General features: G+C 48.5%; 2 protein-coding genes and 1 long non-coding RNA gene across 14 annotated transcripts in view; 2 read left to right on the forward strand and 1 right to left on the reverse strand.

Annotated features, from left to right (window-relative positions):
- Nucleotides 1-24,048: 24,048 nt before the first annotated feature.
- On the reverse strand, nucleotides 24,049-27,144 carry LOC147360530 (uncharacterized). The gene is made up of 2 exons (XR_015138672.1): nucleotides 25,956-27,144; nucleotides 24,049-24,312 (listed from the first exon to the last, which is right to left on the reverse strand). It is a non-coding gene; the product is annotated as an uncharacterized LOC147360530 (long non-coding RNA).
- A 1,788-nt stretch (nucleotides 27,145-28,932) lies between these two features.
- Nucleotides 28,933-54,962, forward strand: STX16 (syntaxin 16). 12 transcript variants are annotated; one of them, XR_015138666.1, is made up of 9 exons: nucleotides 28,933-29,826; nucleotides 44,047-44,154; nucleotides 44,769-44,909; nucleotides 46,007-46,172; nucleotides 47,198-47,289; nucleotides 47,805-47,948; nucleotides 48,764-48,866; nucleotides 49,318-49,398; nucleotides 52,056-54,962. XR_015138666.1 is itself a non-coding variant. In XM_086330953.1 (9 exons), exons 1-9 carry the CDS (start codon nucleotides 29,695-29,697, stop codon nucleotides 52,158-52,160), a joined length of 1,068 nt encoding a protein of 355 aa, XP_086187079.1. In that variant the 5' UTR covers nucleotides 28,989-29,694; the 3' UTR covers nucleotides 52,161-54,962. The 12 variants fall into 12 exon arrangements, 6 of the variants coding, with proteins under 6 accessions (XP_086187073.1, XP_086187074.1, XP_086187079.1 ...); XR_015138668.1 differs by lacking the exon at nucleotides 48,764-48,866 and adding an exon at nucleotides 51,602-51,751; XR_015138669.1 differs by lacking the exon at nucleotides 48,764-48,866 and adding an exon at nucleotides 51,602-51,729.
- An 11,845-nt stretch (nucleotides 54,963-66,807) lies between these two features.
- The window catches only part of NPEPL1 (aminopeptidase like 1), a 16,727-nt gene continuing 13,222 nt past the window's right edge, over nucleotides 66,808-70,312 (forward strand). The window contains exons 1-3 of the mRNA XM_086330946.1: nucleotides 66,808-67,018; nucleotides 67,684-67,869; nucleotides 68,433-68,603. Of these exons, the coding sequence (XP_086187072.1) occupies nucleotides 66,869-67,018; nucleotides 67,684-67,869; nucleotides 68,433-68,603 (507 nt within the window). The 5' untranslated portion in view covers nucleotides 66,808-66,868. The remainder of the gene's footprint in view (nucleotides 67,019-67,683; nucleotides 67,870-68,432; nucleotides 68,604-70,312) is intronic.

The raw sequence follows: 70,312 nt of genomic DNA on the forward strand, positions 1-70,312 counted from the left end.
ATTCATTGGAAGGACTGATGCTGAAGCTCCAATACTTTGGCCACCTGATGCTAAGAGCTGACTCATTGGAAAAGAGCCAGATGCTGGGAAAGATTGAAGGCAGGAGGAGAAGAAGGGGGCAACAGAGGATGAGATGGTTGGATGACATCACCAACTCAATAGATGTGAATTTGAGCAAGCTCCAGGAGACAGTGAAGGACAGAGGAGCCTGGCATGCTGTAGTCCCTGGGGTCTCAAAGAGTCAGACACGACTTAATGACTGAACAAGTGACCAAGTCGATGGTAGACTTTTTTCACAACAGCAACAGGAATCTCACGCCACTGTCTCTGGAGTTCTTCGAAACTGGGTGTGTATCTTCACTCCAGCTCTGTGGATCTGCGTGCTCCCTGCAGAGTAGCTCGCTCTCACCTTGATTTCCTTGTTGGTAGACTGTGTATTTAACCTAATGCGGTTTATCAACTTACGTCCTATTTCTTGAACACCAACCATGTGAGGGCACTTCCATGTCCTCTATTGGACGTGGAGGAGGAGCCTGGCCTGCGGTACCACCTGGACCCTGGTCCTGGCCAGGGCAGGCCCTGGTGGGAATTGCTCCTTTGGTCTTGCTGTGGAGGGGTTAGGGGAGGCAGAGGGTGTTCCGTGGACTCTTGAGCCTGGAGCAGGGAGACAGAGGTGTCTCTGGGGCACATGGACACTCTGTCTGTTGGAGGAGGACAAACCCATGTGCTCCAGGACTCTTGAAGCAGTCTGCTCCCTGTCAGGGAGAGTGGGGGAGGACTGAGCTGGGTCAGTGGGGTCCAGAAAACAGTAGGAAGCCCACATAAGGGGCTTTGGCTGGCAGGCTTGGCAGGCTCATTGTGACCTTGAAGATTTGGCAGCTTCTCCACTCCTTCCCATCTTTTCTCTTTTTCTCCTTCCCTGCCTCTCTTCTCTTACTTACTATCTTTCTTCCATGAGTAAGAATTGTGCTATTTAATAAATCTAGCATCTCAACCTGGCCTGCTGCTGGGTGGTCTGGAGACCATCCCCTCCAAGCCCCAGAGTATTCACAAATGTGAGAACAATCCAACAACACAAATCTGCTTTGAGGAGCCATCTCTTGGGGAGGGCGGGGCTCCGGGGCTCTGAGCCCTCCCTGCTGGGGGCCGCTCATCCTGGTTGGGGTCCCTTTCCCGCCTCCCTCCCTTATCCTGTGCAAGCCAGATGGGTGGTGCTTGGGGCAGAGGCCCTGGGCTTCCGAGAACCCTGCAGGAAGCCTCAGTCACGCCTTCTGGTTTCACGAGGTGGTCTTGGACGGCGACTAGACCCACCAGATTGGAGCCCAAGAAAATGAAGAATGGGCCCCCCAGAGGGTCTGACCTCCATATAGAATTTCATTCTGTTGGCTCAGATGCACCATGATAAACACTTTCTGAAACTCTGGGGGCTCCTACCATGGCCTGGAACTAAGTGCAGTGCTTACGGCTGTGATGAAAATCACATCCCCAGACACCAGCCTCCCCACCCTGGCCGTCCCTCCACCTCCTCCAGAAGCCCACCCATCAGCATTTGAGTCTGGGGTCCCCAATGGCGCACTCCCTTCTACCTGTGGAGGGAATCACTGTCTCCTGCAGACCTGCTCATGCCCACCCTCCCCCCAACCCTGTTCTCAGGGAAAGCACAACCGCCATCCCCCGTCCTGGTCACGCAAGTTAAAACCCTCCCACCAGCCCTCACTCCTGTCTCCCGCTCTCCACAGCTGACCCTGGCCACGCCACCTCCTCTGGGAACTTTGCTGGCCTCATCAGGGGAAGTGTGTGAGTGCATGACATTCGCTCTGTCGCAGTCTCCTCATCAGCCACTAGCCAGTGAGCAGCACTGGGAAGCAGAGCTTGTCAATTTCACAGCAGCACTGGCTGAGCATCAGCACGTGGGTGCACTGGGTCGGTGCCTGATGACGTCCAGATAGATCAGCGAAGGAACAAATGCATTCCTCTGACTTGACCAAAGAACTCCAGTCTCTTCCAGAATTCTATACATTTCCTCCCCCAAAATCAAGCCCTCTTTCCACTGCACAGGGTTGCATTGTATCCCCCCACCCCACCAAGGAGGAACTCATCCTGGACCTCAGAATATGACTTCATTTGGCATAAGGGAGGTGAGGTCATCCTGGTAGGGAGGACCCTCAATCTAATGACAGGACATTAGAGACAAATAAGACAAAATAATAAGAGACAAAAGAGAAGGAGACGCAGGCATAAAGGAGAAGGCCATGTATAGATGGAGGGAGGGATAGGAATGACACGCCTACAAGCCAAGGATTGCCAGAAGCCATCAGCAGCTGGGAGAGATCCTTCTCCACAACCTTCAGAGGGAACCGGGCTGCCAACAACACCTTGACTTTGAACTTTGTGGTCTCCAGAACATTTCTGTTGTCTGAAACCTTCCAACATTTCTGTTGTTTGAAAGCTAGGGGTGGTTTACGGCAGCCTTAGGAAACCAATGCACCCTCTTACTGAATACGTTAACCCACCCCAAGGAGCTCCATCAACCCACCATAAAGCCCAACCTCTCCTCTACCTTAAAATCTGGTCTCTAGCTGGAAATATGGCCTGTCCTTGTCTCTCCAGTGCCCTCCACCCACTCTTGAATCCAGTCCACCTCTTGCCCTTCCAACCACTGTCTCTCTGCCCCTCTGTGGTTCTTTAAAGAGCAGACCTTCTTGCTCTGCTGCTAGAAAAGATGCATTCAGTCTCTTCTGGCAGCTGGACATCTATTCCTCTTTCTTCCAGCATAGAAGTTGGAAAACTTTGGCTCTCTTTTCTGGAGGGCTACCTTTCCTCTAGGGCTTCTTCCCTGGTGGCTCAGACAGTAAAGAATCTACCTGCAATGTGGGAGACCTGGGTTCGATCCCTGGGTTGGGAAGATCCCCTGAAGAAGGGAATGGCATCTTGAACCAGTATTCTTGCCTGGAGAATTCCAAAGACAGAGGAGCCTGGAGGGCTACAGTCCGTGGGATCGCAAAGAGTTGGACAAGACTGAAGCGACTTAGCATGCAGGCACACACCCTTTCTCTATTTTCAACCCACATGGTCTTTGTGGGGCTCACGACCCAGAGTGAGTTAATCAGAGCAGTCCACTCTCTGTCTACTATGGCTCACTTAGAGTTGGGCACATGAGCGGTAGGTCAAGACAGTGCAATCACGGGGCTTTGGGAGGAGGTTGTAGAGAATCAAGGTTTCCCTATGGCATGGCTGATATGAGAAGTTATAAACTGGGATCCACTGTGAGCCATCATGTGGGGAGAAGCTGCCTAGGAATGAAACTGACATGAAAGAAACCAGAACTCAAAGCAGAGCAAGATGCTTACAGCACTTTTAATGCCTCTGGATCTCACCATGCCTGCGTCCACCGCATTCCTCCAGAGAAGCATTTGCATGAGACAATGAAGCCCCATGTTTTACCTTGAGCCACAACGAACTGAGTTTCTTGTCAACCAGGAGGGTATGGCCGACACAAGAAAACATCCTGTACTTCACCCAGAGATAAACAAAAATGAGGGGCCCAGAGAGAGGGTTTTCTTCTCACACAGCCCTGATCATCTGCGGGTCCCTCTGACCAGCGGCCACTTCGCTGGCTCTTAAGTCCCCACTGACCCTTTCCCCTGACTGTTTGCGGAAGTAACTGAAAACGAGCTGCCCTGATCTGGGAGCTATCTTCCTGATTTCAATTCTCCCTCCTCATTATTGCTATGCTTTTCTTCCTAAAAACCCAGGCCTCCCGCCCCCCTCCCACTCCACTTGGTTTCCAGCTCTGTAACTCACTTGCTGCTTTGTGTGTGGCTGTGAGGCTGCAGAAGGGCATGTCTGACTCGTTTGCCTGCCGTCTCATTCCCAGACCTCTGGCTGCAGAGCCGGGGATGGTGCCCCGTCTGCTGGCTGGGTGCTTGTCGGATGCACAAATCAGTGACCGACGCCAGCCTCAGGAGCCCGAATGACCCCAGAGCACCTGTGACATGCCAGGCCTCATCCTCAGCCCGTCCCGTGGACTTGGATTCCTGCAACATGGAGTTCATTGTCTCCACGTCTAGAAGACGAGAACACGGGGGACAGGGCTGCGAGGTAACCCGTCGGTAGCTGCATGTGACTGGTGTGTGGTGGGTTGGGGTAGGAGGTCTCTGATTCAAACTTAATGCTCTGATCTTAACACAAAAGAAGCGGGGAGGTGGGGAGAGGAGAGAAGGTGGGGGTGGGGAGGGAAAGAGGGGCTGTGTGTGTGCGCGCGCGTGCTTGCAAGTGTGCGGTGAGCCCCCTGCTTTCACCAGCTGCCCGTTACCATGTGCATTTTGATGCTGGCTTCATCAGTGTGCAGAGCACATCACGGCCGAGCTGACTCACGCAGCCGCTCGCCGGGTGAGTCACTCCCCAGCGGAGCCGCAGGAGTGGGGGCTGAGTCCCCGCTGGCCGCCTGTTCTCAGCCTGAGCCCCGCCACCCGCCCACGCTGTGCCTCTGGCCCTCATTGTCTTGAAATGCCCCTCCGTGAGCTGGGATAGGAGATGACAGCCCTAGAGACCAGGGCTGCTCTTCCCAGCCAGACAGAGGGCAGAGGGCAGGCAGATGCGCCATCCACACCGCCCACTCCGCAACCCCATGGGTGCCTGCCATGTGCGGGTGGGGGGGCACCGCCGAAGTCAGGCAGCCCCTGCCCAGTAGGAGAGATGGATGCAAACAGACAGACAGATAAACAGATAACAAGGAACAGACCAGACGGCAAGAGGGCTGCTCTCTGTTCCTTCGTAGGTGTTAGGACCACCTGAGATGCAGTCCATGTTTATCGTGTCCTGAGCACAGGCTCCTCAGCCAGGGCTGGACCCTGTGCCCGCAACAGCGCTGCCCACCCTGATGGGGAGGAGGCAGCCCCCAAGGGCTCTCCATGCATCCTGCACCCGGAGGTGCCCACCCAGCTCTGGGTGCCGCCAGGGTGAGCTCAGTCTACAAACCACATCCAAACACCCAGATTTTTGGACAGCAATGCAATCAGCTTGACTTTCCCCCATGAACTTGCCCTTGGGAACTGGAGGAACCATGTGTAGCCCTTTCTAAACCATTTAGAGGTCAGTTTTTACCTCTGAGACCAGAGAAAGAAATCAGGCTGCAGTGGCAGGAACTTTGAAAGCTTAGGTTTTGGCTCTTACTTCTGACACTGTGGTCCTGGGGGCTGCAGACAGCCTCGGGCCTTCTTGTCATGCACGCTTTCCTTTGCCCAGCGTCTCCCTTTACTGGGCTCCTCGGCAGTTTTCTCCTCTGCAGCCAGTCCAAGGCCTTCTGAGGGCCCAGCTCAGGGATGGCCCACATGCGGGGTTTTGGGTTTCTTGGGTGAACAGCAGGACACTGGAGCTCAAACTGGTGAAAGTGGTTCCACGTCTGTTTGCGTCTCAAACTTTTCCTTCTGACTCTGGTTTTCTCTTCCTGTGTCTTCGCCTTTGATTTCTCCCCTCCCATCTTATTTTTCATTTTCTCCTTCCTTTCTTTCTCTCTCTCTCTCTCCTCTGTCTTACAACTTCCCTGTTCCTCTTGTCCTTCCGCTCTGTGTGGAATCCAAGGAACTCTAAGGACAGGATGAGAGCGTGTTTGTGAGGGTCCCTTGCCTGGATGACCAATATCAAACTGAGAACTGGGTTCCTTTGGCTCTATCTGCTGAAATCGCCTTTCGAGAAAAGTCTGTGGGGTATACATGTACGACTATGGTGGTGCCCTGGAAGGTTACCAGGTTCAATTTCCAAGTTCCCTGTAGTTGAATGCTAACAGCAAGTCAAGGGCTCGCTTTCTTGGGAGGAAGCCAGGTACGGTCCCAGCTGGCCTGAGTATGAGGCAGGGGGCGGCAAGGTCAGTGGCAGAGGAGAGAAGAGGAGCCCTAGTTCAGGAGAGCCCCACAGACACCCTTGACCCTTCCCACTTCGGAACGTGGAAGAAGCAAACTGCGTTCTTCCTCCCTGGCTATCTACTCTCCCTACCCTCGGGAGAGTAACTGAGAAGGAAAACAGAGCCTTGGGACATTTTGGATGAAAAATCCAAGGGGACTTGGACTTGTAGGGGTGGGCCCTCCACAGAAAGTCCTGGTGCTGCCAAGCTGGCCACCTTCTTACTGCTGAAATGCATTCTTTGCTACCATCTTCATGGAAAACCCATTTTGTAGGTGAAAAACCCAAGACTCAGCACAGCCAAGTGGCCTGCCCAAAAGAGAGTGGGGACTTGACCCTGACTCTGACCCCAAAGCTGGGGCCTCCTGACTCCTCCTTGGACCACCTCCCGTCTCAAGTCCATCATGGCCGCCTTTTAAGACCCAGCTGGGAGAGGTGCCCCTTGATGGCTTAACATCACTGGCAAAGATTGGTTTTTGCAGATCTTCATTTTTTCATGGGGGATTTAAGTCCATTAGGCTTGGGGAGGAGGTGGATGGAGAGAGAAGCAGAGAGACAGAGAAAGGTGCAGTCATTGTCACTATCTTCAGAGCCCTCTGGGCCTCTCTTGGCTCCAGAAGCCCCCCTCCCTGCTGTGATGTCACCAGCCAGCCCCCGCAGATGACACCATGCGATTCATTGTCAGCCTTCTGCTTTCTCACTGCCAGGGCCCAGAGTGGAGCCTACTGGGTTGGGGGGAGGACAGCTGCACCTTGATCCGATGCAGCCCCTGGATGGTTTGTGTCTTGGAAGATACAGGGAGAGGCATGGTCTCCCCCAAGTCTGCAGATAGCAGCACCTCCCTGACCCGGGTGGGACTTTCTAAACAGCCAGATGACCTCGCTCCCAGAGAAGCAGCCTGAACACCATTTATAGATAGCAACATGATTTAATGAGATAAAGCCTTGGGCGTCCACGAACCAATTTCTGGTATGAGATGTGATGAATAGCTGTTTCCCAGACTGAACATCATCCAGACCTCTGAGAGCTTCAGAGAAACCCCTCAGCTTCAACCTCTTGAAATTTGGGGCAAAATCCAAACACTTGTCAATCTTATCCCTACCATGAAAAAACATGTTTGTCTGGTATGATGTGGAGCCCGTTTGCCAAGGGAGAGATGCCCCAACTACTTTTGGGGTTCAAAGCCAGCATGTTCACCCTATTTCACAGGAGGCATGCACCAAATTCCCATTCCACTTTCTAGAGGAAAGATCTGAGATGTCTGGCTTGTCCTAGAGAATTTTAAACAGCTGGAAAACGAAAGTGGTGTTGCTCAGTCATGTCCAAATCTTTGCAACCTGTGGACTGTAGCCCACCAGGCTCCTCTGTCCATGGGATTCTTGAGGCAAGAATACTGGAGTGGGTTGCCATTTCCTCCTCCAGGGGAATCTTCCCGACTCAGGGATCAAACCTGGCTCTCCTGCGTTGCAGGCAGATCCTTTACCATCTGAGTCACAGTAGGCTTTTCTTAAACAGCTGGAAGGGAAATAAATATCAAGCTTTCACTGGCTCCCAATTTTCTTGAACTAGCTGGTTTTCTAAGGACCGCAGCATGGGGAGACCAGAGCAAGTGGGTAACTAAGCATCAGATTTACTCCTTAAAAAAAAAAAGACAGTCCCCTCAAATCACACCATTGTAGATCCCACGCCAGCTCCATGGTCCCTCTTCAAAAGGACACTGACTTCCCCCTACCCATGTCTGTCTCTTCTGCCAGCCTTGGACAAATGGCTCCCTCCCCTGAGTCCCTAAAACATTTATCATCCCTATGACTCCCGGGGCAATTAATCATGTAGTGCCTTGAACATCTCTTCTATTGTTGTATTGAACGGCCGTTTAACCCTTATCAGTGGTGAAGTTTTCGATATCTTGTCTTTCTAACCAGACGTGGGCTTCCAGAGAGCCAGGCAGGCATCCACCCTTGCGTGCAGCCAGAATGTGCCCAGTTTTGACACTATCAGGGGACAGGCTGTGTCTCCCGTTAAGAGTCAAGCACTCTGCACAGACTGGTTCCTCGTAAGTGCCCGATAAAGAGCCTCTAGTTTTTAACACAATTATTAATACCATTGCTCTTTGGTTTACTCAGATATTTATCCAGCACCTACCATATGTCAGGTACTTCTGAAACCACCTGGAAACGGTCCCCCTGGATTTCCCCAAGGCCTTCAGGAATCCAAATGGAAACTCTAGATGCTCTTCCTTACTGAGAGGATGCCTTTATCTCCTGGGTGAGAACTTGTCTTTCCTCCAAGGCCCTCGCTCCATGTCAAGGACCCTTCAAGTCTGGGCGAAGTCAGTTGTTTGGTCTCTAAGAGCTGTGTTTGATTTTTCAAAGAATAGAGGGTTTATAGGCAAAATTCCTCACCTATTTCTTCCCCAGGAAAGTCAGGAAGCAGCTGGAAGGAGGAAGTGCTCCATATGGGGCATTGCTGGTCTTGGGGGCTCAGAGAGGTCAGTGCTCACTGTGGCTGGAGATATTCATCCATGTCCTGTGTCCTGGCAACAGTCCTTCCTGGTCTCAGTACAGGGTGAAAAAGTGTGTGAGGATAAGAAACTACATCTTTGTCATTCTCAATAAAACGGTTATCACTGGATCATCCCAAAGAGCTCTACCTACGCCAGCCCCTCATCTGATTTCTAAAGTCCATCTGGTTCCTGTGTGGAGAGTGTTTGGGGTTGCTGGGGGAAACTTGGGAGCCCAGTGAGGGGGGGCTGTTATGGTGTCAGGGACCAGAGAAGCTGCAAGGGGACCAGATGGAGAGAAGCGGGTGTGTTCCAAAGCCCACCTTCTGGACTCTCCCACAGCTGGGTTCCCTGCCTTCTTCCACACTCCTCCCCGCAAGCCCCTGCCTGCGTGCTCATCTTTCCCATGAATAAGGGGCTCCCTGAGGACAGATTCTCCGGCTTGACTGCCTCTGAGCACTGGACGGCAGGAGGGCAGGCAGGCCAGTCCTTACGTCTCTTTCCTAGTTCAGCTCTTCCCAGGAATCCATCTGGGGCTTTGCTACAGCAACGCAAGCCCTGGAATAAGAGGAGGCTTATCTCCTGGGCCATATATTATTCCATTCAAAGCCCAGCATTTTCAGCCATGCTTCATTCCTGCCTGGGGTTTATGACTCTCCTGGGGTCCATTCTGCCGCCCGCTCTCCTGCAAAAGCAGGATTCAGGGACAGCTCATACCTGCTCTGGGCCCAGGAGAAGAGAGACCTATATCTCCCCAGAGGGACCCTGGCCCTGGGGACAGTGGGCCCTCTGTCAGCCTGTGGTGATGTTAGAAGGACCTCCAGACTCTTTTGCTGCTCTGGTGTGCCTTTTAAAAAGCAGAACAAGTTAAACACATACACACACTCCAGAAAACCAGTGCAGTCGATGGTGATGATGGCAATGGAATCCAAGGTGACCTGACCTCTATCCACCCCCTAAAGAAAGAAGGCAATGCAGGTCCTTCCCAAAAGGCAGGGCTACACAGACCCTACTGGGAGGGAGCTCAGCATTGAGGAGGGGCAAGAGCGGGGGTGGTCCCCACCAGGGTACCGAGCCAGCTGGCAGCTCTCCGTGAATGTCACCTTCAGCTCTAGGGAGTCTGGACCTGAGGACAGCCCTGGATATCCAGCAACTTCTGTCCTGATCTTCCCTGGAGTGAACTGAAGAGTGTCCACCCCCCCCCCCCCCCCGCCGCATTTCACATCAGCCAGAACCTCAATGAGCTTATTTGGAAGTAAGATCTTTGCAGATGTATCCAGTAGCCATGTATGGATATGAGAACTGGATCATAAAGAAGGCTGAGTGCTGAAGAATCGATGCTTTTGAACTCTGGGTTGGAGAAGACTCTTGAGAGTCCCTTGGACAACAAGGAGATCAAACCAGTCAATCATAAAGGAAATCAACCCTGAATATTCATTGAAAGGATTGATGCTGAAGCTGTAGCTCCAATACAATACTACCTCATGCAAAGAGCTGACTCATTAGAAAAGATCCTGATGCTGGGAAAGATTGAGGGCAGGAGAGAAGAGGGCAACAGAGGATGAGATGGTTGGATGGCATCACTGACTCGATGGACATGAGTTTGAGCAAACCCTGGGAGACAGTGAAGGACAGGGAGGCCTGGCTTGCTGCAGTCCATGGTGTCACAGAGTCAGATGCAACTTAGTGACTGAACAACAACAAAGATCTCTGCAGATATACCCAGTTAAGGATCTTGTGATGAAGTTATCAAAGTTATCAGTGGGCCTTGTATCTGATGACTGGTGCCCTTATAAGAAGAGGAGAGGACAGAGGCAGAGAGAAGATGATGATTCAAAGATGGAGGCAGAGGTTGGAGGGATGTGGCTGCAATTCAAGGACACCCTGGACCAGCTGAGGAAGAGACCGAGGAAGGACCCTCCCCTAGAACCTGTGGAAGGAAGTTGGCCCTGCTCACACCTGAACTTCAGACACCTGGCCTCCAGAGTCCTATTTTTTAAGCCCCCTAATTTGTGGTCCTTTATTGCAGTAGCCCCGGGCAACTGATGTAATCCACCAGAGATTGACCTGGATCCCGGGTGGGAGACAGCTGTAGAAATCGAAGATGCCCGGATGGGAAGATGCACAACAGAGAGGGCACTTGACTGTGTAGCTGTTTTCTGGACAGGCTTTGCAAAGTTTTCCTTGTCACCTCCCATGCAGCCATTAGAACTTTTTTCCTTCTTTCTTCTTTGGGCAAATATTTATTGAGCACCTACAGTATACCTGACCATTGGTGTCAGGGCCAAAGTCATGAGCAGGCCAGGCTGACTCTTATCCCCCCTGCCTTTCTTTTTTTTTCCATTTTCATAGTGTTTATTTTTATTTATTTTTTTACCATTAAAACTTTTTAAAATTTCATTCATATATATTTTAAATTGTAGTCATTCATTTATTCCTTTTTTATTGAAGTATAGTTGATGTACAATTATATTGTTGCTGTTGAGTTGCTAAGTCATGTCCAACTCTTTGAGACCCTATGGACTGCAGTATACCGAGTTTCCCAAGGACAGAGGAGTCTGGTGGGCTACAGTCCATAGGGTTGTAAAGAGTTGGACATGACAAAAGCGACTGAGTGCACACACACACACACACACACACTCACACCACATCTTCTTCATCTACTGATGGACACACGGGTGGTTTCCATATCTTGCAGGCCGGATCACATCTGGTAGACAACACAAGGGGCTGAGATACAGATTTATGGGAAGACCTGGCAGCAGGGTGCAGCCAGGGCACTTCTTGGAGGAGGGGACTTGCAGCCAGGACTTGGAAGCTCATAAGGAGCCAGCCATGGTAGGAGCTAGGACAAAAGCATTTTAAGCAGAGGGAACAGCAGGTGCAAATCCCCTGGGGAGGGGAATGTTTGGCCAGTTCTAGGAATGTATACAAGTTGCCCATGGCTGGATAGCAGTGGGTTTCCCTGAAGGGCAGTGATGCAAGATTGCCATGTGATCAAAGGCCAATGCACTAGTGAGACAGCCAACACATTGGCAAGCCACCTCCTCCAGGAAGTCTTTCAAGCTGCCTCAGGAGGCAGGCAGCAACCCCTCAGAAAGCATAGACCTCCTGCCATGGCCTCATCTGACCATCAACATTCATGGCTCTGATGCTCTAGGGTTTTTGTTTTGTGAGGAGTGCATGTCTCATCTTCTCAAGATATCCAGACTATTTAGGGCAACAAGATGTCTGTTACTCTATTGATCACCAGGACAGATAAGACACATTTGGCTGGTGAAGTAGGTAACCCGTTCTGTCTCAGAGCTACATACTGAAAGACCTTTCCAAGGAGGAGCTGCCTGGAACTGTACATCAGACCAAATTCTTGAGCTCCATGTCTAGTGATTGATTAGCAATGTCTGCTAGGAGCACCGGCGGGAAGAACGGGGGCAGGCGCACTGTGTATTTGCCATTCTTCATCCCTGAGAGCCTCATTCCCCCCTTCCCCAAAGCCCCATACATTTTCCAGGTCTTAACCCAGTGGCATATACATGATAGATGCTAAAAATATTTGTTATTTGATCGATAGTTTATTCAACAGTCCTTTTCTAGCCCGGTGACTACAGGCTAGATGAAGCAAGGGGAAAGAAGAGCATGGGGGGTGGTGGGGTGGGCAGGAGGATCTGTCTGTCAGAGAGGAGACAGGGCAATGTGCTAGAGACAAAGACCTTGCCCATCTGGGTACAGAAGTCGTCTGTCTCTGCCTACTAAGTACTGCTGATATGGGTCCTGAATGCTGGAGGCCATGTAGTCCCTGCTCAGGAAGGCACCTTCCTGTCTCTAGTTTCATGAATCTGATGCCAGGAAGCCCTCTTGCTTCCCTTAAGCCCGGGTCTTCAGGGTGGAGACGCCAGCCCTGGTGCGAGGGTCTCTGTGCTGCCTCCGGAGTGGGAGAGGGGATTCCGGCTGCCTGACAAACATTCATGTGAAAGCAGTCCTCAGCAGGAGAGAAAGGCCCTATTTAATGGGGCCGTGTCAGAGTCTGGAGCTTAAATTTGCTTCTCGAGAAAGGAAAAATGCCATCGAGACCCACACCCGCAAATGCATAAATGTGGGCGTGATTTATTAACCACACGTCAACCAGTATTTTCTCTGAGTAACTGTGAAATCTTTCCTTCTCTCTGAACAAGACATCAACAGTATGGTCACTGTATATGTTTTTCCACTTTTTCCAGAGCCAAGAACCAGGGGGAAAAAAAAAGAAAAATGAAAGTGTAAGAAAAGTAGAGCTCAGACCACAGGCACCCCAGTTTGGGGAGCCATGTATGTGGGGGGTGGTCTCACGGAGCCTTCAGGCCCCCTCCTCTTCCTTGGGGCCTCATGTCCTGCCGGGATCAGCTATGCTGGAGATCCGAAGACCCGTCTCCTCCTGCACTGAGCACCTGGGGGGACACCACTCACCGAAGGGGCTGGTGCTCCTGCAGGTCACAGAGTGGCAGGACCTCTGGGGCTTTGGGAGGATGCTGTGCATCCTGGGGGCCTTCCTGAGCCTTCAGAGGAGGCAGCACTGCCTCCCAAGAGAGGGACCTCCTGGGCAATGAGGTGTCCAGGTGAGGTGAAGGGCCGCCTTGTACCAGCTTGGGGCCTAAGTCTCTCCTGTTTCCCCCGGCGTCAGCCTTCCCCAGCTCTTGAGTCACCAGGAGACCATGAAGGGTGCCAACTCCAGACAGTTACAAGGGGACACCATCCGGGGCCTCGGGATGTGCTGAGCAGTGGATCTCAATGTGGGATGTCTGGCAGCATCTGGAGACATTACTGGTTGTTACAATTCAGGTTTTCCACTGGCATCTCATGGGTGCAGACCAGAGATGCTGCTAAACACCCCACAATGCACAGCACAGCTTTCCCCCAGAGCATCCAGCCCCCAGGTTGGGGAACTAGTCTAGAGAGATTTCTTTCCTGCTTCCCTTCTTTCTAGCCCTTGCAGCCACATGGACAACACCTCAGCTTCTGTCTCTCAAGACTCTCCTGTGGGATGCCCATTTGAGGAGTGGACAAACTGAGGAATCCAATGGGGAAGTGACCTCCTCAAAGGTCAGGAACAGTCCCCGGATGGCTGTTCCCACCCCCGTTCCTTCCTTCTTCCCGCTCTCCTACTCTGTTCTTCGATGTTGGCCTGTTGCACCTTTAAAATCAAATGAAAGAGAGAGAGAGAGAGCCAGAAACAGTCCTGCAAACCTTTTCCACAAGAGGAAAGAATGTGAAGCCAGCTGGAGACCTGTGGTTGTTCAGAGACGAAAACAAATCAGAAAGAAAATGTTCTTCACGGTGAAGCTCCCTGGAGGAGAGTGGAAAGTGCTGGCCAGCCCTCGTGTCACACAGAGATGTTCCGTAGAAGTTTCTGGAGAAGGGCCTCAGAATCCTTCCATTCCAGGTGATGGCAAGGGCAGGCAGCCACAGGGATGGGGAATGAGACCACCCAGCCAGTGGGAGCCCGCCAGACCCAACGTTGAAAGGCCGACTCAGATCCTCCTCTGTGGCTATAGCTTGGAGGGACTGGATGGATGCTTCCAGATTGGGGGGAATTGCTGATCTCAGACCACAGCCCTTAGGGGAGTGAAGGTTTCACAACTGGAGAAGGAACCTGATTCGATTCAGCCAAATCCCAAGTCCTTCTGGCAACATCACAGATGCCACCATTCCCTTGCCCCGAGACACTCTTTCCCAGCCATTCTCTGCTCCAACATCACCTCCTGACACATTTGTCCTTAGAGGACTTGCTTACAAGGTGCTCTTGGCTGAGTGGGCTTAGCCAAGATCATCGTGGGTGGCAGTATTAGATTCCTTCAATATCCATAACATGATTGAGGAGCTGGGCATGTGCCCTGGAGCCAGCCGGACCTGAGTTCCATCTTGGCTCTGCCTCTCCACAACCTCAGAAACACTGGCCCCTACAACTATCAGGAGGGTTATTTGAGATGACTGCTATCAGGAGCAGTTGAGCCTCCACACCCCTCCCCGCAAGGAGAAGCATGGTTAGGCAGAGTTTCTTGAAAAACGGGATGCTTTTTCTTTGTGAGCCAAGAGCCTGGGGATTTTTTTTTTCCCCAAGCAGGTCCTTTGGGGGCTACCAAATCATTCTAGCCTTCATTCGCCTCTCATTTTAAAAGACCAAGGAGCTGTGAAAAAACCACTCCCACACATGGGAAACTCAATCATGGGATTTGCATGAAAAGCATCCCAAAGCAGCCTTGTTTAGCGTTCAGACATGCACGGCCCCTTCCCACCTCCCTTTCCAGATGTCAAAGACGGCCCATCAGAGCTTCTCATGTTGGAAACAACAGAGCTGTCTGTTCAGTCACTGTTACCTGTGCCCGGCATTGCTCCCAGTGGCCCAGGGAGCCCCACTCTGGCCAGGCCAACCCCCAAGGAAGGGATGCTTCCCCGCCATCTCTCCTGGATGTCGTTCAGGCCCCCAGAAACCCACACCCCCTCAACTCAGGAGATAAGCCTACCAACAATTCTCCATTCTGGGCTGGTGATGGCTCGGCTTCTCACCAGCAAGGAAGCCATCATTCCCCAGGGCCCCCTCCTATCACTCTGGATCCATCTGTTGCCATGAAAATTTCTCCAGGCCCAGGGCCACAGGCCAAGGCTGACATGGGGGAAGAACAGCCCTCATTTCACAGGGAGCTGCACCCTGAGCCCATGGCCCTGCCGCCAACATGCCAGCTCACACGGCCTCCGGCTTAGCATCAAGCTCATGTGCCTTTGGCAGAGGGTGGTCAGCCTGCTGGGGCCCTGTGTGTTCTCCATGAGCCAGACCTGGGGTCCAGGACCACCCCCTACAACTGTCAGAGTCCCTGCTCTATTCCCACCGTGGGGACTGCTTCTCACTTCCAGAAGGTCCACAATTCACTGAACAATTTATTTATTCTTTCATTCACTCCACAAATGTTGACAAAGCCCCTGCCCTGCCTGAGCATAATATAGAGATGAACAGGTGGTCCTGCAGCTCTCTGTGGTTCTGAAAGGAGATGAGGAAATTTGTGTTTTCGGTCTTTGGGTCTTGCTGGTCCTTTTGCTAGCCCAGCCTCAACTTTCTCTGATTCTGGTGACAAAGCCCTAATGTTCCTTGGGAAGGTCTCCCCTGGCCTGCCTCAGCCCTGGTAGATGAACCAGGCCAGGACAGACACCACCACCACCCCCACTGCCCCCAGTAGGAATGACAGATGGGTTTCCAGATGAGGAGGCAGGTGACCTAAATCTGGCCAATGAGACTCAATTCTGGAACTTTAACTGGAATCACCCATGAGTCCAGAAATTCTGGTCGAGGCCAAAGAATCCCTTCATCTTCCATCCATCCAGGAAGCTTCTTGGAGGCACTGCTTTGGGTCTTAAATGAAGGGAGAGGTGAGCAACAAGAACTCTCACACAGTGATCAGCCACTTTTTGACCCATCCACCCCAAACTGGTTGAAGACATACTAAGTACCGGGTGGCTCCAAGAGAAGCCGGCCATGTTTTAAGCCCATGTGTTTTGCAACCCACTCCAATACTCTTGCCTGGAAAATCCCATGGACGGAGGAGCCTGGTAGGCTGCAGTCCATGCGGTCACTAACAGTCGAACACGGCTGAGTGACTTCACTTTCACTTTTCACTTTCCTGCATTGGAGAATGAAATGGCAACCCACTCCAGTGTTCTTGCCTGGAGAATCCCAGGGACAGGGGAGCCTGGTGGGCTGCCGTCTATGGGGTCACACAGAATTGGACACGACTGAAGTGACTTAGCAGCAGCAGTGGCTTTGCTGAAGGGTCCGAATCTATCCCTTATTTGTAAGTGGTCCCCTGCTGTTGTTCTTTCTGACCCACTTCCTGCTCATGAACAGGCCACGATCTAAGTGATTTAGTGAGAAACAGGACCAACCCTTTATGAAAACCACACAGAAGATGTGCCGCTTGTTGCCAGGGACTCTGGGGAAGGACCAATTCTTCTCAGAGGGACTCTTACTATGCACCAGAGGGCCGCTCTGGGAGTCAAGCTGGGTTTACAGCCAAATCCTGCCACTGGGCAGCGTGTGACCTTGGCCAAATGGCTTCCCTTCTCTGGCCTCCATGGTCTATAAGCATTTATCCAATAAATCCATTATTTCTAAATCAATTAGATAGAAACACTGAAGCCAGGAGGTCTGGAGCGGGAGTAAGGGTACGAAGAGCTGACCTACGAACCCTGGGGAAGGTGACTGCCATCTGTCATGTTCTAGGGGTCCTCCCTGGGCTGAAAGGGGGGTGCTGTACTACCCCCTTCCCCGGCCCAGCTCCCCGAGACCCTTCCTCCCCTTTCGTTTCCCTTCTGTTCCAGGCAGAACAGGGTAAGAAATTCTGTTGAATACAGGCAGAAGGGCTCAGTGTTGCTAATGGCGTCCCAGGGAAATGAAACATAAAACCGCGTGAGTGATTCAGCTTTGCGTGATTGTTTTATCCGGGGCCTGGAAAGATCTTCTTAGCAGAAGGAAGTCTGATTTCCTTGGAAAGATGGAATTCTGGTGAGACCAGCAGGGAGCCAGGACACAGGGCGGAAGGATCTGCAAGTCAGCCCAAGGCAAAGACCAAGACATGAAATTTCTCTCTGTCCCTCACACACACACACAGAGCAAGACCATGGTTTATCCCCACTTTTCAAAGGAAGAGCTCTGTGTGGGCTCTCTCATGGCCAACTCTGAAAGATGCCTTGACTTTAGGATGCTTCTAGAATAAAATCAAGATGCTGACTTGCAAGGCTATCGAGGCCCTCAGCTCCAACCCCACCCCTCACTCTCTCTGCTCCTTCACAATCCACCAGCCTGTCAGCTTCTTCCTGTTCCTCAAAGACTCCAGTGCGACCTACCTCAGAGCCCGTGACCCACAGTCTGAGCCTCTACAGCTGGCTGATGGGCAGTCCCCCCTGCCCTTCAGGTCAAGGTCACTTGTTCTGAGAGGCCTCCCTGAAACATTCTTGGCCTAAAGTAGGCTACTTAGTTTTCATTTTCTGCTGGCATGACCTTACTTTCTGATATCTTATTATTTATTTGTTGTGGTTTTCTTTTTATATAAACTTAAAAATTTTTTTTATTTGGCTGCTTCAGGTCTTAGCTGAGGCACCCGGACTCTTTAGTTGGGGCACTCAAACTGTTAGTTGCAGCGTGTGGGATCTAGTTCTTTGACCAGGCCCCCTTCACTGGGAGTGCAGAGTCTTAACCACTGGACCACCAGGAAAGTTCCCTTATTTGTTGTTTACTTTCTGATTCTTCCTTCTCGAAAGGGAACTGTAGGCGGGCAGGCAGCACACTGGTTTGCCCATCCTGGATCCCGAGTTGGGAACGGGGCCTCCAGAAACTTGCAAGGACCTCCTTGTGGCCCATCCTGACTACAGACAGAGAAGAAAGGGGGTTCTAGGAAATGTAGTTCATCCTGGCCAAGTGCTGTGATTTGAATGTCTGTGTCCCCACTCCCAACTCCCTGAAATTCCCATGATGAAATCCCAACCCCCAAGGTGATGGTGTCAGAAGGTGGAGTTTCGGGAAGTAATGAGCTTCTGAGGGTGGAGCCCTCATGAATGGGGTCTCCTTACAAAGGGAGACCCCCCCCAAGCTCCCCACTCCCACCTGAGAAATTAACCAGGTAGAGGGCCCTCACCAATGGTCGACACTGCTGGCACCTTGATCTTGCACTTCCTAACCTCCAGGACTGTAAGAAGTAAATTTCTGCTGTTTATAAGCAGAGACATCACTTTGCCGACAAAGGTCCATGTAGTCAAAGCTATGGTTTTTCCAGTAGTCATGTAAAATGTGAGACTCAGATCATAAAGAAGGTTGAACGCAAAAGAACTTAAGCTTTTGAACTGTGATGCTAGAGAAGATTCTTGAGAGTTCCTTGGATTGCAAGGAGATCAAACCAGTCAATCCTAAAGGAAATCAACTCTGAATATTCATTGGAAGGACTCATGCTGAAGCTGAAGCTGCAATACTTTGGCCACCTGATGTGAAGGGTCGACTCATTGGAAGAGACCGTGATACTGGGAAAGATTGATGGCAGGAGGAGAAAGGGGCAACAGAGGATGAGATGGCATCACTAACTCAACAGACATGAATTTGAGCAAGCTCCGGGAGATAATGAAGGACAGGGAAGCCTGATGTGCTGCAGTCCACTGGGCTTCAAAGAGTCAGACGTGACCGAGCAGCTAAACAACAACAACCAGTCTGTGGCATTTTGTTGAAGCAGCCTGTTGGATTTAACCTGGCAACCGAGACACCAAGTTAGCATACTCAAAAGCCATCCTGCTCGGTCTGCATCAGTATCGACTGATGGAGTGGGTGAGTGTGTCCAGGCTAAGGACACGCCTTAGCCAGTCCTCCAGGCTAAGGTGTGAACTCCTTAGCCTGGAACATCATTCTCATTAAGGTGCATCTTCTGCCTGTGTGTCTTCCTCCCAAGCATCTTTACGGGCCTTGGAACACTTCAGGCTCCTTTGGGCATCCCCTCCCCCAGAACACAGCTCTTCACCCATCCACTGGCTGCTCTTCAGCACGTTTTAAACTTCAAGTGATGTCTCCCTTTGGAGTCATTTCACACCAAGGCTGAGTCACAGTCCTCCTCTGAGCTCTCTGGAAACCACCATCAGTCCCTGTTTCTTGCATCTCTTTCCAGAGATGTCTAGTCATTTACCAGCAAAACACACACATCATTTTTCCTCACATGAAAGAGAGCAAGAGAGCATACAATATATTTTTTTCTGGATCTTGCTTCCCCCCTCCTTCTCTTAATACTACATCTTAGAGACCTTTCCCAATCAATATATACTGAACAGCTTTATCCTTTTTAACTACTCTACAGGGATACCATATGGATGGACTATCATCTATTTCATCAGTGGCTTTTTGTTGAGAATTCAGATGGTCCACCCTCTCATTGCTGTGAACATCTTTGCACATGGCCAGGTCATGCTTCTGCCTCTTCCACACCTGGATGCTTTCCAATGCCCTCCAAGTTTCCCTCCATGAAGCCCATGTTAATCTTTGCTAAGTGAGGCTGGCTGCCCATCTCCGGCTTCCCAGCTCCTGGGGGTACCTTCCCTGTAACACTTACTGAAGGATATTTATTAAAGTGTCTGACTTTCCTTGTATTTTCTTAATTTCTGAGCCTCCAGCATGATTCACAGTGCCCATTACACACAAGATAAGTGCTTATAAATTGCATGAGTGTCACATTTATTTTATGATATTTTAAAAATATTAAAAAATTTTATTTGATTTGACTGTGCCACGTGGGATCTAGTTCCCTGACCAGGGATTGAACCCAGGATCCTTGGATCGGGAGCACCAAGTCTTAGCCACTGGACCAGCAGAGAAGTCCCTGAATGTCACCTTTAAAGCCCTGACATCCAGAGAACTCCAAGTCTGGCTCCACCCTGATTGATTTCTGCATCATCACCTCCCCAGTGTGTACTGGGTTCTGGGGAGCTCTTTCCTTGTCCCTCACCCACCTTCTTCTTCTCCTGCTTCTCCAGCTTCGCATGTGCTGTTTCCCCCTCTCTGGGGTGCCCTCCCCTTTCTGAAGCCCTTGCCCCTCCTTCAAGGAAAGGGTCCTCCCCTGCCTCCTTCATGAAGGGAGCTTTCGCTGAAATATCAATCTCTCCCTTTTCTGAACTGCGGCTGCCTTCATAGTCACTTTGGCATATTTTTTCAAGCTCCAGTGCTCACTAATTGTTTCCCGTCTGTTGGTTTTGTGTCCCCAGCTAGACTGTGAGTTCTTTGAGAGCAGAGCATCTTTTGAAACTCCAGCAGCTCTACAATGCCATGCCCATGGTTCAATACTTCTGTATTGGTAAAGCAATGGGGGTCTCCATCAGTTGAGTCGGATCTTAATACCAAGGGCTGGAAAAGGTCCTTGGGGCACCCAGGAAGTGCTAAACATCTCCATCCTGGTAACCTTTGAAGTGGGAGATGTGACGCATGTAGAAGAGCCTGTGGGAGCTTGGCTCTTCCCTAGCCTGCTTAGACTGGGCCTCCGGGGAGTCCTGTTACTCTGCAGTCCTTATGGGCCTGAAGATATCTCTCCATTGCATGTTGCACACAGCACATGCCCTGCTTCCCAGGATCCTTGGGAGACACAGAGGACCCAGAGAAAATCGAATGAATTTCACTGAGACCCATGTCCAGTCATATTTCCAGAGGTAATTTGACTCCAGTCCGACTGGCTCAGCCTCCATTTCCATCAAAAAGACATGAAGCACCCCATCGATCCCATCAGGGGAGAATAGTGAAGTCGCATCTCATAGAGACAAAGGAAACACTTAACCAGTTTTGCAACTGGACTTTGAAAGCAACAAAAGGGAAAGAAGGTAACAGAGTCATGTGTTTACCACTGACAATCCAACGTTGAGGCTCAAATTGATTGGGACTGAGGCTAAGGACAAGCCAGCCTTTGGTAGATAGGAGATCTGCCAACTGGAGATGCAAAATTCAGCTGGATCTTTCTCCATCTCCACCCCTCAACCCCATCCTCGCTTTACACTACCTTCTCTTTAGCCGAAATACCTTGAGCCATTTGAGCTTATGGATGACGCCTGATCAGAAAGAGCTGGCCCTCAAGACATCTATCAGGACTTTCTTTGCCCAGCCTGGCTTACAAACCTCACATCCCAAACCCTGGGATTTGGTGGTTAAACAACGATCCATCTTCACACTGTGATGTTCTGTAGCCTGCCTCCCTCCCCATCCCCCAACAGCAATGCCCAAATGTCACTCATCTGCTCACACTCCATGAGCAAGCGCTTCCTCTGGCAGGGCCTACCCTCCCCATGGTCCCCGTTGAGTGGAGGAGGCAGATGTGGAAACAGATCAACGCAAGACAGGGTGGCATGTCCTCCGCGTCATGAATGAACATGGTGCTTTGTGCTCCAAGAAATGAAAGTGACTGATGTTGCCTGCGGGGCTGGGGAAGGACTCACTGACGACAGGGAGCTTCATCTTGAAAGGTGAGTGAGTTTTCCAGGAGGAGGGGGTGGGAGTGGAGGAAAGAATTCAAAGCAGAAGCTATCAAATGTCACAAGGCACAGAAACGGTAACCACGGAAGGTGCCAACAATGTTCCACAAGGCGAAGGATTCCTGGCAGGTCTGGCTTAAGAGGCATGGGCACTACAGGTGTTTAGAGGCACAGTTAAGGAGTTCATTCTCCCTGCCGCCGTAGGCAGTGAGATGACAGAGCAGGCGTCTAATCAGGAGAGGTGCACGACCAGATTAATCTTTTTGGAAAGGTGATGGTTTAGAGAACATCCTGCATCGGGGACCAGCATCAGAGGCACGGAGACAAGGCAGAGAGGCTTCTTTTGTGATTTTTGAGGCAAGAGAGAGAATGACCAGTGGAGCGGCCGTGGGCAGGACAGTTGGTAGGTAGGAGGCAGAATCTTCTACACTCTGATCGTGGATGGTATGTTTACCTCAGGTAAAGAGGAGCCAGAATGGCAGATGAGGCCAAAGGCTCTGTTTAGGGGGCAGACTGACTCTTGGTGCCATAGATAAGGGATCCAGGAGGAGGGGGAGTATACCTGGGTAGGAACCCAGTGGTTCACCAAAGGGTGGGCAGGACATCCAGGAGGCTCTGTGCGGGTGGACACGATAGAGTCTGTAGTATCTGAAACCACGGGCAGGTAAAGTCTAAGACACAACAGCAAGAATAGAACATCTGGGGACCGGCCTACAGACAGACTGAAAACGAGGGAGCGACATTCAAGGAGAGGCAGATGGCCATGTGTGAAGGGCAGAGTAAGGATTGAAAACTGGCCTGAGGCAGAAATCTGCTGCTTATAGTACCCAGCATTCTTTCTCTTGGGCCCAACACATGTTGTTGTGTTATTGTTGTATGTGTGTGTGTTCAGTCATATCTGACTTTTTGTGACCCAATGGACTGTAGCCCACCAGGCTCCTCTGTCCATGGAATCCTCCAGGCAAGAATACTGGAGTGGGTTGCCGTTCTCTTCTCTAGGAGATCTTCCTGACCCAAGGACTAAACCCTTTTCTCTTACATCTCTTGCATAGGCAGGCAGATTCTTTACCACTGTGGCACCTTGGAAGCCCTGGGAACCTCAACACAGTGATTTCAAAAAAGGGATAGCTAACAGTGCATCTTGTTTGAGTGACCCAGACCCGGCTACCCTCACCTTCCTGAGTCCAGAAGTGGTCACATGACCCAAGCCCAACCAATCAGATGATCACTACTTTCTGGCTATTAGCTTGGCATTTTAGGGTCCAGGGAGGAGGATGGGACTCAAGATAGGCCAGTGAGAGTCAGTTCTAGACTTTTTATCGAAATTATTAAGAAAGAGAAGTGTACTTTCTACTGGGGTTGCTATGGTGTGAGACACCAGAGCTGGGCTTCCAGACGTCAATTTACCACCTCCTGGGGAGAACTAGCCTGAACATGAAAACCCTGCAGAGCAAGGAAGAGCTGAGAAATAGACTCTTATGGATACCATTTACCCTCTGGATCCAGCTATGTCTAGATATTTCTTTTCTTTTCTCTTTTTTCTTTTCTTTCTTTCTTTTGTTATTTGGGCCAATACATTTGCTTTTAAGTTTAAACCAATTTGCTCTGGGTTCTGTCCCTTGCAGCCCAAGGAGTTTTGACTCTTATAAGGCCACATGGTTAATGAGAGGCTGCTGGTTACCAGAGTGGCATCTGGAGAAGACTGGATCCAGCTCTGTACTTGACATCACTCAGAATACCATGTCATGTGGTTACTGCCATGGGGGTGGGGGTGAGAACAAACTAGAAATGGAGGAGCTGGCTGAGTCTCAGTACCTGTTAGCGAGAAAATACAATAATTTCCTTTATATTTTTCAAGGGTTGAGTCATCCTGGTCAGCCCCAGCTTGGCACTTCAACTAATTGTTCTTGCCAAGGAAGATGGTGAAGACAGGAAGGCTGATTTATTTGAGGATACACGTATCAACATCATCCTACAGGAGAAAACCAAAGGTATGCTTTGCTGGTGTGAGCTGTTACCTAAGAGGTTTCTTTGGAGACCTCCAAGACCAAAAGCCATGAGGTTAGATGTTCTTTGAGTCTTGAAGTTGATCCAGCACAGATACATGGCATGATGGCCCAGGACCCTGGGAGAGGACATTCCTTTCCTGACAGCACCGACAAGGTTGGAGGATCACTTTATACAAGGTGATCTGAGACCCGGGTCCTGAGAAGGAGCCAGTAGTGTGAATGACTAAGTAGGCAGGAACAGCAACTTCTAAGGTGGTTTGAGAACCAGGAGGAAGGCCATTGTAGCTGGAGTATGGTAAGTGAGGACAGAGGCGGACGACTTGACCTCCTGGTATATGCTGGTCCTGAGTATATTTCCTCTCATCTTTCCATCTGTCAATCCATCCACTCATCTATTCCATAAACATTTGTGACATGTAGACAATGGGTGATGCTAAGACATGAAGGAAATGTTCACAAAGCAAAAGGGGAAAGACCCACAATCTAGGCAGAGAAAACCACATTAGTCAAGCCCTGGAGAGGGACAAGCACACTGCTTGAGGGTTGGGGGCTGTTGGGAAGGGTCTTGAATGCCTGGCCTCCCTCCCAGGGCACCCCCACCATGTAGAACACATACGTGCGGAACAACAGGAATTTTTTTTTTAATTTTTATTTACTTATTTTTGGGTGTGCTGGGTCTTCAGTGCTTTGCAAGGGCTTCTCTAGTTTTGGCAAGCCAGGCTACTCTTCATTTCAGTGCACAGGCTTCTCATTGTGGTGGTTTCTCTCGTTGTGGAGCACAGGCTCTAGAGCAAGGGCTCAGTAGTTGTGGCACACGAGTTTAGTTGCTCCAAGGCATGTGGAATCTTCCCAGACCTGGTTCCTTATCCACTGCACCAGGGAAGTTCCCAGGAAATACTGAGATGTGAAAAAACAGTTTCAGTAAAATTCATGATTCTGGAATAAATCAGATATAGTCTTATACTATATTCTAAACAGCCAAGGGGTAGCAGGGACCAAAAGCTTAAGAAAAAGTGAGGGGGAGAAACACCTAACATGGAAGACTATTCCATCAATTAGCTTAATTTTTTTCTGCCAACCAAGCAAAGACCATCATTAGTTACTATTAGCGATGGCCTGGCTTGGAGAACACCTGTTTTCTGCTGAACGTCACTGGTACAGGCCAGAGGGAGCTGTTTCGGAGCCTCAATCAGGCGGTGACATGATGAGATTTGTGCTTTGGAAAGGTCACCATGGCTGCAGCGTAGAGGATGGATGGAGGGGAAGAGAAAGCATGTGTTAGGCTGCTGGAGAAACACACACGATGAGAACCAGCATTTGGGCAGAATTAATGGAGGCTGCATTCCTTGAAGGCAAGAGTTGTGCTCTGTTTCAGCCCTTGTAGCAGCGCCTGGCAAGAGCTAGGCAGAGCCACTGGTAGATTTTTTAGAAATGCTTCCTGAATTGAATTGTCTGCTATAAAAACCTAATGGAGTCTGGACAAAACAAAACTTGCCTCTCTGCAGCATCTCTCTGCTCATGAGAGGTGTCGTGGCTAGAGACAGACAGAGCTAGGGAGTTTCCAGAGGTTGGAAGTGCTCAGGGTTTTGAGGAGCTGTTTGGGGTGACAGAACACAAAGCTCCTGTCTCCTGAATCTGGCCAGAATCTGCCTGTTAAGTCAGATCTGTGCAAATGAGACATTCATTAGGCTCGGGGGCTTCTGTTGCTCATCCTGATTTAGAAAAAAAAAAAAAAAATGACCATCTGTCTTCCAAGAGGAGCTAGGAAGGCCCAAGTTAAGAGGTGTCCATTTGAAACTGTTTCAACCCTTTTTCCACCTGTTTAGACACATCTGGATTTCTAAACCACAGAATCTGAATCTTAAAATGTATTCAGGACCCACCCCCATGCTCCAAACTCTTTGGAGTTTGCTGTGAAGCTTTCCAGCAGGGAGTGTAGCCTGTGTGAGCTTTGTGCTGCTGAAATCAAACACATGGCCATATATGGAGCACTTACTGTGTGCTGGCCCACGGAGTGAGGGCTCCATGAGACCTATCTCATCTAAACGTCTTCCCTGAAGGGTGTGGGTCTCGCCCTGCTGACCCATTTTGTCTAACCACTAACCTGTCAGCACTTGAAAACCTCCTCCTGCCCCTGCCATTGTCTGTCTGCAGCTGGGAAAGTCCATGTTTATGGTTCCCTTCCGCACTGATTACGATGACAAGAAGACAATGAAACACTTGTCTCCCAAAGTGACTTCTTGGATCCACTGACAAAATGTTAGAAAGTGGGTACAAAGCCCAAGAAACAGGACACCCAGGCTCTGTGAGCTTGGGGAGTATTACAGAATCCTATCGCAGGCCAAGAATGAGTCACAAAGAAAGCTTTTAAAATATAAAACCATCAACCTAGATTTCAATTCCAAGGAAACACATACTTGGCCATGAGGGAATGCTTGAAAAAAAGAAAAAAAAATCAGGCTTAAGCCACTTGACAGGAAAATAAAACAGCCAAGGAACATTCAAATATAATGATTTATATCCTCCCCCCACCAACCCACCTCACTCCCAGTATGGGTCAGGGTGTACACAGACTGGACATGGTCTGTAGCAGGGTGGGTGTCCCAGCCAGGGCTTCCATTTCACTTAACACAATTTCCCGCACACGATCCCATGCCTGGACGCAGCCGGGTTCTTACTGCACAGTGCTGCCTTCGGGTTGCTATGCCAATCTCATGGATGCTTCATGGTTTCCGTGCTTTCGGGCTCTTGGGTTGCTTGAGGTAGCTGTTCTGGGAATACGAGGTTTTTTCTTCCATTATTTATGTGAGCAAGTGCCTGTTCATTTCTCTCAAAGAAATGGAAGCTTGATTGATTTCCTAAACGTAAGAACAAGATTGTCCTGCAAAAAACATTTAAGACTGACCAGGAAGGGCAACCACCATCTACTGAAACACAAGCCCAGGAGTCTCTAACGCTTTCCCAGGAAAGGGAATGAATGAACGGCTATCCTATATAATATTTGCTCAGCACCTGATAGTTGACAAAGGTTTTCACTTAGCTCATTGGATCTTCACAATAGCCCCGGGGAGGAAGACAGGGAGCACATTACATGGATTATTAAAACCCCACATTTTCCCCCTTCCTAACCGTTAATGGCTCTAAAGGCTTAAAGTCACTCCAGGGCGGTCAGAGAGTTTGTGGAGGATATCTCAGGTCTCTAATTCACTCATGCACAAATTTAAAAAACATTTATCCGGAGCCTAGTACTAAGTAAATGCAATGGCCGAGGGTACAAAGATGAATAAAACACTAAAAACACGGTGCCCGGCAAGAAGATCGCGTTCTAGCCTAGGGGAGAAAGCCACAAGTAAACATGTCCCTGCTTTGCAAGGTGCTGAGAGCTCCAACGAAAGGAACACGATGCCGACCACGTTTCTGTCTGATGTCTTGCCTAACACCAGCTCGGTTGTTATTTACATTGTCTATTCTCCGAAGCAGGAGTAGGGGGCTTAGCCATGCGCCTTGGGTCAGGTCTCACTGCAGGGATCGCACGCGCTGTGGGTGGAGATAGGACTTGTCCCTCTTTCGGCAAACAGGCACATATGTCCCGGGGTGCCGAGCTTGCCTGGGGTCCGCACACAGGCTCTCTGAATTTCCCTCCCCGAGATAACCGGGGTCCCTGCCTTTGGAGCAGCGGCTTTCTTCAGCCGCAGCCGCCTGCTCGGAGAGGCAGGCAGCTCGCTGTCCGCGGTGTCACGCGGCGGCGAGGTTTTGTTTCGCCTGGGCATCGTCCAACGTCCGCGAAAGCCCGCAAACGAGCGCCCCTTCCCTGAGCACCCCACTAGCCCACAGTCCGGCTTCGGAAACCACAGCCCCTTCCTCCAAACCAACGCGCCAGCCCTGCTCTCTGGCTCTCCCGGTTCTTTTTATTTTATGCATTTGGACATTTCCCTCCCGAAGATATGTTTCACAGTAATTTTTCTTTACACAACAGATGCACAGAAACGTTCTCCTTTAGAAAACAAAATTATATGTATGTATGTACAGGGTGCCGCCAGCGACACGGCGAAACCCGGCGGGACCCTCGCCCCGCGCCCCGCGGGTGCTACTGACATCCGCGCGCGGGTCTCCGCGCCGGCCCGGCTGCCGCCCTTTGTGAGCGCCGACACCAGCTTTGTTTCCCGTGTTTGCTATCTTTCCTTTGCAAACTCGGCGCTTAGCACGGGGGAGACGCTCGGAAAATGCACGTGTGTGTGTAAAGTTTGTTTCATGCAGAAACAATTGCAGGGATCGGGCCGTTCCCGGGTGCCGGGGCGATTTTCCTTTGTTAAGACTACACTCTCGAGTGCGGCTCGGCGGCCCCACGGTGGTCCCGGCTCGCCCCGGGAAGGGGAACCCGTTGCCGCCCCAGCCCCGAGCCCCTGGGGAGGGGCGGTTGCCTGACTCCACGACCCCGATCCACTCGGGCCCGCGCGCCCGGCCCAGGCTTTCTGGCTCGGGCTTCGGCCTCTGGGCGCTGGGGGGGTTGGAGGGGGGGTAGGGAAGGTGACCTCGTGCGGCCAGTAGGGTGGCTTCCTACGGCCCGTGGCGTGGCCCCGGGCAGGACACCCCGCAGGACTCGGGCCTCGCTCGCGGGGCGATAACCTGGCCCCTGCTTGCCGCGCTCGGGCTCGGGCCACTCGATTCCAACGCGCCCCGGCGCAGCCTCTGCCCAAATCCCGCCAACCCGAGTCCGCAACCAAGTGCTGGGTTTGGCGGAGGGCTCCCCGACCCAATTCCAGGGCGGGAAAGCGGGCTGGGGGTGCGGGGGGCGCGGGGCTCGGCTTGGCACACGGGCGCGCTGGCCCACTAGGCAGGGAGAAGTGGTTGGGGGCGGGGGGCTGTCAAAGTTTCGGGAACTTTTCCACTTGAGATTGTACAACCCTGCAGTGCCCCCTACAGAACGCGGCAGCCGGGCAGGTCCCCACGACCCCCCAACTGCGGGCCGCGGCACGGCCCAGGCGGCCTGCAACTCTAGCTGGAGCTTTTGCTTTTTTTTTTTTTTCCTTTCTCCTGCTTGTTTTCCTGATACATTTTTTTTTTTTTTTTTTTTTTAGAATTGGGGAAAAAAAAAGCGAGTGCGAGCCGCCGCCTGCAGTGGAGCGTGCTCGGCCTCCAAGAGGCAGTCGTCTCCAACTTTTCCTCTCCCGCCCCAACTCCGCGCGTCTCAAACTTCGGCTCTGCTGGAACCCAAATCTGCCTGCCGCTCGACTCCACTCTAATAAGGGCGCCAAGGCCCCTGGCAGTTGTTTGCAACGTGGGGCCCACGTTCTCGAGGCTCAGGCCTGCCCGAAGGCCTGCTCTCAGCGCCTGGGCCCAGTTGGCAAGGGGGAACCTAGCGTCCCGGCTGCACCCCGGGAGAGGGCGGAGCGCTCCCGTGCCCCGGGGCAGGGGGGTAGGGATCTCCCGCGCCCGGAACGTTGCGAGCAAGGCTTGTGAACGTCGCAGGGGGGCACTCTCGAGAGACGGACAGGAAGAGGGCCAGGGGGGAACGCCAGAACCCGGGACCCACAGCACGGAAACGGCCCAGGGGCTGAGCAGAAGTCAGATCCCGGGATGGAGGGAGCCGAAGAAGAGGAGTGAGGAGGCAGTGAAGGCAGGCTCTGCTGCCCTCCTGGAGGCCGGCAGTCTGCTGGGGCAGTGGAGGACCAGGCCACCCATAAAGGGAAGGGGTCAGGAGGTCGGGGCCCCGGCCTTATAGGGCTCAGACCAGGCCCCAGCAGGAAGCAGCAGGCGTTCAGGGCCCAGGCCTGGCTCGGTTGTCCAAAGGGGGGCCTCAAGCAGGCCTCTCAGGCCTCTGGAGGGCAAACTGAGCCAGAGGCAAGCCTGAAAGCACGGCCCAGACGCGTGTGAGCCAAGTCAGACATAGAAGGTTCGGGCCCTAGGGGGTGTCAGAGACTGATGTGGTAGGGGGCTTACGACTCTTCCAGTCCAAAGCCGGATTGGCCAGTTAGACGCTTGTAGATCCAAGGTTGGATTGGGGAGGGGTCTCTGGGAAGTTGGCTAGCAACGCAAGGATTGGGGGGATTTGAGTGCTTAGAGATCGAAGGCAGGCCCTGGGTAGGGGGAGTCAGACAATTGGAAAGCCGAGGTGCCATCTGGGGAGGGGTCTTTGCGCTTGGAGGAAGCACAGAGCAGCACCTGCTTGGCTGCAGGCCTGCGAAGGGGACCAGGCCAGGCCAAGAGAAAGAAAGTGAATAAACCTGGACTCTTAAGTGGGCGGGGGGCCCCTGAGCTGGGGGTCACAAAGGGTGAGACATGGCCACGAGGCGTTTAACCGACGCTTTCTTGTTGTTGCGGAATAATTCCATCCAAAACCGGCAGCTGTTAGCCGAGCAAGTGAGTAGTCACACCACCTCCAGCCCTCTGCATTCACGTAGCATTGCTGCGGTGAGTCTCCAGGCGGCCTCCGACACACGCCCTGTGTGCACTGCGGCTCTGCCTGTCTGTCTGTCTGTGTCTGTCTCTCTGTTTAAAAAAGAAGATAAGACTAGCATGGAAGTGCGGGGTCTATTGGCTGGGGTCTGCGAGCTTCGATAACCCTGGCTGGGGAAGAAGCATCTAGATCCTGCTCCACCTCTGCCTTGCACGCTCTCTTCACTTCCGCATCCCTCTCCGTCCTCCCCCTTCCACCCCCCGGGTTGTCCCCGCGCGACCGGCGCCTCCAATTTACATATGTTTTAGCACTGAGATTTGGAGGCTTTTTTTCCTGAAGCCTTTTTGTTCCGTTTTGTTTTAAGCGCCCCCCTCCTTCCCCCGTCCGCCCCCGCAGACAGCCTCACTTTGGTTCTGATGGTCGGTTTGCAGGCTGGCAGATCCAAATCCTTGCAAATGAACGATGCCCTCCTCCCTAGAGAGGAAGGAGTTGGGTTTTTTTTTTGGGGGGGGGGGGGTGTTGTTCGTTTTTTTTAAATGGCCTCGCAGCCCTCTGTGCCCGTGTTCTCTGTGAATAATTGCTTTGCTGTTTTTCATGGGGGTTCTTGTTTGTGAGGCTGTAAGGTGCTTGCTTCTTCGTTTTCTATTTCCCAGACAGGAAATTAAGCTTTTTCTTCCATAGGAACTTTTTAAAACGAACGTGATGTGTATGTGAAAATTAACCCCGCAAATAGCCCACGGTTTTGATTTAATTAACCTGAACCTTTCTTTAGCCCAGCTGTAGAATCTCTTACAGGGAGGGCCTGGAAGGATGACTGTTGTTTTCCTGTTTGTTTATGATAAAGGGCTACTTTCCCCGTCCAAACCTCAGTCTCCTGCTCTGTTGAACAAGGAAGTGGGTGCAGATAGTCTAAACAAAGGGTGATGATGAGCTCTGGGTAGCCTAAATTGAAAAGTTATGATACTAATTTGTAATGGGGGGCTCCTGCCTGTAGACAGGTTGGGTTTGAATAGAAGCAGCATTGGGGGGAGAGTAAAATCACTCTAAGACCGGATTCTTGGGGGTTATGCTTGACATAAGCAGTTTTGGGGCTCTCACACTTACTTCACCTGTTACGGATTATATTCCTTTTAAATTTTTTATGACTTGATCTAAATGCTTCACACAAAAAAATGGCTGTCTTGATTATTGACAGAGCACCTACAAAGACAGTTTTTCCTTTTTGTTAATCACAAAAGGAAAATGTATTTGTCCATCTTGCTTATGTAGAAAAGCTATTGTAAACTGTGAACAGCTTTAGGAATAAAATCACGGTAAACTCAAATCAAAAAGCATAGAAAACAGGGACCAACTGAGTGTGTGTAGGTTTTCAGTTACTTGAGAATTTGAAGATTTTTTACATTTGTAAACTGAAAAAAAAAGGTATTATACTAAGTGCAAAATTGAAAACAGGCTAATTCCAGCGCTAATTTTGAAAAGAATGTTCTGGAATAAACTAAGAAATAGAGAGTAGAAATTCAGTGGGGAAAAAAAAAATCCTCAGTGGAACCTTAGTTTTGCTAAGATGTAAAAATTGCATGTTCCTCAAATGGCTTGATTTTATGCTACCTTGTAGAAAGGGAAAAAAAACAACTAAAACTCATGTTAATATTTCTAAAATATTAGTTTTTAACTGATTTTAAAACGTTTGCTTTAAAATTTTTAATCATATAACGTTCAAAATACACTACACCATAGGATAACGTGAGGCTTTTTTGTTATCATTATTAACCATTTGGTCAGACAGTTTAAAAACCTAATGTCCGAGCCGGCAGCTTTTTAAAAGTGCATCTCTAAGTAAAACCTATTTTTTAAATGGATTTCTTAGGCAATTTTAAATATATATATAAACTAAGTCATATAATTTAAAATATATAGCTCATGTGTACAAGTTGGAAGAATAGATATGTCAGAAAATGTACAGGTATATTTAGCTAACTCAGACATTTTCTTGAAAATAGATTTCTAAGTCAAACTAAAAATACGTACCTAATTCAGAACACTAAAAAATATTTTCTACATAATATACCATTGAAAATTTTACATATATTGGTTTGACTATTTAAAATTTTTCTCAGATGCTTATAAGAATCAGATCTTTTAAAATATCCTTATAAAAAAATCCTTGTAGTCAATTCATATTATCTGAAAATAGGTTTTGCAATTAAACAAACATGTTTTGCCTAATTTAGAATTAAATAAGTCACATGTATATATATTTTTATCGTGTGCATTAAAAACACATGGCATGTCATAGATTTCTGAAGTGTTTAGGGGTAAATTATTATATTTTCAGCTTGCTTGCAATTGATTCTACAGAAACTATTTCTGCATTTACACACAGAAACAAATATGGCAAGACAGCATGACTACATAGAGGGTACAATATTTTCAGCTTTTCTGCAAGCTGAAAAAATGTTGTAAACATTTTGGGGAAAAAGCCGTGTCTAACAATTTTTAAAAACTTTATTAAATATTTTTAACTGCATATCTAGCTCATACAAATTTAAAAACCTCGTTTCTGGGTTGTAAATTTTCAAAATCTTGTAGCAAATCAAACAAAATTAATGCTGTCAAATTTGACTGGGTTTTAGGTGATATTAAGAAATTAATTAAAATTCAATAAATTTGTTAGACTTATTAGTGAGATCTACTGAAACGTTTACTATTGAAATGTCCAAATATCACTTACTTTATATTTAATCATAACCCCCCCACACACACAAAGGAAACAAATAAGGCAGAGTGTTCCTTACTAATTGCTAAGTCTACTGATGAGTATTTCAGGGGAGGCTGTTCCATTTTACATACTTTTCTGGGTGTTTGAAAAAGCATAAATAAAAACTTAAAAAATAAATACCTGTCGTGTTGAAAACACAAGTAAGACAATTAAAATACAATTTGCATATATTTACTAAAACTCAGGTAATTAAAAAAGAAGTAACAAAGCTCTAGTGTCTAACTTAATTTAAAAAATCATAAACTGAAATTTCTATTTTCTAGTTAGAAGAAAAGGCTGTAGAAGTTGATATTGGGGTGGGCAAGTTATCTCACAATTAGAAATATATCACAATTTTTTTTAAGCCTGAATTTTCACCTCATTTTGGGTGAAAGCTGTGGAAATTGTAAAGTGGTGTTTGTGCATGAATGTACATACGACACACCTCAAAACAAAGCTCACGTAAAACTATATTCTTCAGAAAATTTAAACAGGCTTTTTTTTTTTTTTTTTACATCCCTGTTGGAGGAAAAAACTAGAAGTTGGTGGTTGAGGGTGGTGTGGTTCATTGTGTGCACCTATAAATGCACACTAAAACAGGTTTTTGCATCCTTCAGGCAAATATGTCACAGCTAAGCAGAATTGAAGGAGGATATGCAGTGACAAAACAAAGTCCCAAGGGCCAGGGGGGACCTAAAGGTCATTTGACCCAACATCCCCTCTGTGATAACCCCTTTGCCTGCTTGCCTTGACCGCATTCTTGATGGGGATAGGAAATTCCAGCAGGCGTCACCCCCACCTCAATTACTACCAAAAAGCGCTTGCCTCCGTGAACCCCATCTGTCAGTGTCTTGCATCCTGTGATCCCTGGCCCTGGCCCCGGCCCCTAGGGTCTGACACAGGAAGCCCTTTCCTCCTCCTGCAAGACAGATAACCTTGCAGCTTGCTTGTGCCCCGGACCTTTCTCTAGCTCAGCAGTCCTGGCTCAGGCAGGGAGGTTAAGTTTCTTGCCTATGCATGAAGTCTAGTTTTCTGGTTTTTTCCTGTGGGCATTTTAAAGTTCAGCGCCCAGAACTGAACAAAATTCTACTTAATTGTGGTCTCCATTGTGTTGATATTAGTAAAACTAATTGTGAAAGGCCAGGGGTTTGATTTTTTTTTTTTTTTTTTTTTTTAGACTCTCAGCAAAATGCAGCTGTTGCCATTTCCCATTCATTCTGCTTTGGCCTCAGTTTCAGATGCCCCGTCACGGTTGTGCCTCAGGGCAGCATGAAATACAGGGAAGAGCACTGGACTCCAAACCTGGGAATTTAGGGCCAAGTCACACTCTGGCTGACTCAGAATGTAGGTCTCTGGGCAAGCTTTTAATCTCTTCTGACATCTTTTGCCTGATTTGTAAATTGAGGGTTTGAGTTAGGGGAGATTTCTAGTAAGTAGTCCTGTGGATTGAGCAGGGCTTTCTCAAATTCTCTTTTAATGCATTGTTTCTCCTAACCAAGCCTTGCAGTCTTAGCTTTATTTTGAAAAGGAGGAAATCATAGTCAACAGCATTGCCCTGTCCACCAGCCAGATGTTACCGCAAAAATCCTCAAAAGTAGCTCCAGTACTGTGGAGAAGTAGCTTTGACATTCCATCTGCCAAGTGCAGGTTTTAAGGCAACACCTCATTCAAAAAGTTACAGGCAGCTTAGCTTTAGGAAGCTAAGAATTTATAGTGTTAAATAGTCACTCAAAAAAAAAGAAAAATGTGTAAAGTCTTAAACGAATGACAGGTAGATGCTAGGTTGCTGTTCTGATCTGATGAGGTGTTATGTGGCCTGTGTGATTCCCTTTCATCCCTGGAAACAGATCTTAGGAGGGGACTTGAGCTGCTTTGCCTAATCTATTCTCTGCTTTAAAATAATACACAATCTATAAATGGAAGCTGAAGTTAATTGGTCTTAGATTAGTTTGAAAGTAGCACATTATTTTTAATAAAATACATGGTGTGTTTTAGGGGGGGAAGACTGAAGGTTAAATATGTTTATAAGAAATCTGAAGTCCTTCTTCAGTCTTGACAGTGATACTAGCCCAAGATTTATTGAGCACTCACCGGCTTGGGGCTTGTCCTTCTGCACGTGTAGCCTCACTTAGTCCTCATAGAGCTCCATCACACAGGTGCTGCTGTTTTTTTCTCTGGATACAGATCCGGAAACTGAGGTTTCAAGGTGTTAGGAAACTTGCTCAGTGGTGCCCACCGGGCGAGCCAGGGAGCTGGGATAGGAACGCAGGCAGGCCTGGCTCTGAGCCCCTGCTACCTAGTGGGCCACAGGAGTGCTGGCAGCTTTTCCTGGACATGTGCTGCAGGTCCCGGAGAAAGGAGGAACCCATTTAAAAGAATATATATACACACATATATACATATATATATTTTTTTACTATAACATCTTTATCTCACTTCACAATCACGCCAGTCCATTTTAACCTCCACATTGAAGATTCTAAGTTTTAGTCCATGCCGAGTCTGTTGGAAAATTAGTCCCCTGTCTTTAGAATCCAAGTATGAAATCATTGTATATTTCTCTTTAGATCTATTTGCTTTTCTGCTTCTAAAGATTCCATTTGAGCAGAGAGGCTTACTTGAGAATAAGGGTACTTTGTTGGATGAAAGTGAAGCAAACTTTTATTTTGGCAGTAACGGAAATAAAGTAAATATCACTATAGCATAGACCTGTATTTCCAACTCATTTTGCTCAACTTTTCCAGACTTCCTGAGTAAACACAGATGGGTTTCCACTTATTTTTCAGTTTTCTGTAGAAAGTTCTTTAGACCTTAAATTCCACATGCTACTTGGAGTTTTCAGTATTTGCTTGATTGCACGCCGTTGGCAGGTCAGAAGCCTCGACTCAGACATTATGAAGATTTAGAAGGTGATGATGCGTAGCATCGTGTTTTTCTTTGGCTCTGTTTCGGTTTTTCCTGATGGTAATTCTAAATGTTTTCATTCAGGTCTTGACAAAGTTTCCTGGTGAATTGGTGGCAGGGGGAGTTTCAAAACCTGCTAAGTTTAAGTAGCAAAGTCGGAGGGATTGATGTGCTTCAAAAAGATGATCTCCTGAATCTAGTTCCTGATGTGGTACTCGTTGCCTGTCACTAGTAACTCCCTGAAGTGCTGGTAAAAGTAGAGAGGCTGGAATGTGGGGTAGAAAGAGGCCTGAACACCTGGGTCTGTCTGAATCTCAGCCCTGTGCCTTTGGGGAAATGAATTTATATATTCTAAAACTTGATTTTCTTATTTGTAAAAGAAAAAAAGAAAAATATACCCAAGATTCTGATTTCACCTCTTGTCAACTAATAATTGCAGAGACTGAGAGATCGGGCTGTGTGCTTCATTAATAATCCAAGAGGCCAGGCTCCTGTGCAGCAGAGATCTTAACCAGGGTCTGCAGTAATATTTTATCCAAAGATTAGACGCCAAGGAACCCCTGCAAAATGGGTAGATATGCAGGTTGAGATACCGAATTAGAGGTTTTGCCCTGTGTCTTGTATTATTAATAAAAACACCTCAGTGCTTTCGTGCTGAAACATTAGCTTTTTTTTAAAAAAGGAGGTTTTTCTTTTATTAAAGTAAAAGGTAATTAAATCAGATTTCCATTTGACACTGTCTCCTCTATTAGCATCTTATAGTACTGCTGTCATGGCAGGGTATACACAGAAATACAGTTCTTGCTCTCATGGCAAATTGTAGAAGGAATGAAGGGGCCTTTCAGCTTTCTATAATGTCAGCTAATTGAATTTTTACACGGAGGAATGTTGTGTGGTTACACTGTTATTACTGTCACTGTTTAATAGTGTTTTGGCCCTGATAGACCAGTTTCATTTGCACTATTAATTTTTAAATAAGGAAGTTATGTTTTTTTATTTTCTAAATTTACTGCTCAGGATAAAAAAAATATCAACACAGTTGATTATTGAAATTCACCACTAAGTATTTCAGTGATCAATACTGTTAAAAAAAAAAAAGGACCTATTTGTTCACATTATCTATCATTAGTAAAGATCTGTTTAGAAAATAGAGTTCCACGTTGATTGTAAAAAGATCCTTTCCTTTTAAATTGAAACTTAATCTTCTGCCTGCCGATGCTTCTTCCTTTCTGCTCCTCTTAAAAAAAAAAAACTCCCCTTTTTGTTTTTACTTTTTTTAATAATAGCCTTATAATAACAGTGTGTCTCCTAGACTTATTATAATACATGCCAAGCACATGGGGAGAGTTTTCCTTTTCTTGTACCACCTGTGTCTCTCTCCGGGGACAAGTGGTTCTCGGCTTGCTTATTGCCACGGAGGAAGCCGTGTCTGCGGGATTTAATTTGCAGAGCCCTTACATATGTGGTCACTCAAATATCATCTGAATACGGCCATAGACAATTCTTGTGGGCTGTTCACGTTCTGATTTTGCTGTATTTGCAGTGCTGATTTACGTGCTAAAATTTACTTTTATTTGACACAGTGAAATTATGTTTTAGCTTTGCTCTCTTATCTTCCTAAGGGAAATTTAGAATATTGTATATGCTATTTGACATTTGTGAAATAGAAATACCATTATATTTTATTGCATTTAAAACAAGTATGTTTTGTTTCTATTGTATTTTAATTTTTACAGCTGTTTATTGTTTGATTCCTACCTCTTTTACCAGAACAAGCACAGTAAATAAAAGTAAAAAACACAGTAAATTAAATATTGATACAGCTTTTTTTTTTAAAGCAAGAATTAGAAGGGGGAGATTTTTTAAAAGCTTTGATTAGTAGATCTGTATTTTTAGTCAACTTAAGAGTTGCTTGAAATCTCAGTGTTTTCTCAACTGACCATCCCTTATCTATCTGTCTGTCTGTCCCCATTCTTTGTTGTTTTTTGTTTTTTTTTTTCCCCCCGCTGTCCCTAACTGGATGGGCTGATGGCAACAACATATCTCTTCAGGAGCTGGATGAGGTATTGTGTTTTCAATATTTTTGAATGTCAGTATATACAATTAATGCCTGTTTCTCTGAAATCTTTGGTTATATGTAAAATGCTAACAGAGTTTACACATATTTTAGCATTTGTCATGATTACTTCTCCTTGTTGTGTTTTACAATTTAATCTTTAGGATTCATTTACTGTGTTTTCATACCAGGTGAATTGACGATGTAGAGAAGGGCTTGGTAACAGTATCTGCTACTCTTGGGAAAGTGTCTCAACTCTGGAGGCAGTAAAGGTTGAACGCGTTCTCCCACTTAAAATCAGCCAGATTGTTTTCAGATGATGCACGAAGCTCCCTTGGCTCCCCAGGCTGTGCAGGGGGGTCGTGGGGGCGGGCTGGTGGTGGTGCAGGAGGACGTGATGTCTGGCAGAAGCCCTCAGGAAGCCGGCCCCAGAGCCACCAGACCTGTTGAGCTGTCTGCTGAGGTGTCACTGGTATGGAGCGAGTGACCCTTGGGTCGTGCTGACTGACTAATGGTTACGTGGCCCCCTTCCTAGCAGCACGATTTTGGCCTTTTCATTACTTATTAGCAATTCTCCCGGAAGATGGAGAGGGTACGTGTTCACAGCACTTTATTCCAGTCATGCTAATAAAGCGTGGAGGAAAAAAGAGATTGAACTGTGATGGTTGGCTTTGTGTTTTCTATTAACTGTTTCAGCCAGGAAGGGGTTGGAAATACTTTTCCTCAGGATATACATTTTTAAAAGGGCCCTTTTAAAATTGGGGGTGGGAGGGTGTCCTTGGCTTTTGTTTTAATTTGGAAGTAGGAACTGTGAGGTGGGGTTAGACCCACTCACTGTCTTTGAAACCAGTGGGTCCCTTACTTGTTGGTAATAACGCAGATGGGAGACAGCCTGAAGACCCTTCCTGGGGAGCTGGTTGCATGAAGTGTGCAGCCTCGCTTGCTCCCTGTGCTGCGCCTGTGAGAGGCTCCAGCCTGTCTCAGGCCTGCGGGGCAGTGAGCTCCCAGATGCAGGGCCATGTGGGAAGAAGCCTGATGTATAATGATGGATACTGCAATTCCCACTCTTTTTAAAAAAAATTATTTATGTTTTATTTATTTTTTAAGAACAATAACTCACATTCAGGCTTGTGAGTACTTGGGAGATTTTTGAGAAGAGACACAAGAAGCTGTTGACAATGGATAACTTCCAGGAAGTCTGGGGTGGAAGGGAAACTGCCAACCCTTTTCTTAGGTCGGGCAGATAGTTTTAAACCATGCGCGTCTATTGCTTGAGTCATTAAGAACCAATTAGTATTGAAAACCAAACCCATCCATCTAGGAATGGGTGCTGCCCTTACTGAATGGTTTGGAAACGTGGAACCTGTGGCCCCCAAAAAGAAGTGTGCCCTGGTTGGGATGGTGGGGGGGCGGTGCTGGGAAACAGTCACAGTGGCCTAAGTTTGAACACTTCTCCCACTCGGCTCATCAGGGTCATCTTTCCTGAGGGCTCCGCCGTCTGAACCTATTTCCAGGCTCTCCTACTTCCTCTTCAGGCAGTAAGTTCCAGACACTGGCTCCCCCCGCCCCACCCCAAGTTCTCTCTGCCACATTCTGGAGCAGAGACCCAGAGTGAGAGCCACCTTTCCGGCCACATGCCCCGAGGCCCAGCCTGTCCATTCTGGGGCCTCATGGCCCCTCAGCCCGCCACCCGTTCACTTCCCCTTCTTGTCCTTTGTCCAGAATCAGCACATCCGTTATGAAGTGAGTTGTACATGACATGTCTTGTATTTACTTCATTAATTCATTGCATTTAGTGTTGACTCACGCACTTAATTATGAGTGTGTGTTTATTACGACTGCGTGCCCGGTGCTGAGCAAGAAGCGGGGCCGTGTTGTGAACAGCGTCCAGAGTCCCAACTTTGCCAGGGTGCAGTCGGGCTTCCAGTTGCCCCCGACGTGGGTCAGATGGAGGCCATCCCTGTGTCGGTGAGGCCCAAGCACGCTGTCCTGACTGTGTCATGGTGGCCACATGGGTTTGTCATTTCTCCTTCTCAAATCACCTTGAAAATCAGCTGCACCCTGGGGATACCAGGCTCTGCTCTTCTCCAGAAACAAGTAAGGAGTGCCCTGGGAGAACACCACCCCATCACTCTCCTGGCCTTGATCTCGTCTACTCCCCACCTATGACAGAGTCATCTCCCAAATTGTTGGCTTTTTAAGTTCATAGAAGGAATGATTTTTAAAATTACAAGATGTAAGCATCAGGTTCCCAAACCACATAGCCTGGGAAGGGCAGGGTGAAGTGGCTGGAGCGTGGGGCCAGCCAGCATGGGCTGCTCCCTGGTCCCCCTGCTGGGGGCAGCATTGAGAAGGGAAGTCTCAGCCCCTTGGTATCGGTGTTTGAGGAACAGGGCGCCGTCTTCTCTGCAGGTCTGTCTTGGGCTGAAAGTGGGGGTTCAGTCCATAACCTATGGTGCGTGCAGTTGTTGCTTCCTACTTTTTTTTTTTTTTTAAGTTTGTTTATGAGAGTTGAGGGGAAAAGGAAGGTTAGTGAACCTAGCAACATTTTGTCTGGATGGTGTGGTTGTCAGAATTTTTAATTCTGTATTTTTTGCACACATAAAGAAATAACTATCTTGAACATTTATTGTTTCATAATCAGAAAAGGTAAACACTATTTTAAAACGATCACAGATCAGAGAGAAAAAACTGGTGCTGATAGCCCCCAACTCTTTTATATAACATGCTTCTTCACTCCCTCCAAGGAAGGAGGTTTCTTCAGCCTTAAATGTCTGTTAGCCATCTGAGCACAGTGAGTTGACTGCACCACGTACATGCCCACCTTGTCTCAGGTGGAAACCAGGGCCGCCAGGCGGTGTTTGCCAACTTCCCATCTGGACTTGCCGCAAACGATCCAGAATTGTCAGTATTGGTTCTTATTACCAGTGCATTATGACTGACCTTAGTTTATTTTTTTTTAGATGAGTGTGCATGTGTGTGTGGATATATTTGACTTTCCTAATCTCTCCAGAGGCTTTGCATATCCTTAATCTTATGGAACACTAAATCAGACTTCTCATAAAGGTCGGGTTTTATAAGAGGAGGAAGGCTGTATAGTTGGAACAGCAAGATTTATAAGGCTGCGTCGTGTGTGTGTGTGTGTGTTTTCTGTCCATAGATCAAGCGCTTGTCCGTGCTATCTGGTCTTCTTTAAAGGGACAGTTGTCGATGTCTGAAGTGGACCGAGGGCATAGATAACTTTGATGAACTCAACAAGAAGCCAGTGGGCGTGCCATTGTGAGCAACCGTTGGGATCTTCCTGCACTGATGCGCTTGAGCTGGGTGACTCTGGGGTGGGGTCACGCACCCTATAGTTCTTAGAGGACAGAGTTACAAATAAGAATTCTTAAATTCTTAATTCTCAGGAGTACAATTTTATTTATATATTATTTTCTTATTTAAAAACATGGAAAGTTTTGTTTGTTTTTTTTTTAACTTGAGAAGCATAAGTTCGTTAAGCAAAACTTTACTGCCCATCATCGTCTCTTCGCTGGGGAGACATGGAATGGAAGAGCAGCAAGTAGAGTGAGTGAAAAACCTGACAGCTTTTTAAGGCCTGAGTTGACTTGAATGGCAGCTTGGAAACGAACATATTTTGGATCTTAAAAATGAGAAAACGTTGAAATGAGAAGTGAGGTTTCTGAAGTTGAAAGGGTGATTGTTTTGCATTTAAAATGTATTTTTTTAATGTTCATATTTGTTCCCAGTTTTAATTGACGGTTATCTTCCGTTAGATTTTCCCTTCCTAAAACAGTCTATTTTTTTTAAAAAATGGTACATACTGTGATAGGTATTACAAGCTGATTCCGATCAAATAAATGACACGTTTCTTGTAAGGCTGCCTGTCTTAATCATGATAGACTCTTGCTATAGATGGTATCATAAAGGGGACAAATTATTCCCTGTTTAAAGTTTTTAGTCTTAGAGAATCAGCTATTCTGTCTCATTGGCACAATCCTGATACAGCCTGTGGAAAGCTGGGGCTGGCTAGCTGGGGAGTCATCTCTCCCCTTGGTCCCCAGCAAGCTTCCTTGGGACTCCTGAAGACGGTGTGTGTGCGCACTCTTTTACGTGCATTTTTTGGGGGCACAGGTCTACTATGTAAAACCAAGTACTGCTTAAAAAAGAGTTGAATCCACTTCAACTGATTTCATATGTGATTTATAAAAATTTCTCACTTGTTTTTGAGAAATTGATACTAGTTACTACTGTGCAGATAAACTTAGGTAAACCCTCTGTATCTTTTTTGGTTTAGTGTATTTTGGTTAACAGTCACAACAGTACAGAATTGTGAGTTTAGAATCTCTTAATAAAACAAATGACTACCATCATTTTATTGAGATATGGTTCAATAGTAACAGGCAGTGTGTTAGATGATCCACTGGCGCAGTGGAAACTCAATGACCCGCAGGTGTCGCTTTGTGGGAACAGCTGGAGGTTTAAGTTCTGCTCCAGGTAGGCAGCAGCTCTGTGTCCAGTGCCTGCTGTCCAGCCAGCAGGTGCTGGGTGCTGGTCTATGGTTGGTCCCTTTTGGTTTGGTCATTGTGCCCACTCCAAGACTGCACAGCTCTTGGTGGCTTTGGGGGCAGTTTTGAGGAGCACACAGCTGTGTGTGGGGTGAGGGGCTGTGTCTGCAGACTCGAGAGAGGCCAGTTTGTCCAGCCTCTGTGCTCAGCTGAGCCTATCCTGTCGTCCCTGGTGCTGCTGCTGGGAAATGGATCCGAGGACTGTGTCTTGTGTTGTTGTTGTTTGAAGGTGAGGGCTTGTTATCCTGATAACATTTTCTTAGCAAATTGCGGTTGTATTTCATGGGCCTGCCAAAGTGATTGGCAGCTGGTGGGGTGATTGGGGCTTCCGGAGTCAGCCAACCCAGGTTTTAATCTGTCACATAATAGCTTTGTGACCTTGGGCAAGCTAGTTAACTTTTCTGGGTTTCAATTTCCTCATTTATAGATTGGAATAATAGCCCCTAGCTCACCTAGCTTGTGCGAGGGTTAAAATAATAAAAGGAAGGTAAAATTCCTATTAGTGAACTCTTAAAAACAAACAAGGTGGCTGTGGTTGAGAATTACACAGCACAGACGCAGAGCCCCGATAGCGCAGGTGGGGTGACGCACCATTTGTTCAGGACCTGAAATGACACTGGCCCTGCAGGGTCCACGCCACTGCGGAAGGCGCTGGGCCTGATCACGATTCATATGCCCAGGGAGCACTGCTGGGGCGGCTGGTCCCTTCAGCGTGGTCATTGCGTCAGACGCCCCCCCGAGCCAGTGGGGGCAGCGCCTCCCCCGCTGTGACAGAGCCGGACGCAAGACTCCAGTGTGCTTTTAGGAATTTTGCTGTAATCTCCCTGTTCCGGGTTTAGGGCTGTTGCTTGAAGAATTCTTTTAATGTAGGCTTTTCCTTGTGTGATTTTTTTTTTTTTTACCCCCTTTTATCCTTATCTGAGGATGTTAAAAATTTTGCCTTGTTCCTTTATTGTTAGAAAAAAAAAAAAAATTTGCCGAATGAGTGAAAAAATAAATTTAGATAAATGCAGGGAGTGGTGAAGAAAAGCAGTATACATTCTCTACCCAGTTCTGCAGTGCGATTTAGAAAATGTACAAAGTCCTACCTGTAGCAGACTTCTATATGCTGTTTTCCATTATTTCCTGATCATCATTTGCATCTTTTGAAACTGGCGTTTATAAATTCTGAACTCTGGAGGGGTACCTCAAGATCCTTTCAGCTGTTCACTGCCTCCAGGCAAGAGAACAGTTTAACCACACCAAACCTGTGATTTCTCTCCCATTCTTACAAGCTTTCCAAGGCAGTGTATTACATAGGTAAAATAAACAAGTACTACGGAGATCGTTTGAAAATAAGGGAAAATGTTGCCTGTGGACATTTAACCAAAGAAAGGGAGTGACAGTGTAAGATTGCCTTGAGATTTTAGGGATTGCTTTTGCCAAATGGTAGATAATTTGCGGACTGTTTTAGGCAGCTCTTTGACACATTTTAAACCTGATTAATGATCTTGTGACTAAGATAACTGGATCAGCCCTATTTACGAAATAAGCTAAGTGTCTGTAAGTAAACCTTGAAATGTTTGCGTTGGTTCCATTTATAGCCTAGAATATTTTCTTTTTTAATGTGTCTGATCAAATGAATTGCTGAGTTTCATGCCACCCCATCATAGTACAATACTAAGGTTTTTCTTTTAAGGATCTCTTGTTGACTTTTTCATTACATTTTCATAGCCAGATCAAGTCAAATTCATATTCACAAGTATGTCCAAGGAAATTAAGAAGTGGTACGTGGAAAGATAGGAAAACAGTTCCATATCCTAGCAGTATCAAAAGCAAGTTTGTAATCCAGGCAAGTGCATTTGCTCCTCTATTTCTGTCTTAGTGAGCGACATTTAAAAGGGAGTAAGAGTGTGCTTGTCTGGACTGAATTTGAATAATTTTTTAATGTCCCTTTATTTCTTTGTAGCTCGCTGATGATCGCATGGCTCTGGTGTCAGGCATCAGCTTGGACCCAGAAGCCGCAATTGGTGTGACAAAGCGGTCCCCTCCTAAATGGGTGGATGGAGTGGATGAAGTAAGTGGAATGTTCGTTTCACACTCTCTTATTTATTGAGGTAATTATGACATTAATATGTTTTAAGGTATCTGCCATAAAGATTGATTTGGCTGCAACTTGAATGCATGTCCTTGTAAGTGTGTTGGCTTTAGAATTATTCAGGTCACACATCACAAGAAAGGTGTGTATGTCTGTGGGCATGCTTGTGATTTTGGTTTTAGTAGTAACTGGTGGCTCAGTGGTAAAGAATCCGCCTGCCAATGCAGGAGACTCGGGTTTGATCCCTGGGTTGGGAAGATTAACCCCTGGAGAAGGAAATGGATACCCACACCAGTGTTCTTTCCTGGGAGATCCCATGGACAGCGGAGCCTGGCACGCTACAGTCCATGGGTCACAAAAGAGTTGGACCTGTCTTAGTGACGAAACAACACCCGAATTACAGAAAGAAACTGAAGAACTGTATAACCAGAAAGAGTGGTATTTGAATGTCTGGTGGTTTGAATTAAAGGTTGCTCAGTCAACTATGAATTGGCTGAAGACTGAGCTCCATACTCTTGCGTGTAGCTGATTGTCTCAGAGGCAGACAGACACTTGGAGGGAGAGAGTAGAGCTCTGGGATTTCATTTGTTTAGATACAGTATGATGTTGGGCGGATTAAACAGAAGATGAAGGAGTTAGCCAGCCTTCATGACCAGCACTTAAACCGACCTACCCTGGATGACAGCAGCGAGCAGGAGCATGCCATTGAGATAACCACACAGGAGATCACCCAGGTGAGGGGGAAGGGGTCCTCAGGTGGGAACTTGGTCTCCCGGCCTCCTCACCCTCTCAAAAGCCAGCCCACAGAACAGTGCTAAATGAGGCCTAGAGTTTTGCTTCCCAGCTTGAAGTTCACAGAGGGACCCAGGAGGCCCTGAGCTCCTCCAGGTTTCAGCATCTGCACTCCTTGTCCTGCAGGAGTGGGGACTGTTTTTTGATTGTTTTTAAATACTACTGTGGATTGATCTGAAAATTAAATTCAGAGCATTATTGAGTTCAATCATTTGATTTTAAGATGTGTAACTTCTATTGTATACTAGTTTGCAAATTTTTTTCTTGTTTAAAAAAAAGGGTAGTTGTAATTGAACAGATGGGGAGCAGTTGCCCAGACTGAATCTCTTGATATCCCAGAGAAACTCAGCCTCCTGGAAGTGTCTCTTGTAAAATGTTAAACTTGAGTAATTTTAAAATAATGTGACTCAAGACTTCCCTGATGGTCCAGTGGTTAAAAATCCGCCTTGCAACACAGGGGACACAGGTTCCATCCCTGGTTGGGGGAGCTAAGATCCTACATGCCCCCTTGCCAAAAAAAACACAAAACATAAAGCAGGAACAATATTGTAATAAACTCAATAAAGACTTTTTTAAAAAGATACTTTAAAAATCTTAAAAAGCAGTGTGACTAGTGTATAAATAAGCAGTTACATTTTTCATTTGTTTACACCTCCTGGGTTGCTGCTGCACAGAGATGGGGCATGATGCGTGGGGAAGCCCTGGGGTGTTAAGAGCATCTGGGTCCTGGCTTTTAGCAATTAACAGTAATATGATTCTCCTTTAACTTCTCAGACCCCAGTGTTGTCGTCTGTAAAATGGAAACGATAATAGTAGTACCTGCCTCTTAGTTAGGGTGGCTGTCGGGACTAAATGAGAAGGCTGTGAGGAGCAGTGCGCACGCATGTGCACACTCAGCATCTGTTCAGGTCTGGTTCAGCTGCGATTTCCTGGCCATCCTCAGCGCCAGCCTGTGCGGCCAGAGCCCCTGTGTGTCTCACTCCGGCGTGCAGGCACCTTGGGGCCCCCGGCCCACTGTGAGCGCCCCCTGTCCTCCCAGCTCTTCCATAGGTGTCAGCGTGCGGTGCAGGCGCTGCCCAGCCGGGCCCGCCGGGCCTGCTCGGAGCAGGAGGAGCGGCTCCTCCGAAACGTGGTGGCCTCGCTGGCCCAGGCCCTGCAGGAGCTGTCCACCAGCTTCCGGCACGCACAGTCCAGCTACCTCCGACGTGAGTGTCCACCCGCGCCAGGCTCTCCAGTGACGAGTGTCCCAGCGCTTAGGTCACAGGACAACTCTGTGTTTTGTGTCTTCTTCTGCTGGTTCTCCGTTTTGTCCTTTGCTTTTCATGGTTAGCCTTTGCATATCCTCTTACTTTGCGGGGTAGAAAGTAGCTCTTTCTGCCCCCAGTGGTAGCCACATCCAGGTTGAGGCCACCCCATGGGGCATTGACAGTCCTCTAAAACAACAAAAGAGAAACTCTTTTGTCAAGTTTAAAGTATTTGAAAATCAATCTAGCATATTATAAAAGCATGTAGTTTTCTAGGTGTTAGGCTTGCAGGAGCTGCTGATAAATGGGTAAAAATAGTTGTAATCATGTTGAAGCTTTATATTTGCCTATCTGTCTAAACACCTTACCTGGGAATAGTTAAAGCAGACACATTCTCTCCCAGCCTCCCTTCCTTCCCAAATAGTGCAAAGTCAGGTTTCAGCTACATCCTCATTCAGAGCACCCATAAACTGGCTTTTTCTGTATTGCCATTGTGATCAATGATATCCCCATAGGCTCCCCCAAAAGCTAGTTCTCCCTCCTGACAACTGGCATATTTGTGTTTGTGCTTTCATTTTACTACTTCTAAAATTTGATTAGGGCCACTTGGAATTCTTAGCAGATATACTTTTAGAGAGAAATACTTAATGTTTTAAATGTTTTTAGCAGCAGCTAAGTGTTTCTGCTCCACTGAGAGCGTCTCAGATGATGGTGTTGCAGTGTCACTCACCTGGCACCCAGTGAACTGTTCACACTCGCAGTGTGGTCTCTGTCCTAAGTAACCCCAAATGCTTGCCTGCTGTTGCATGGTTGTGGTCCTTTACTGTCCCCCATCTCTGCTGGAGGTGAGCAGGGCTTCTTCTAAAGTGGCCAAGAATGTCTCCATTTTGACTGTTGAGTTTTACTCTAGATGCCCCCTTTTAATGGTGGAACAGTAACCAGAACGGTTTCCGTATTCAAGTAAAGTGAATTCCTATCCACGACAGGCATGAAGAATCGAGAGGAAAGATCCCAGCATTTTTTTGCTACATCAGTACCGCTGATGGACGATGGCGAGGATAATACTCTGTATGACCGGGTACGTGTCGGGGCCACAGACCCGCCTGCTGCTCATGTGCACTCTGCTCTGTTTCCTTCTCTTTGCGGACCTTTAGCTTCCCTGAGACACAGCTGGATTGGCACTGTGTGGCGTGCACATCCATCAAGTGCTTTGCAGCTGGCGGGAGAACAGTCGTGGGGGCCATACTGTTTCTTCTTTTCTAAAGACTGCACGGAGACCTTGTCAGGTGCCTTCCAGAATCTTCTGGAAAGCAGTCTGCACACCCCACTCCCAGGAAGAACCCTGAGACACGCAGGCTTCTCCCTGGTGCTTTTGCCGCTTGGCTCTGGGGCAGCTGCCGACAGGGGTTCTCTGTGTCCCCGCTTTGGCCGGTGGTGCTTTAGAGCCCGCTGATTCAGGGAGATCTTTCTTGTTAGGAAAAATAAGTGCTTGTGTGTGGTGTGCTCTATAGAAATAGTTTCAAATTTTATTTTCTTTAAGTTATATCTAAAATCGTACTTCATGTGCACATTTCGTCCTTTTTGTTTGGCTAGGGCTTTACAGACGAGCAGCTAGTGCTGGTGGAGCAGAACACGCTGCTGGTGGAGGAACGGGAGAGGGAGATTCGCCAGATCGTGCAGTCCATCTCTGACCTGAACGAGATATTTAGGGACCTGGGAGCCATGATCGTAGAACAGGTGTGTGCATTTACCTGCCTCGTCAGTGGGCTCTCTTGCCCTGATACCTCATTCTTCCCCAGGCTTTTCGATTCTGCACTTCTGTCAGGAAAGCAGTTGTAACCCATTCCTTCTGTGTATATACAGTGTGTGTGCTCAGTCATGTCCGACTCTTTGTGACCCCATGGACTCTAGCCTGCCACGCTCCTGTGTCCATGGGACTCTCCCAGGCAAGAATACTGGAGTGGGTTGCCGTTTCCTACTCCAGGGAATTTTCACGACTCACTATGTATGTGTGTATGTATATACGCGTACAAATTCTATGCAGACTGCTGTCATGCCCCATAAAAATACTAATAAACTATTTTTTAGATGAGAAACAGGTGTCAGTGACAGTGCTCACGTCCTCTGCCTCCATCCCAGGGCTGCTCCCAGGAGCACCCCGTGCCGGGAGCCTGGCTGGCTCTGCCCACGCTCAGCGGTGATTGTGACGATGGATAAGTTTTCCCATCTAATTTTGGCAGGTTATTGTGTAAAGGCAACTGGAACCACTAGCCCTCAAGTAGAATTAGATTGTTTGTTCACTGTTAAAATCTGATTAGGGTGTTTTATTATCTTGCCAGTGGGGATTTGGGTCCTGATCCCCCGAAACCAGCTGCAGACTAGAGCAGACAAGGCTGTAGAAGATCTAGTTAGGTTAATTACTCCCGTGGCTCTCATGGAACTGTTCGTGCTGTCGTCTCCCAACGCAGCACACTTCTGTTCAGAGCCCCATCCTTCCGTGGAGCCTGGTGTTCTCTTCTTCCTGTTTGAACCCAGCAATTAAAAAATTACAGGCAAAACTCTCCTGGAGGCGAACGTGTGATTTTACATGGTGTGTTGGAGCTAGCCGTGTTTGCTCTGACCCATGGAGGCGTGTGGAGATTCTCAGACATGATAGTAAGTTTCCAGACCTCATTCTAATCAGGCCTGGCTTAACTGGCCTTCTCTGCTTCCTTGAACCTGTGAGTTTAAGCCACAGATGGGCACAGAAGCAAGCCCTTCACCACTCAGAGCCTGTTTCCACTGAACCATGTATTTCTTAAAGCCCCATTAAGCCTGAATATGGAGTATCCTGTAGTAGCTAAACCCAAAAAAGAAACCTCAATTTGTCAGTATTTTCTTCTCATGAGCTAGGCTTTCCTGCAGCTAATGGCGGCACTCTGCCACTGAGCACCTCACTCTGCTTGGTGATGGACTCCAGAGCTGACAGGATGTCCCTTTACCCCACAGTCAAGTAGAACAGATAATCCCGTGGATGACAATGCCTGCAATCTGCATCTCTCATTTCTGAAGCTCCATTTTCCCAGTTGCGCTTGTTGATTGTCTGTGACTGTCATTTATCACCCAGGGTACCGTCCTCGATAGAATCGACTATAATGTTGAGCAGTCCTGTATCAAAACTGAAGACGGCTTGAAACAGCTCCACAAGGTAATGGCATATCTTTCAGTAGCTGAGAATTTGAAGAATTGTTTTCCCGTATCAAGAATTCATACGAGGCTTGTCTTCTGTCTTAACTGTCCCCAGCACTTTCGTCTGTCATCAGCTCGAGATGGGGCTGTGAAAATGCAGCCTGTCGTTATTCTTCAGAGCCCACCGTGCGGGCTGTGGCCGTTTCCCTGCAATTAGTGAATCCCAGTGCACCCCACATGCAGAGTTGAAGTTGCTGAGAACCCCTTTCTGTGACAGCAAACTCTGAAAGAGTCGGGGTTTTCTTCCTTTTAGAAAATACTTTATTCCTTGGCTAGGCCCTCTTGTTTTAGGGAATCGATTGAGTGGGTGTTTGTTAAAACCCGTGTTGCGCGTTCTGTCTGCTGGTAGCTGCTGACTCAGGCCTCCCTTGTTGTGGTACTTTTCTGATGAATTGCTGCTGGGGATTCATTCTGGAGAAGATAAAAATCTAATTTTCTCTTTTAATTACCACAGTATATCTGTGTACCACCTTGAGGAGAGAGTAGTCTGTTGAAGTGAGAGTATTAGCTTTCTCATTCTTTGCTAATACTCTGATGGCTGTCTCCAGAATGTTTTTCATGATATTTGTTAAAAATAAATGGAAAACATCCTTAAAAATCTTGTAATCAACCATGAGAAGCACATATGTACACTGCTGAGTGACTCTCATATATAATTGGCTGCGTGTTTTCTTCAGAAGGAATGAAATACTTCACAGATGAAATAAATTCTGTCCATCTCCTCATGGACAGCGGTACTCCTAGCCATGTGTGATGGTCATTTTCTCGATTCACTAATGTACTTCTCTGTCATCTCTCTGAGACCAGTCGCTTCCTGTGGGAGAGGTGACCATACCTGGCCGTGGTGCCAGGTTTATGGAAGGTGAGGCCTCGCACAGGTCTGACCAGGAACCCTCAGCTTCCTCTTCTATATGCTTGTTACCACGTGCAGGGCAGGAGTGGGTGGGACGCCAGCAGACACTGAGAAAGAGGAGGTCTGCCTTGTGGACATAGGAGGCTTTTTAATTTTTTAAGCATTCGGTTCATTTGGTTGCCACATTTTATGTATTAAAAACGTGAAAGCTAACTTTAGTTTCTCACTCTGTAATATCTGGGCCTTCATATGCTGTTGAATTATGCATTGGTTTTGAAGTTTCTTAAATAAAAACTAGCAAAACATGTTTTGTAATACAACAGAGATAAAGGGGAAAAGCTTTCTCCACGAGGGTGTACATATCTAGTGGGAACTAAAAAATTTGCTTAAGGTTTGACTTTATAAATCATTTTGAGAGGTTTTAAAGTGTATCACCTGGTGTCAGCTTCAGTGGTGGTTACTGACTACAAGAGTGAGCACGTACTGTCCTCTCTTCGGCTTGGCTGGCCATTGCCTTGGCGATCAGCTCATCTGAAGCTGGCGGGGCCTTGGAGTCACTTCTTCCGAGCCAGGCTCTCCAGATGGGTGAACGTGTCCTAAGGTTTCCTCCTGTGGATGAGTGGCCTGGTGGGTGGGCGGGCTCACTTAGGACACAGAGCTGCTGGTCAGAAGGTTGGTGGGGATGCAGAAGTGGGCGTGGGAGGCTGGACCTTCTGAGCAGGTGCTGCCCTCAAGCCGTCCCCTCACTTTCACTTTCACCTTTGCCATGAGGCAGTGCCGTCCACAGAAGTGTGGGGAGTGTGCTCTCCCCATGGGCGGAGGGGGAGCCTGGTAGGCTGCAGTCATGGGGTCGCTAAGAGTTGGACATGACTGATCGACTTCACTTTCACTTTTCATTTTCATGCATTGGAGAAGGAAATGGCAACCCACTCCAGTGTTCTTGCCTAGAGAATCCCAGGGATGGTGGAGCCTGGTGGGCTGCTGTCTATGGGGTCCCACAGAGTCAGACACGACTGAAGTGACTTAGCAGCACCAGCAGCATGTGGTCAGGGACACTTCGCTACTCTCTCCTCCCCTCTCCTTTCTCTGAGTCACGTTCCTGCACGATAGGCGTGTGTCACTAGCCACACAGGATGACTCAGCTTGGGTGGGTTCTTTCTGCACCTGACCCCATGGGGCAGCTTTCCTGTTTCTGTTGGGTTGGTGGAAAAGTCTGTTTTGGTTTTCCTGTAGCATCTTATGGAAAAACCTGAATGAACTTTTTTGGCCAACTCAATACTTCCATGGATGAATTTCTTCTTGTTTGCAGACTCAGAGGAGGTAGAAGAGCTTCTCTGGGGCCCTCACTTCTCTCCCTTCTGGCTGGTGTCACTGGAGCCAGAAGTTTGACTTCTCAATGAAGGAGCTGTGCATTCCTCCAAAGAACCGTGTCTGGAAGTGAGAGGCTTCCATAGAAAGAGTGGGTCCTTGCGGTCAGTGGAGGGGGATGTAAGGAGAGGCAGGCTGTGTGGAGCTGAAGGCAGAGCCTTAGACTTCTCCCACGGCCCTCAGGTGATGGTGGATCCCCAGCAGGTGCTTCATGAAGCCTGTAGGTAGGGAACTCGGGGGTCACGGGAGTCAACTGAACTCTAGGCAGTGATTGTGATGATGGAGCCAGTGGCAGAGGTGTTGGGTGTGCAGGTATAGCCAGAAGCTAGGACCAGAAACGAGGCAGACTTGATTTTGGAGAAAATGATGACCCTTTCTCCTTCCTCTTTCTGTAGGCAGAGCAGTATCAGAAGAAGAACCGGAAGATGCTCGTGATCCTGATATTGCTCGTCATCATCATCGTCCTCACTGTTGTCCTCGTCGGCGTGAAGTCTCGCTGAGCGGCATCGGGCCAGTGTGTGTGGTGCGTGGACCCGGGCACGAGGCCCGGCGCCCGGGGGCTCTGGCGGAGGTGCGGCCCCGGCCTAGCTGGGGTGGCGGCGGTCCCATGGACTCCTCGGCCCGGTCATGCTCACACGAGGGGAAGGGGCATCTGTTTTCCTTCATTGGCAAGACGTGAAGGACCTTGGATACTGCTGCGGAATAGAGATGAGTTCTTGCTTTGGTTTTGTTTTGTTTTGTTTTTTTTCAGAAAGAAAATATCAGTTGAACGTTTACAGGCCTCGTCACGCTGTTCGATGTATCATACCTGTATATGCTCTTTTTTTTTTTTTAAGCAATCATGTTTGAGCAGCATGTTAAAAGAATTTTTGGAAAAAAATTTTTTAAACCATCTGGTTTTTAAGAAATTTGGTACCAGGAATTTATGAGTAGAGGCAAAATTGCCTCTTCATCTTTGTCTATGTATTTTCCAGTTGAAAACAAACTGAGAAGTCCTTTAAGAATTTATAATCCGTTCCCCATTAACTTAATTTAACTTTTCCATCACTGTTAATGATCAGAGTAACAAAGTGTGAAAAATAAGAAACCATCATTGATGTTAATTAACACATTTAGATGGGCCAGTTAAAACAGCTTCATAAGTTTAAATTAATTGTAAATGGAGTATTCCTCATCTCAGATTTGTGCACTGCATTTTCTCCTGTAAACCGAAAGGGGTTACTAAGCAGAACCAGCCAAATGCAAGAGTTGATGATTTGAAAGAACCTCACATTAAAAGGGCACTCAGCAGTGTCGGAAAAGTCACCAGAGCTGGCCGGTATGTCCCCGTGCCCATCCCCAACCATCCTTGCTCAATCCATTACTTATATAATAACTACATAAAGACCTGTTCAAGCCAGACACCATTTAATGGACTGTGAATTTACATGGAGGCCATTCTAAATGGGTCACCCTATTTAGGATTAGTGGGTCTCAAATTATTAACCAAACATGACTCCATTTCAAAGTAAAATATTCCCCCAGTGGTTTGATTTATTGGCCCTTCCATTGCCATTGAACATGCCCAGAAGGTAGGCATATTCCTGCTGTTTGTGAAAATCTTGGCTCAGAAAACCCCTCATTTGTGTGAGCATGAATCCGGTCTCCAAAGCAGGACTTTGTTGTTCACTTACCTATTATCAATATGGTGCTCAAACATATTCCTGGACCTGTGGAGTAATGTGGAAAGTGATGATAACTTTGAAACCTGAAGTTGTTTGTGTTTTAACGGGTCTTGAGACACCAGTATAGTTTTAATGGTCTTTGTGTCATTTTTGATGGCTTTCCATTGTTTTTACCTCTTGTAAAATGTTTTAAAAGAGCATGACCTCATTAAGTGTGCTACGTTTTATTTGGACCAGTCACATAACCTGTCTCTCTAGAATTGACTTTGAAGTTATTTCCAGAAATTTAAACTCAAACCCGGAGATTCAAGTTGTCCAAACAGGTCATGTGCTTAAAACGCAGACCACTGCCCAGCCTTCCCGTCCCAAGTGGTTCATGAAGCCGGGCAGTCCCTGGTTCCCTGTTCCTGACGTGGGCGTGGGGTGATCTAAAGGCATCCCTGGCATATCAGGAAGTAGCATGGCATTCCCTGACAGCTACTTACTAAGGAGGAAGGCCGGGAATGAGGTCCAGCCCCTCCTCAATTGCCCCTGAGATGGGGGGGCTTCCTTGGTTCCTGAGAGCAGCTGTGGGCTCTTTAGCCTCAGTGGTTTTGAGCTCAGGGAGTCAAGCTGCTCCCAGGATGGGGGCTGTCCAGATGAGGGGCTCCCCTCCTAGACAGCCTGGGATGGTGTTAAGGGTTCTTGTGGGGGAGCTTTTCCAGTGCTTAGGCTCACTGACTCTTGAAGGAACGTAATCCTTTAAGAAAGGATCACTATTTATTTGTATTTATTTTTAGTGAACAGGGTGATTAGTTGGATTTTTTATCCAATTCCTTTGGGTAAAATAATGAATCTGACTAGGAATGGCTTGAAGGATCCTGTTTGGGATCCGGACAGCTGCCCCCTCTGACTGGATCCCCGGCAGCACCAGCTGAAGCCCAGGCATCGGCTGCCATCACCGTGTCCCCAGGCCAGCAGCAGCTGGAGCACGTGTTCCAACTTGCCAGGCTCCACCAAACACTCCTGTTCTGTTGCCACCTCCTGGGGACAGATCAACAGCAGGCAGGCTGGAAGGGGAGGTTAGTGATTAGTGTCCTGGCACCCAAGGGTCCTCTCTCTCCTTGTCTCGCCTATGGCTCTGGTGGCAAAGGTGGCTCTTCCTGGCTCTGCCCTCGCTGCTGCCCATTGTGATGTGGCCTGCACGGCTCTGTTGACTGGGGCTGGAGGGGGGACCCATAGACGTTGCCTGTCAGGTCCCTGGAGCTCCTCATCTTTCCCGAGATGGGGACTGAGCACTACTGTCTCTTGTTTTATTAATTTGGGGTGGGGGGAGGTGCTGACTTGCTGGCCCTGGGCGTGAAGCCGCGTTCATCTCTAACGAATTTACCACAGTCTCTGCTAATTGAGAGAGCATTATTTATTTGTTTTGACACAAGAGCTTTCAGTGTTTTATGCTAGCTAATGGCTTCTTAAAGGTAATAAAAACCTTCCAACCTAATTGGTCAGATAAGACTTTTGTGTGTGTGTGCTTAAATAAAGCAATTAGTGAAGCGCTTCTATCCAAAACGACTTTTTTTTTTTTGTCCTTTTTAGAAAACTAATTTACTGTTACTGGAAACTTTTTGTACAATAAAGCAATCATCAGATTCAAGAACACTCTGTTATCCTAGTAGTAATTTTAATGATGGGCTGCCTGTTTTCCTCAAGTGCATCCATGTTTCAGGGGAGCCTGGCCTGCTCTGTGACTGTTGGGGACCGATGACTGTTTGTTGTGTGCTGAGGCCTTGGCCTTAGTGTTGGGGAGTCTGTCTGTCTGATAAATGCTTTCAAGGAGACCCATCAATATGCTACCCACTGTCCCATGGACAGAGGAGCCTGGTGGGCTACAGCCATGGGGTCACAAAATGTCAGACATGACTGAGTGACTAACACTTTGACTTTTGTACAAAAACGGCAGATAATTACATTTCTTAGAAAAATGTATGCTTTGTGTACCCACCAAGAAGCACTGGAGATCTTCAAGGAAACCTAGTTACATGTGCCTTGCTTAGAAGTAATTCTTACACACGGGCTCCCAGAGACTTGAACTTCTTTGAAGTCCTCCTGCCCTGCTAATCTGAAAATTTCAGGGGTAGTGTTTGCCAGTATTACTCAAAGCTAGGACTGTATTTCTTCTCAAAGGCCAGGATGGTTCTGTGTTAACTCAGTGCTAACTCTCACCCATGTGTGCCTGGTGGGAGGTGCCATCGGGGGATGGGGTGCACCAGGCATCTATCTTTGGGTACACCCCAGGGTCTGTACACACGGATGTGTGAGCTGATTGCAGGTGGTCCCCTGGGCCAGCTAGGCTTTCAGTCCTTGGAGGTTGCCCCATGCTCAGGGCAATGCAGTATCTTCAGAGCCCATTGAACAATGTGAAAGAAACAACCACCTCTTCCTGTGCGCTCACCTTGTTTCTGGACTGGAACTACAGCCCCCGGCTTGCTTGTCAGCCGCTGGCTCTGTCCGCTGTCAGTTCTGCTCTCCAAGGGCTTCCCTGGTGGCTCAAACAGTAAAGAATCTGCCTGCAATGCAGGAGACCCAGGTTCAATCCGTGGTTCAGGAAGATCCCCTGGAGAAGGGAATAACAACCCACTCCAGTATTCTTGCCTGGAAAATCCCGTGGACAGTGGAGTCTGGCGGCCTACAGTCCATGGGGTTGCAAAGGGTCGGACACATCTGAACAATGAACACGAGACATTAAAGAAACCTTCCGTCCTGATGGGCTGCAGGAGAAGTAGCCACTCACGTGTGCCCTGCTGGGCTCATGTTCTCAAGAGATGATCTTGTGGGTCGTGTTCCCACTGAGGTTTGGGTGGCTTTCTCTTGAGGTGGCCCTCCAGGCATCTGCAGGTACGGTGATTGGAAGCATTGCCTGCTGGGCAGCGAGCTCCCTAGGTGCTGGCCCTCAGGCATGACTGTGCTGCGCGGACCCACATTGGTGGTAGGACAGGCCGTGTGCAATTGACCCTGTTGATGTCCTGAACATCCTCTCAGGACTCTGATCCTAACCCAGAGCTGGAGCCTAGAACTCCTCTTGGTTTGTCTGTCTTAAGTCGTGTAGCACCAACAGAATGACTCACCTGGGCTGGCACCATTTGTTTCTCATTTTATCAGCATATTACTCTACATGCTTAATTTTGATCACCAGGATCCCCTATTCTAGTCAAAATGTGGGCACCATCTGGAGAAACCAGCTCCCTGTCTCCACAGAGGAAACATTCATTAGTTGGGTGTAGGGAGGATGGGACAGTCCTTTGGTACTCTGATCCATTAATTAGTTTTCCTAAGTGTCCTCAGACTTAGGGGACTTGGTATGTCTAATGTCAGTCACACTTTGAAACTCAGCCCTGTGGACATGTGGGCCCAAGTTGTAGATTCCTGTGTGTGTGAGCCTAAAATACCTAATTTCCTCTCTCCACATTCCCTTGACCACCCAAACGCTACCTCTCACCTTGCTGCCTGATGTTTTTGTTTAGTTTTGTTTTCAAATTGAGGGAAAATACCTCCCTTCAAAATGATGGGTAATGAGAGTAATAAGGGTACTGAGTGGGCATGTGGAACCTCCACCTGTCGACGTCAAACTTCCTGAGTCCTACACTGACCACCCCCACCCCCAATCCTATAAGTTCACGGATGTGATCTCAGTGGGCAGAGTCCTCAGCAAAAAAAATGTTTGGGGGTGGGTGATGGCTGACTTCCTCTCAAGTCTCAGGAAGTTTTCACAGGTCCTCTCATCCTGCTGGTTGGGAACAAGAGATTTAGAGAGCTGTAGGCGGGGGAGGCAATGGCACCCCACTCCAGTACTCTTGCCTGGAAAATCCCATGGACGGAGGAGCCTGGTAGGCTGCAGTCCGTGGGGTCGCTAAGAGTCGGACACAACTGAGCGACTTCACTTTGACTTTTCACTTTCACGCATTGGAGGAGGAAATGGCAACCCACTCCATTGTTCTTGCCTGGAGAATCCCAAGGACAGAGGAGCCTGGTGGGTTGCTGTCCATGGGGTCCCGCAGAGTTGGACACGACTGAAGCGACTTAGCAGCAGCAGCAGCAGGTGGGGGAACTCTTGGGTGACATTTTAGGGTATGTCTACTTAAAAACAGTTTCTCTAGATCTTTTGGGTCCCTTGAAACCGTAGAGTTTGGCTAAGTGGAATGATGGGGAATGATAGATCATTTCCAAAGAAGATAACGTCTGAAAGTGCTTCCGACTCAGGACCTGGAGTTGGACAGTGGGCATCAGCTGTATGCAGAGCCCTCCCTGACTCCACGCCACCGCCGGCAGTCTACCAGTCTTCTTACAACACAGAGGGACATTCCACAGCATCAGATGGCAAGGACTTGTGTAACAATCATCTGGTCAATTGAGGCAAAAGAAAATAATCGTTTGTCCAGTTGTCCAAATGAGCTTTCTGGCCTGTCCTGAATGTTGAGGATAACTGCACAGGTCCCTGTCTCAGCTCCATAATCTGCCTAAAATGGATCCCTTAAGCGGGATGGCATTCAACACAATGCACGTTTAAACAGGGCTTAGTTAACATAGACTCCTGGGCTTAGCAGTTTCTGTTCATCAACTTTTTCTACAACTGCTTTTAGCTAATTGTCCAAATTCCGCCATCAGCAATCACTGTTTCTCTCGTTTTGTAGATGTTGTAATGGAGGTGGAGGCAGAAGGCCTCTGGTTAGCATCATTTCATCTCTTTTTCTCAGAGGAAGTGCTGAGGGAATCAAATGTATTTGTGTGTGTGTGTTTTTTAACTTGGTGCTCTGACTCAGGGCACCATAATAGACCTCCATTTTCATCAGCGATCAGGGACATAGAGCAACTCCCTTTCTCTCCCAGAAACTTCCCCTTTTTCCAGATGGGGAAACTGAGAGCCCATAGAGGGCTCACCAAGGTCACATGACCAGCGAACCCCACGGCTGGAACTCGCATCTTCAACGTTGTCATTTCCAGACCAGCACGTTTTTGCTTATGCCCTTTTAATTGTTCATTTCTTTCCATAAAATTAAATGACCTTCTTCCAGAAAGACTTAATGGTCAAGATGTGATTTGGTAAAAGCTTCAAGGATTTTTTTTTTTTTTCTTGTTACAGAGATTAGAGCAGACTAAGGCTAAGAGATTTGCAAACAGTGGTATGTCATTACCCCGAGTTCAGTTTTTTGTGTAACTGATGTGAAGAGATTGCTGCCAATGACTCAGGTTGCCACTGAGCAGACAGCAACGCTGCTTTGGTGACCTGCCTCAGTGTGCAAGTATGTCCGTCTGTGCTTGTTTATATAAAAGGTGTGCGTCTACACAAAATGCTTGCCGAGATGGATCGTGTCATGTTCGTGTTGTAAATAATAAAAAATAGTCCCGAGCAGAACTGATTTTACAATTGCCTGAGAATGTAGCGCTTCATTTCCACGCTAGGCAGTGGCTAGAAATTGATTTTTTTAAATCCAATTAAGCCTCAAGGTTGGTTATCCATTTAAAAGGTCGGCTGAGTTAAACGATGACAGTACCTTCAGTTCATGCTAATAATTAAATTTACACAGGACTTCAGCACTTACACAGTGCCTTGTTGGAGGCCCATGTTGTATGTTTCTGCACAATAATGCCAGGAAAAAATCCTCACTGGGGGTGCATACACAGGGCAGATCATGGTACCTGAGTTGGTAAGTTCCAGAGCTGGTTGCCACCCAGCCCTTGTCACTCCTTTCCCCTCCAACTGCCAAGTCCCCCACAGCAGACACTGCTCCCCACCCACCTCCCCTCTCCCTAGTCTATGCCTCCAAGAGTAAGATGAGAAGTAGCCACTCATTGAAAGAAAAGGCAGGGCACCTCTTGGTATATATGTTCCTTGGTTTCATGTGCTGCTGAATTTATAACAAATCAATCATGTTTTAAAAATAGCACTTTATAGTACATATTTACTATACATTCCCTAACGTGGTAAGAAAAAGACTTGAGAATGTCTTTTATGGTCCTCGTAGGTGATATTTAAGTGTTAGTGAATTTATGAAGATGTTAAGAGAACCACAGACCTGATTGGAATGCTTTTTACTCTGTTTGGGTTCTAATGTCACTCAAGTTTCATTAAATCACTGAGAAGGAATAAGTGAGCTTATTTTAAACCTAGCATTTTAACCTGCATGGTGATACAGGCAAGGTTGCACCATCTTTGTACATCCCATCCACAACTAGGAATTGGCCCAAAATATGCAGCCTTCCAGATTCAGTGAGAAAAAAACACTGAATTTCCTTCTCATGGGCCTTTAAAAAAACCCAAAAAACCAACAATTTCTGGTTAGTTTTCCCTTCCCCCACCCTTACCTCCACCCTGCTCAGCTGCCAAAATCATGAGCAACAGATTCAGGGTTCTTTTTCACTTTTTAAGAGATCCACATTTAGTTACTAAGATAGATGTGTTGCTTTCCACAAGAGCGTTTCTGGGAAAAATGTGACTCAGGTTTTTGAAGACTGAGTCATTTTCAAGGTACTTGCGAAGCCTACTATCTCAAAGGATCCAATAAATGAAGATTTTCTTAAAAGAAACTATTTGTTTTGGTTTGATTTTTGTGATTTTAATTTTGTATTGGGGTATAGCCAATTAACAGTTTTGTGATAGTCTCAGGTGGACAGTGAAGGGACTCAGCCATACATATACATGTACCCATTCTCCCCCAAACTCCCCTCCCGTCCAGCCGGCCCCATAACACTGAGCAGAGAGTTGCCTGTGCTATTCAACAAGTCCTTGTTGGTTATCCATTTTAAACACAGCAGTGTGTACATGTCTATCCCAAACTACCTAACTATCCCTAGCTCCCCTGCCCGCCCCCCACAACCATAAGTTCACTCTCTGTCTGTGGGTCTCATTCTGAAGAAACGATTTCTTGATCAAAAATAAATACCGACCCCTCATTTTGTTTTTCTATACGTCTTCATTTTATATGCTGGGTTTGCTTCAAGGAATGTAGAACCATGTTTGGTCTGTTAATGATTTCTCTCTTAACTTCCTTCAGCCCCCTTGTCCCCAGGCTCCAGGTCTTCAGTATGCCCTTGAAAACTTTTGCAACCATGAAAATAATTTTGCTGGTGTTGAGAAGTAAATAGAAATCTAGTTCCCAAGACGTGAGGGTTATTACTATCTGACACTCTGCCCTTCTGGGAGAGTAATTTTGGCTGCTAGCACACCAGGGGACCTCAGAGCAACTCATTCAGCCCCTCATTTTATCTAGAAGCCCTAAAAACTGATGTTAGAAGGAATGCTTTTGGTTGTTAATAAATGATTCCACTAGTAACATTTTTATTAACACATTCTGTCATCTAAGTGATCCTGAAAGGTAAAAAACACAGTTTAGATGAGATTACAAAATGTGCTTTTAAAGCAAAGTGCAAAAGATTTTGTGCAATGTGCTGTCTTTTGCGTAAGATCCATGAATATACATAATCTTGTTGTTTTTATTTTTCAAAAAGAAACAGTTTTTTTTATAAACTAAAAAGTAATAAAAATGGTTCCCGTGGGAGAATGTCAAAAGGGATGGACTTCTTTGAGCGTTCCTTTTCACAGCTTCATCTCTGGAACCATACAAATGTTTTACATATTGAAAAACTGAAAATGTAAAAAACCACACATACACAAAACAGCTATAAAACAAGAATGTTGCCCACCATCCAATTCTGGCTACTGTACAGCCTAAGAGGAATTCAGGGTGGAGATCAGGAATGAGGTCCTCTGTGTACTGAGAAAGCAAGCAGAACTGGCCCTCAGATAGATACTGTCAGGAGAAAATTTCACGAGCATAGATTCTTACATACTTAAAAAAGCACTGAAATCTTGAACTGAGATATCTGTGCCTCGTGACTAACAGTAACCTACCACCAATAAGTGTGCTTGATTTCACCTACCCCTTCTCTAAAATGCCATGTATACTGACCTTCCCCACACCTGTAGGGAGCCCTTCTCAGAGCTGAGAGGCTGTGTCCGGGGCTGGAGTCCTCAGTAGGTCCCCGGGTAGAACCGAACTCATGGCTCTCGTTGTGCATTATTTCAGTTGACCCAGCAAACCCTTATGTTGAATAGACAGAAACAGGAATCTTGATGTACATCAGATAGACCACACACACGAAGGAAATTTGGATATATCCTTGGGATGCATTCTAAGGACAAGGAAGGGAGAGACGAGGAAGGAAAGAAGGAAAAAATCTCGAACTTGATGTGGTGGCTTTATCGTCAGAGTGGAGGCTATTTGGTGAGAATTGTAGAAATGAACAACTGATAATCCCTATAAAGCAAATCCTACTGCCCTCCTCTAAGAGGATCAGAAGCAGTGACACCCAGGGAACTGTGAGCACCTCTGGTATGCAGTTCTGGGTTTCTAAATAGAAGCTCTTACTTAACAGCAGTTATCCCAACCAAAAGGTAACAGGGTTCTTTGGAGAAATGACTGATTCTAAACTTGGGGCAATGAAGGGATAATATGAGTCCGAGGATTGTCTTACTGTTTCCGAAAGGGCAAAAGTACACAACACCCAATAGGAACATGTGAAAAAGACATAGGAGCCTGCCTGATAGGCGATCGCTTGCCTAAATGGAGATGCTTGAGCAGAAACACTGAGAGAGACACTCTTAACTGGGTCCATTGGGCTTCCTTGGTGGCTCAGACAGTAGAAAATCTGCCTGCTGTGCCAGAGACCCAGCTTCAATCCCTGTTCCTAGTTCAGGAAGATCCCCTGGAGAAGGGAATGGCAACCCACACCAGTATTCTTGCCTGGGAAATCCCATAGACGGAGGAGCTTGGTGGGATACAGTCCATGGGGTCACAAAAGAGTGGGACACGACTGAGCAATTAACACTTCCACTGTTCATGGTGGGGGCAAGGCCAGCGTCCTGGGTTTGCAGCCCTGTAGTCACACAGACCCTGTTTTGGATTCAATGCTCTGTCACCATCTTGAAACTCATTTTTGAAAAAGAGGCTCTGCTTTTTTATTTTTGCCCTGGTCCCCACAAATGATGGTGTTCTATACTCAAGAACACCAGGCAGCAAGTGTAGAAGGGATGAGATAGCTGGAAAATAACCACATTGCAACCAATCCTTGATTCAGGCAGAGATCATTATTGGATTTGAAAGCTGTGGGGGAGAGGTTGTCAGGAAACAGAACATTCTAATAGTCTCAGAGTGTCACTCCATGCATTATAAAGAGGAAGCTGATTTCCACTCTATCAGTTACAAAGGGGCACGTTTACCTTTACCGAGAAGAGATCTGGCTGACCCCACTCAAGCCAAGTAAACAGCCTTGGCCAGTAAGGTGAGACGCCTAGGTTATGTGGCTCCTGATGGGGTGCCGTGGGAAACGCAGGGGGCATAGTTGCCAAAAACGTTTAACCCGAATCTAATCATAAGGAAGCAATCAGGCGAATCCAGGCAGTGGGACCTTCTGGGAGTCGAGTCAAAGTCAGAAAAGACAAAAGCAGGGATTGTTCTGGATTAAAGGAGACCAAAGGGACTTGACAGCCCAGCAGAACGCCTGATCCTTATTTGGATCCTGGATTTAAAAAGAAAAGGCCATGAAGGACATTTTGGGTACAATTAAAGAAATTTCAATGTGTACTGTATATTAGATAACATTTAGAATGGCCTCAATGTTAAATTTCCATGGCTCTTGTCATCATGAGGGCTAGAGTCTCCTGTTTCTAAGAGATATACACAGGCATTTAGAGTTAAGCATATGCAGCTAACTTTAAATGATGCAGAGAAAAATACCTATATGTACACAAATACACGTACACACACACATATATATATGAACCTAGGTAAAGGGTATACAAGTTTATTGTACTGGTTTCTCAACTTTCCCATAAGTTCATGCATTTTTCAAAAAAAGTGTTTAGGGAAATGTGATGTTTATGGCAATTAGTTAAGTTTTAATCCTTTGAGGATTGCAAATCTTCCAACTGGCAAGTCAGATGCAGTATTTACTAAATTTACAGGGAGGCTCCCGGAGCTCCAGGCGTGGTGATGAAGGGCACACACTGGATACAGACAGCCTTTGGGGAGGTCGTGAACAGGTCTCCCACCGCCTTTCTTGGATGGGGGTCACTTCCAGGCCACCTGCCCCGTGGAGAGTGGTTGGAGCTAAGCCTCCCTCCATGTCCTCTGGGCATAGGAAGTAGCAGGCCATTCTCAGCCAGGAACAAGCCCTCCTTTGACTTCAGGTTGATCCTGACTGAGGCACATTCACTGGCTTTCAGTGGCCACAAGGTCAAGTCCAAATGCCAGGGCTTAGCATACATCTCAAGGCACACTGTATGTGCAGCCATGGGAGCCACAGTGGTTCCAGAATGCCCCACATCTGCCTTCAAGACACACACACACACACACACCACCCCCAATGCCTGATCTGGCCTGAAGCTCTTCAGAACTGATAGTTATATATTTTGATTTTATGTAGATACTCTGGCATGAAATTAACACAAAAATGCACATGTCATACACTGAGAGCCATCTAATATGATATGACTAAAGAAATATGTTCTATGGTCTAGATGAACTTATTTGCAAAGGAGAAATACAGACACAGACATAGAGAACAAAGGTATGGATATCAAGGTGGAGAGGAGGGTTGGGATAGATTGGGAAATTGGGATTGACATATATGCCCTACAGTGGAAAAGACTGTGATGCTAGGAAAGATTGAGGTTAAGAGAAGAAGTGGGTGACAGAGGATGAGATGGTTGGATGGCATCACTGACTCAATGGACATGAATTTGAGCAAACTCAGAGAGATAGTGAAGGACAGTGAAGCCTGGGGTTCCTGTAGTCAGGGGTTGCAGAAAATCAGACATGACTTAGCAACTGAACAACTACAAATGTATAAAAAATACATAACTAATGAGAACAACAACAACAAAAAATGTTTTAGAATGTGACCTGTACCAAAATCTTCCTAATATGTCCTGGGAACTTTATTCTGATTTCTTCCAGAAGTTTTTAGTCTTTTCCTCAATTCCTAAATTAAGTTTGAAGACGCAGTTGAGTTTGGAATCAGTTTCAAGTCGTCAGAAACATGAGTTACTTCTTGGGTTGCATTAAAGAGCCTGGTAAGTTGTTTTAAATTTTTATTTTTTTAAGAAAATTAAATTTAGGTGAATTTTTCATTGACAGTGAAGTATATACTAAGCCATGGATTAATACCTTCATAAAAACTTATCTAAACAAAGTGGGGCCTGCCTTATTTATGTTGAAGTCTGCAAAGTCCACAGTGAAAAGGGGGAAAGTACTTTCCTGGAATATAGTTACATCTGTCACAAGCAGCATCTTGAGGAAATTGGCAGGCATGTGAAATGGAGTCATTCCTCAGTGTCTGTTTAGTTTGGATTTCTTCAATTCAGGAGTGGCTTAAAACCAGAATCAGGAATATCTGCTTCTAACAAGCGTCTCCCATTTTCTCTTGCATTGTGTACATAAGTGTTCAATAAATGTTGGTTAGATTGAATCATCTTGTTCACCCTTTCTTGGGGCCATGGGGGTTATTCAGTGTATTCTTAAATACAGAAGAATTCTAAAGGGAAAGGTGCTCTCTCTACCAACAGTTTCTCTCCCCCTCCAACTCCCTGTACACAAAAACTGCCAGATCCGGCTTTCTAAAACGTGGCTTGGATCCTCCCTCAGTTTGCAAAAGTCTGTGGATTGAATCAGACTCCCCATGTTCCCTCCCCACCCCACCCCCCGCCCCACGCCCATCCTGTTCCCTAGTCTCTGAGCTCTGGTTCCAGAGCCCTATGGACACTGGGTCTGTCTTGTTAGCCTGTAAGTCCTGTTTCACCCATTTGGGCAGGGCTTATGTCCCTCACCTTCTAGGAAATCAACTCCCCTGCAGAGGGCCAACTGCCTGTCTGCAGTGTATTTGCAAACAAGAGTGAGAGATCCTCGTACATGCTCTTCATACCCTTTACAAATGTGTGAAAACATTCAGCTGCTGTAAAATCTTTTGAGGAAAATAGGATCCAATTAGCACCGACTTTTGTGTCGGGAAAGCTGAGGGTTTCGAAGGAATTCCTTACACTAGTTCAGAAACTGAGTGCCAAGGCCCTGGAGAAAAAGGCAGACACAAAGGCCTACCTTCAGAAGGCTGGAGCTCTAGTCCAGGGCAATGCTTGGGGCCATGGCTCAAAGCCCAGGGACAGACATGGAGGGAGCAGACAGGGAAGATGAGAGTGTGGCTTGAGGGTGGGTGGCAGTTCATGGAGTCGGGGACACGCTGGGAGGTCAGCGGCCTTGGCTGCCACGCTAGACAATTGGCTTTGCTGTTCTTTAAAGTTGGTTATGAAGAGGAAATTCTAAATATGAGGATGGCTGCATGGAACTAGCTGAGGTTACAGAGAGGGGTGCCAACAAGGGGCCCTTGAGCAATGAGGATGTGGACACCATGGGGCAACAGGATTTTTTAAATGACTCCTGGTGGAGGAGCTTCCTCAACTGCGTCCTTACCCAGCGACCCTCGTATCTAAGCCGGGAGCTGGACATACCCACTATCCACCAGACGCCTGCTAGCTTCATCCAGGTCCGCCAGCCCAGTCCAGGGGCCCTCCACTAGCCTTAGATCCTCAGTGAGGTGGGCTCAGGGGTCTTGTAAGCTACCAGGTACCCCTCCTCTCTCCCTAAGTGAATGGTAGGCTGCAGGGACAGCTTTCAGCCCAGGGTGGGCTGGACAGGCCCCACACACACACCCATGGGTGATGCCTGGCTTTATAACTGGCCATCCCAGAAGCAGCGACCTGGATGGAAATCCAGACCCCCATGCCCTCTCACATCAAGGTCAGTGCCCAGCAAATAGTGGGGGTCTGAGAAAGGTTAAGGAACTCACTGAGTGAGGAGAGGGGACCGTGGAGTCCAAGAATCCCCAAGCCAGTCCAAACTGACAGCGTGTGGTGGGGAGAAGAGTGGGGCGGGTTCCCCTGGACCACCACCGCGGCTCAGAGACCCAGGGGCGGGGCGCGCCTGTCCTTGGGGCTGGGCTGGCTCAGGCCTCACCGAGACTCTGCTCTGGTGGACAGGGCTGGGGCAGACTTGACGTTGGGCCCGCATCTACTCAGGACCCGCTGGAGGTCAGAGCCACCAGGGTCCACTGGCAGCCTGCCAAGGCCGGGGCCCCATCCCGGAAGTGCAGTGCTTCCTCCCTGGCAGCGGGAGGACCAGGGGATCAGGGCCGGGGTGAGCCGGCCTGCGGCGATCTGAGGCCTAGCAGGACCTGGGGCCTGCCGGGGACAGGGCCTGGTCGGGCCAGGCCTGCCCCGCGCGGTCTGGGGCCTGGCGGAACTCGGGGCCCGCTCTGGGCCGGGGCCTGCCCTCCGCCCCGCCGGCCCGGCGCCCCCTCGCGCCCCGGGCGGGCCCTGCACGTCTCGCGAGCGGCCCGGAGCGGCGGGGGAGGCGGGGCCGGCGGCCGGGCAGGGCTGGGGCGGCGCCGAGGCCCGGCCGGAGCGGGAGCCCGAGCGCGGCGGGCGCGGCGGCCGGGGCGGGGGGCGCGGGCCGGCGAAGATGGCGAACGTGGGCCTGCAGTTCCAGGCCAGCGCCGGGGACGCGGACCCGCAGAGCCGGCCGCTGCTGCTGCTGGGCCAACTGCACCACCTGCACCGCGTGCCCTGGAGCCACGTCCGCGGGAAGCTGCAGCCCCGGGTCACCGAGGAGGTGAGCGGGCCGCGCCGGCCGCCATGCGCCGCCCCGCCGGCCAGCAGAGCCCGGGCGGGGCTGGGCCAGCGGAGAGGCCGCGGAGGCCCCGCCTCGGCCGCCCGGCGCCCCCAGCCCGCCAGTCAGCCGGCCGGGTGTGCCTGGCGGACTAGGCCTGCCGGCGAGGCCCGGGGCCGCCCGCCTCCCGAGAACCCGAGGCGTTGGCTCCCGTCCAGCAGCCTCGCCCGGAAGCCACTCATGCCCTGCACCCACCCGGGCCGCAGGCTCGTGGGCAGAGCTGGCAGAGCCCACTAGGTGCGAAGGAAGTGCCCTCGAGGGGCCCTGACGCCGCCTTCCGAACCCTCCTTCCGGAGCCCTCGTGGTGGTGACGCCTGCCCCTTTCCAAGACCCCTGACTGGTCTCACCCCAGTGCCTTTGTGGCAAAGCAGCCCCCAAACTGGCCTTTTAAGTCCCCAGTGCTTAATCCCACGAGGGTGGACGTGTGCCAGCAGACGCACACGCGCTTATCTAGTGAGATGTGACACGTCTTAATTAGGGATCCAGGGTGCCAGGGAAGCTGCAAAAGTGCCCATTTTAGCGAGCAATGCCGGTGTCCACACGCAGTGCTCCTGGCAGGCAGCCGTTTGAAGCCTGGTGTCTGTCTTGTGTCTCCCCTTCTGATCCAGCTCTGGCAGGCCGCGCTAAGCACGCTCAACCCCAACCCCACGGACAGCTGTCCCCTGTACCTGAACTATGCCACCGTGGCCGCCCTGCCCTCCAGGGTGAGCCGCCACAACAGCCCCTCGGCTGCCCACTTCATCACCCGCCTGGTGCGGACCTGCCTGCCGCCGGGGACCCATCGGTGTATTCTGGTGAGTGCTCCTGAGAGGCTGGCCCCACACCCGCCCCACCCGGGCTGCCGGTTGTGTGCAGTGTGCTGGCCGTACTGGCCATGATCTGTGTCTCCCACGGCTCAGTCTTGGGACCGCAGAGCACTCTGGCCACAGTATCTTCAGAAGTGGACGTTGGTCCACGGCTGGACATTGCCACCCCTGCTTTACAGACAGGGAAACTGAGGTCCCAGAGACGTAAGCACCCCAGACCAATGTAGGTGGCAGATCTGAGACTCCGACCCAGACCTCCTGAGCCCACATCCACCGTGCGGCCCTGCACGTCCGGCTGTCAGGTCTCGGGAGGCGGTGGACCACATCTGGCGGCTGACATTTTCTTTCTCCCATCATGGGACCATGGTTCCGGGGAAGGCCCCCGGGATGCAGGCCCTGCTGGGGCATCTCTGGCCAGATTGTTTCCACAGTGACCTCTGACCCGGCTGTGGGGCCCAAGCACTTCCTGACAGGGGCTCCCATGGGGCGACCCCGGGGTCCCCTCCCCCGCTCCGCTCCCCTCACCACAGCTCTGCTCTCTGGTGCTGCAGATGGTCTGTGAGCGGTCTGACGCCTTCGCCTCCGCCTGCGCCCTGGCCCGCGCTTTCCCCCTCTTCACCCACCGCTCAGGGGCATCTCGGCGCACAGAGAAGAAGACCGTCACGGTGGAGTTTTTCCTGGTTGGACAAGACAACGGGCCAGTGGAAGTGTCCACTTTGCAAGTGGGTGTCTAGAAGCTCAGACCGTGCCCCCTCCACCCGCCAGCTTGGGCAGTGCTCTCTCCCCCACACTCCCTGGGAGGACAGGACAGGGCTGCTGCTGCTGGAGAGAGCAGGCCCCCGGGGCCTTTCCAAAGCCAGGCCACAGGCTCCCTCCCACAAGGTGGTCTTGTTCTCAGGATTCAATTCCATTCAGCCAGTGTTTATGAGCACCTACCTCGCACCAGGCGCTTTTGTGTTTTAATACTAATAATCCCGCCCGTGTATATATCACATTACCCTTTATGGTGCGCTTTTACATATGTTATTTCATTTGGTCCTTCGAATAATCCTTTTGAAGCGAGGCAAGGCTGGAGGTAATTTCCAGCTTTGAGTCCGTGTGTGGGCTGACTGCCAGGTGACCCTCCCAGACCTGTGGCTATGATCTCACCCTCCCACCTGCAGCCCCCCTTCCAAATGCCAGACTCAGGTGGTCCTTTCTGCTCCCTCACACTTCACTCTGTCTCAGGCCCTGTTAGCACCCCCTCATCCACTATCTCACCACCTTGCTCTTCAAACCTTTAATAACATGGTCTGATTGCTTGGCCTGTCTTAACTCCCTTCCTCATTCAGCTCACCAGCGTGGAGTTCGCCCATCCCCTTCCTGACATTGTCTTCTAGGGGCCAAACGTGCCAGACTAGAGCACTTGTCATCCTTCCTTGAAGGGCCCCCACCCACCTGGAACCCTCTCTCCTCCCCACACCCTTCCCACCTGCCAGCTGAGAGACATCCTCACTTGAGATTGTACATCTGAGTTTAGCCTCTGTGCCTCTCACTGGTGTGGGAGCCCCATGCCCACCTCCAGAGTGGGGGGGACTTGGTCCCGTGCACATTAGTTCTCTTGTGTGTGATAGAACCAGTGAGCTGGTGAGTCTCCCTGGCTCTGACACCCCACCCATCCTACGGTGCCTGCCTGGTTCTCTGGGACCAGGCAGCAGCCTCCTAATGGCCTGGCTGCCTCAAGATGCCCCGCTCTGGTTCCCGCTTCCCACCACGTCATGACCAGTGCTTCATGGGTGCTTGTCAGATGTCGGGCTCTGCTCTGAGCACACCTGTGTACAAACACCTGATTTCCACAACTGCCCATGAGATGGGTCTGTTTATCCCCGCTTGAGAGCTGAACAAGCTGAGGCTCAGAGACACTAAGTGATTGAGTGCAGCCACACCAGCAAGGGGTAGACCCGGGCCTTAACCACAGCTGCCATCCATCAGCCGTCTTTTCCTCCCATCTGGGATCGTAAGTGTGAGGTTCTGACGCCGCGTGTGGCCTTTCCCTCCCACCTGGGTCCCTGTGGCCTCTCATACCCTCCTCCTCCGTCGCATTTAATGTTGTGAGTCTCTGCTGGACTCACGTCCTTGGGCCTCTTTGGATTCAGAGTCTAGTGTGGAGCCCGGTGCACGGCAGGTGCTCACATAGACGTGGGTGAATGAATGAGTGAGTGAATGATGCTGCTTTCTGACGCGATCAAGGCACAGTGAGGTGCGCCCTCTCACCTGAGCCACTGCTGCGTTGCGTGGAGGAGCCCTGCGTTCACAGGGTCATGAGGCCGGCATCCTGCCTCCCTTGAGACAACCCTCAGGGTGCTGATACACTCCCCAGACAGCAGCCAAGGGTCTCTGATGCCCACAGGTGGGGACCCTCACCCTTCCTGGGGAGGGCCTGCTGCCAGGC

Source organism: Bos grunniens, chromosome 13 (assembly GCF_055505025.1).
Source record: "Bos grunniens cultivar Pamir isolate PY7600 chromosome 13, Bosgru_T2T1.0, whole genome shotgun sequence".
NCBI lineage: Eukaryota > Metazoa > Chordata > Mammalia > Artiodactyla > Bovidae > Bos > Bos grunniens.

Coding starts and splice junctions, on each gene's coding strand:
- STX16 (XM_086330953.1), top strand. CDS start 29,695: ATGGCCACGAGGCGTTTAACCGACGCTTTCTTGTTGTTGCGGAATAAT. Junction 44,910..46,006: donor CCACACAGGAGATCACCCAG/GTGAGGGGGAAG, acceptor CTGTCCTCCCAG/CTCTTCCATAGGTGTCAGCG. Junction 47,290..47,804: donor ATAATACTCTGTATGACCGG/GTACGTGTCGGG, acceptor TTGTTTGGCTAG/GGCTTTACAGACGAGCAGCT.